Source organism: Lactuca saligna, chromosome 1 (genome assembly GCF_052625555.1).
Source record: "Lactuca saligna cultivar CGN05327 chromosome 1, ASM5262555v1, whole genome shotgun sequence".
Lineage (NCBI taxonomy): Eukaryota > Viridiplantae > Streptophyta > Magnoliopsida > Asterales > Asteraceae > Lactuca > Lactuca saligna.
Window position 1 is genome coordinate 29,975,938 of NC_136417.1, and position 72,089 is coordinate 30,048,026.

The following is a 72,089-nucleotide window of genomic DNA, read 5'->3' on the forward strand; positions in this document are numbered from 1 at the left end:
TATTTTAAAGTAAACGAAGCACTGTCCGAGTACCGAGTCACCACCTTCTCAGGTGAGTGCATAGTTACTTTCAGCTTACACATAGATATGAAGTATTTTATATAAATTACGTGCTGTGTGTATATATTATCTGTATACTTGCTATCTATGCTGGATGAACGTTTTATACATGTTTTCAATGATTTAAACTGTATATGTATTTTATATCTACAAAATGTATTGGGTAAAACATGGGTAGATGTATTAGTTGTTGTGTGATAAAATGAAATAATGAGATGCCTCGTTATAGATGTTCTTGATGATCTAGTCATCTAGCGGAGTATAGATGACGACCACGGACTATTCTAGACAGTCCAGTGGAACACTAACAGGCTCGCAACCTGTAGGTGTTTATTCGAACTTTGTGTTTAACCGAACTGTGTGCTTATTCGAACTGTGTGTTTATTCGAACTGTGTGAACTGTGTGCTCACCAGATATACTCCATCCCAATGATAGTCCTTTGACTAGGTCCCTTGTGTTAGATGTTTTAGGGACGTAATGTGAGGATAACGGGAATGGGTAATTGGGTTGATTGTTTGATGTTTAAAAATAATAATTATATTATTGTGGGTTGAAAACCCTATGTGCTCACCAGGTTTCCCAACCTGACCCACTCAGTTTATTTTTATCACAGGTGTTGATATGAAGTCACAATACACTGAGAGATTTAAAGAGATGTAGATCACTAGTGTAAATAATTGTAAGTTCTGTTTATGCTTATGTTTCTGTATTAACGATGACATCCCAAACGTTTTAAAATGAAATAAATACGTTTCATCGAAAATGTTTTAATAACGTATTTACCATGTTTTTCTGGGAACAAATTCCGCAACATTTTTATAAAATGAAGTACTCTGATTTTTATAAAGCGTAAACAAAATCGGTCTTTTCTGGCCGTGATTTTTGGGGATGTCACAGAAAAGTTCCAAGTAGGAGGTAGTAGATGATTCAACGTGCGAATCAGAGTACATAGCAGCAAGAGAGGCGACGAAGGAGGCAATATAGCTGAAGAACTTTGTTGGAGACCTTGGAGTTGTGCCAGCTATAAAAGAGCCTATGGACATTTTCTGTGACAGCGAGAGTGCAGTTGCCTTAGCCAAGGAACCAAGGGATCATGGCAAATCCAGACACATCGACAGAAAATACCACTTCATTAGACATCAAATAGAAGAAGGACTCCTCGTGGCAAAGAGGTATCATCGGATGAGAACCCAGCAGATCCCCTCACAAAGGGAGTGAGTAGGGTTAAGCATTTACAGCATGCGAGGCACATTGGGTTGAAGGATTATATTAGTTTTAATGATTAGATAGATTTCGAAACTTGTAATAGTTGAAATGTAATTGATATTTTATGCTTAAATAAAAGGTGTTTTTTATTTACTAGTATGGTACTGTCTTGTATCGGCCTTAGTGACTTCGACCCGAAAGTACAATGAGGAGAACTCACATCACAAGTGGCACATAATTGATAAGGCCTAACTCTGAGTCTCAACTCACAACTCAAAAGCCTACAACCATCAAATGACCAATCCCATCAAAACCTAAAATACCCTTAAGCTCAACTTCGTTAAAGTCAAAGTCAAGTTCAACGGCCTAGGTTTACCCAACATGTCATGTTCTCTTACCATGTCGTGTTCCGTGAACAGTTCCACAGATAGGAAATCTTCAACCAACATGTCGTGTTCGTCGGATTCCCAACAACTCAAGATATTCACCTGTCTTTTCGACCCCAAGAGCACCAAGGCTTAGATTTGGACGAGAAATGATATTAGGAAGGATAAAATTTCCAACTTTATCCTTTAGGACCGCAAGAAGGTCCAAAAACCCAAACTACATGCTAAACCGTGCAAGTGCTCAACCATAAACTCCTCAATCCTTAATATCCAAAGTCCTCTCCTTCCAAAAGTGGTTCAACCACCTAAACCATTCCAAAGATTTGTGCTTTATAAGACATGCATGTCCAATGCATGTCTTGAACCCATATTAGGTCAAAAAAGGAGTTCATGATCCACTTTCTATGCATGGTATCAAAACTTTGGTTGGAACCAGATCCAAGCCACTATAAGGTCTCCTTGGCCTAGAGATTCATAAAGTTGCAAACTTTAAGTGATCCCTTCATGAATCAATCCACAACAAAGACAAAATGGGACATAACTCAAGATATAGTGACTAGGAATGGTAAAAAATAGAGACTTGAACACATACAATGGCCCGTGAGAGTGTTACACTAAAGTATGATGCTTGTTAAATGCTAATTGAAACCTTCCTTCCTTCAAAACACCAACTATCTTCACAAATGGGAGAGGAAAAGATAAGGGGTTCTTCTTGAGCTTGAGAAGGAAGATGGAGGTTGAGGGTGGAAAAATGTCACACCCCAAAACCGGAACGACAGAAAACGTTCTGGGGTGGAGGACGTTATGTACAGTATCACAACACAAAATAATAGTAAACAAGGAAACAACATCATCCATTGCATTAATAATATACTTTAATACAAGTGTGTTTTGTATAGTTTATAAGACACCAAACATGTAAATCAAAATAAAAGATGAGTCTTGAATATGCTCCATCTTCTCAAAAGCTGGCATCAGTACCTGTCTACTGAAGTATGAGTTTGTAAACATTTTAGTGTGTTTTAGTGTCATTGTTTGTATCAAAATGTTTGTAACAGTGTTTGAAGTATGAGTTTGTAAACATTTGTTGTAAAAGTATGTGAATGTTTGTAAATGTTTGTAAATGTTTGTAACTCCTAGAAAATCCTATATTTTCTACTAAAAGTAGCCTTCTACCAAGGCCCAATTGTTTTGTATGTTCGTTTCTTGTAAAAACGTGTAATTTTCCCAAGTGAGACTATCATTAACAAAATATAGTTTATACATTACCGTTTATGTGAAAAGATCACAAAGTGAATGCAATGGGAAAATGATATAGTACTGTAGTTTGTATGTGGAAACTACCTTACTATTACTTATCTTAAAGCCAATGAATTATAAGATAAGGTGAGATTTGTAACCGTACTGATTGACGGTTGTAAAACACGACGATGCAAGACGTCGAAATAAATGTGACATTTGTCACCCCTTGGCTTGGTCGGTCGGGGACTGTAGCTAACAGTCGGGGTGCGGGATAGTCTGTCCCGTATAAATCTATACACACAATGCCCGCTCTCCCTCTAGGAGACTCTGGTTACTAACATGATAACAGTGGAATCCGCATCATGTAGAAGTAAATCTCATATTCTAATTGTTTTGTTAGTGTATGTTCCTTCTGTTTACTTGTAAATGTATATGTAATGTTTCTCACAATAGTATGTTCTCTTAATTTCTCATCATAGTATAGTTGTATAGTTTTCCCTTTGGGCACGACGTGTTGACCGGTGTGTATTAGGGTTTAGTCCCTTATTTAAGGATTATGTAGGGTTTTTTGTTCGAGACTTGAACACTTACAATGGTCTAGGAAAGTGCTACACTGAAGTATGATGCTTGCTAGCTGAAACCTTGCTTCCTTCTTTCACTTTCTTCATTCAAAACACCAACTATCTTCACAAATGAGAGAGGAAAAGATTAGGGTTTCTTCTTGAGCTTGAGAAGACAGATGGAGGTTGTGGGTGGACAAACCCTAGCCACCATAATCCTTAAATAAGGGACTAAACCCCGAAATATTAGGGTTTCACACGAACGGTTAGCACGTCGTGCCCAGAGGAAAAACACGTTGTGTTGCTCCAGCCAAAATACACGTATTTTATTGTCTAGACACGCCGTGTTGGTGCCGCCAACATGCCGTGTCTAAACCCCAAGATTGCAACCACCAAGCCAATTATATCGGGATGTTATAGGTTTTTTTTTTTTTTTTTTTTTTTTTTTTTTAATGTAAAATAAATAATTAATAATATAATTATTATTTTATATTTTTACTTAATATTTTTAACGTAATATTATTATTTGTGTTACATTTTATTTAAATAATTTTTAGCTTTTGTTCGAATATATTTTTTTTTTTACGTTTTATCTGAATACATTGTTGTTTTTGATGTTTTTCATTTATAATATTTAATGTTGTTATTTAAAATATTTTTTTGATGTTTTTTTGTTTAAATACGAGTTATATTATTCAATTATACTCCGACTTTTATATGTTAATCTCCATATTGTTATACTATAAATTCACATCTTATGCAAAAATCGGGTAAAAAACCAGTTCAAATTAAATCGTCTATTTCTATTTAAACCTAAATTGGTCTCCTCTTTTTCTAGAAATTAACCCACTCTTTTTATGTAAGTTTCTCATTTTTATGTTAACAGAAGCAATCCAACGACTACTAGTCCGTATTCATTAAAAAAAACATGAAAAACGTTAATAAAAAAATTTAAAAACTTGATGTCTTGTTGAAATACTTTGATAAATGTTTTTTTTTTTTTTTTGACATTTTGTTCATTTTTGATGTACAGATAGGATAATCCGAAAAATGTTTTGAGTTATAGACAAATTAGTCGGACTCCATAAATAGTTATAATAAATAGTAAATGGGTATTTTTCTAAGATTCCGTTAAAAAATAGTAAAAGTCATTATAGATTTTTTATTACAACGGGGTAATATATATATATATATATATATATATATATATATATATATATATATATATATATATATATATATATATATAGAGAGAGAGAGAGAGAGAGAGAGAGAGAGAGAGAGAAATTACATGAATGGTCCCTACGGTTTACGATAATTTGTGTGTTTGGTTTTTAATTTTTTTTTTAATTCGGAAGGTCCCTATTGTTTGTTTTTGTTACGCGTTTGGTCACTGTTTTTACTTAAAAAATAAAAAATTGCCCATGATTTTTCAATTTATTTAAATAAACGCACTCACAACCCCACCCTTCATACCTTACCTACCCAAATATTTTTCCTTATTTAAATAATAGTCTTTTAGGTAACACAACAACCAAACGCATAACAGAAAACAAACAGTATGAAGCAAACGCGTAACAAAAAACAAACACTAGGGATTTTTCAAGTTAAAAAATAACTTAAGAACCAAACGTATAAATTACCACAAACCATAGGGACCATTCATGTAATATATATATATATATATATATATATATATATATATATATATATATATATATATATACACACACACACACACACACGACTTAGAGAGTATGTGACTATTATTTATTTAATATAAGGTAAAGAACCATAAAAAACTACATAATTCTAACAAAATTCAATCAAATATTTTTACCATATTTTTTGTATCCTCTAATAGAGCTTATGTTAGGCTTTGTATATATTTTTTTATAGAATTTTATAAGTTTAATTTTATACCACATACTATATATAAGAATATTTTACCAACTACATATAGTTCGGTATATTGGAATTTAATACAGAAAACTATAGTGAAAAACTGAAATTGTTAATTAATAACCCGATAAACCTCTTCCCATAATCCACTAGAAAAAAAATAAATGCAAGTATACATAAAGTAGGTGTCGGAGGAAGTTATGAAACTTCTATTAGAGGTTTAATGAAAAACACATTTGAAATAGATAAATGTTGAGAATGAATTACAAAATAAAAATTAATATGATTTCAAAAGTAATAGAAAAAACTAACAGTGAAAGAAATTTGTGTTTTTTTAATCAAATGATATCAATTTAGATGGTTCTATATATAATATTACATACATATTACAGCTACATATTCACTTTTTTTATATATATATATATATATATATATATATATATATATATATATATATATATATATATATATATATATATATATATATATATTCTCATTGTACTTGAAATCTCACAATTTTAATGGGCTAGAAATTCATAAAATATATATTATTTTCAAGCATATACTTCATTTTTGCAACTATATGTATGTTTTCTCTATACGTGTTCACCATTATTAACCGAGTACATTTATATTCTTTAAAAAAAACTCAACTAATCAGTTTTTTAAGAAAACAATGCTTCAACCAATAAAAATATTTAAAAAATTAAATATGATATCTAAATGATAAATTGAAATGTATTTTTAACCGACCCTAATATAAACTATAAAATTGATGGATTAGATCTGTGGGAAAAAAAAACCAAATTGTAATATCCCAAATGAAGTTTTTTTTACACCATCCATTACCATTGAAACTTTAATATAACAAATAATTGAACTGAAAATTTCAGGTCTATATCCTGGTGATAAAATGCATGACAGGAAATGGAAGACACATGTTGCCATTATGATGAGTACATTATTTTATCATATGATGTTTGATTTTTATATATTATTACGTGGGAAAAAAATCACTGATTAAATAATATATATGTTTTTTAAATAATAGTAATTCTTTTAGAATGTGTTTTCCATTATTTTATATTTTTCTAATTATAGTGACGGCTATTCTTATTTCTTACAATGACAATCCATCTGTTTATTTTTACAACTTGCATACATCCAATCAAAAAATCTACTGCCTTTTTTAAGAAAGAGCTTTCCCACTCAACATTCCAAATCAACCTCAGCCTCAGCGGCAGTTCACTTTGCTCATCCTACTACCCATGCCTACCACCCCCACCCTACTCCCTTATCCCACCCCCACCCTACTACTACTACTACTGTATGTATGGAGGGTCTTTCCTTTTTCTTATCAGGTTTATCTACTTTGCACACAAAAACACAAGTCTAAATCTTGCCAACTATTTAATACTTGCACTCTATCCAATATAATTTGCATCAATTTCTATGTTAACATATTTTCTTTTAGTATAACTGATTTGAAATTTCAAATTTACACTTGTTTACATGCAATGGAGTACATCGTCAATAATACTTGGTACAAAGGCAGGATTATGATGATGATGGTACCCATATAGCAATAAATATACTCATCATCTACTATTAAATTAAGTGGGGTATACAAACATCAATCAATGGCCCAGATTCAAAGTTGGAAGAGGGTACAATCTACTACCATAATATTATAAAAACAATATGTACATGTACATGTATTATTAATTCACAACCTCATCAAATAACAACATATTATTTGATTTGTTCTATGTAAGTGGTATTTTTTTTTTCCATCTATATCTAGTTATCATACTTTCATAAAGCATTTTACTCAAGTCATTTAGTCATTCACCAATCACCGTTTTGGTTTAACACAAAAATACCAAACTGTTTGAAAAATTTATCAGTAAAAGACTATGGATTCGTCATATTAAAACTAAAAAGCCGATGAGCTAATCATAGAATGGTGTACCATTTTTTCTAATTAAATTACTTAGATAATTTTAAAAAATAGAATTACAAGGTATGTATGAATTGAAAAAAAAAACAACAATAACATAAACAAAGATAAATTGAAAAATAAATATATAATTGAGTGACCAATTAAGTTTTCATGGGTTGACTCTCAGGTACACTATTTTATTCAATTAGTACTCCATTAATTATCTTTTAACCAACTCATTGATGATATATGCTAGCGCTATATGTATATCGAACAGTGGAAGCAAAAGAAAAGAGGTAAAAAGTATGATAGCCTTTCTGATCACTTGATTTCTTCACTTCCATTTGAGGAATGAAAGTTTCTGATTTAAAAGATGGCTCTTCACTCTATGCATAAGATTGCTTCTATGCAGAACTAATTACTTTATAAATATATAATATATATCTTCTCTTGCTCTCTCTCTCTCTCTAACTATCTCAAGTGAGTTGTCAAAAGATTGAATTGTTAGTAGAATCACTTGTCTGCGAAGCAACATACTGTGTGATAATCCCAAGAAAATATTTGGATTTTTCTTGCTTGTGTTGTTTTGTTTTGAGGCTAGTACTGCAAGTTCTTTACACCAGTATTCCACCTCACCTCACCTCCTCTCTCTTTCTTTATATATACATGTATTTGTATGTAATCATGTTGATCAATGTTTTGAAACTGTAAACTAAACCATCTTTGTTTGTGTCACTCAAGAACAAACCATCACCATCACCATCACCATCATCATCATTATAACTTTCGGAAGAAATGAAGGGGAGATTTTGTAGGTTTGTGATGATAATGCTGTATATAATGAGAGCAATTAGCAGGCCTTTGGAACCAAATCATGTCTCTCCTCCCCCCACAGATCTTCTCCCTTCACAACAAGGTTTGCTTTTATAATGTTTCTTATAAATAAAAAGTCACTTATATATCTTGTTTTTCTTTATAAATAAGTTTAACGGATTCTTATGCACATTGTAATATCCTTATCAGCGAGCACAGCAGCACATATTATGTCTTCTCAATTCAACATGGGGTCTAAAAAGACGGCGGATCAAGGATTCTTGAGCAAGGTATGTGTTATATAACGATGTTTTTAGTATTATAGTGACGGATTAATTATGTGTTCGACCGTTTTACTGATGTTGGGTTTGAGTTTATTAATGTAGAATGAAGATACGATGAAGAATGAAGAAGATGATAGATATGAAAGAGGGATAGAGAACAGGATAGGATCGAGACCACCAAGCTGTGAGCACAAGTGCTATGGGTGTAGCCCGTGTGAAGCCACCCAAGTGCCCACAACGAGCCATGTGGGAATCCAGTATACAAACTATGAGCCAGAGGGATGGAAATGCAAGTGTGGGCCCACTTTCTATAGCCCATGATCATGTGCTCTTGGACCACGTACAGGGTCTTAATTAGGATTCCTAATTGTTTATTAAACATGAGTAGGTATATGTGTCATTTTGTAATGGAAATAGGTATATTTATGTTGATCGCTATTTGTAATGCTTATGTAACACAGATTCTGTGTCGAGAGTAGAGATGTGCATTCGTTTGATCTAAGTTTTTTCTATGTTTGAAAATCTTATAACCCAAATTGAAAATTAATTATAAGTATGTTCAAAAAGGACAACCAATTTTCAAACCGAATTTAACTATTTATGTATTATATTATTAAACTTCGAACTTAAACTATAATATAATATAAATATTAGCGCCAAGAAGGTTCTGTTGAAAGGAGATTCTATAGGATGACAATTATGTTCGAAAATAAGGTAACAAAGCAACAATAAATACAAATTTGGATAGATTCAAGGATCTAATTTATTAAATACTTTTTGAAATCTATAATTCGTCCTTCTTATCTGAGATATACGAATTCATGAATGAGATAGTCTAAAAATGAACCAATCTAAGTAACACAAAATACCTTGTTGTTTTTGTATTCTTGAGAGATAAAACATATCAATGTATGATTTTCGTGTGTGTAAGTGTCAACCTGCTTTTTGGAACCAGAAAACATTCTTATACTAGAAGAGAATATGGTTATTGACGGTTGCATGTAGAATTGATATAACTAATGTTGCATCATCATGATGTCATATAGTGGGTTTTTGGCATGAAAATGCATGGCTATGCCATGCCAAGGGGTTGCAACCCCTTGGAACCCTACATCCAGAGGCGTTGTCCCCGGACCCCCGTATTATCGACTTCACATTTATTATTCCAAGTGTGCACCCCGTACCTCCTACCTCGGTGAGTGCAAATATAACTTTGCCTATTTCAAATTGTAATATTAATTACAAGACAAAATTGCAAAAATGGTAGTTGTGGTTTGTCAATTTATGTGAGTAAGGTCTAAAAAAAATTACTAGCAAAAAATGTCCCTAATTGATGGTTTTGTTGTGGTTATGGTCCATATCTCGTTAAGTTTAACAACATAGCTGTTAGTTTTTGGCAAATGATGGATTTACCCCTAAGACTATTTCTGGAGTTTTATCTTTTTACCAAATTACAAGGACCAATTATGCAATTCTTCTTTTTTGTTTTATTAATTATTAAATAATTGAATTAATTTTTTCTTTTTCATTTTTTTCTTATTGTATTTTTTTATTGGATTATTATATATTAATAAATAATAATTTTTTTATTATTTTTTTATTATTTTTTTTTGAATTTCTTCTTTATTGCATTAATTCTTTTTTATTGGATTATTATATATTAATAAATATTATTTTTAACATATAATATTTATCTATTAGTAATTGTTACTTTATTGGGTTATTAATCTTATTTAATTATTTTTTTTATTTTGTTAATTCTTTTAATTGGATTATTATATATTAATAAATATTATTTTAAAATATTATATTTATATATTAATAAATATTAATTTTTTAAATTTCTTCTTTATTGCATTAATTCTTTTTTATTGGATTATTATATATTAACAAATATTATTTTTAGCATATAATATTTATCTATTAGTAAGTGTTACTTTATTGGATTATTAATTTTATTTAATTATTTTTTTTTAATTTTTTTATTGCATTAGTTCTTTTTATTGGATTATTAATTTAAACTTATTATTTTTATTTATAATAAATAATATTTTTTTAATTGTTTTTTTTAGCATATAATATTTTAACTTATAATTTGACATATATAATTTTCCTAAAAATATTTCTACATGAATTACCAAATCTAAGTATTCACTATTCGACGGTCAGCAAACGAGTACCGAATAACGAGTTCTACAACTTTTTCACCACCTGTAGTGGCTATGGTGGTTTGAAAACCCTCAATTTAACATTGTTGTCATCGATGGTGATATTTGTAATGAATGGTCGGCTGGAGGAAGTATGCTTTCTCGGATTTATTTCACGTTGTGTGGGTAGTCAACTAGTATAGTTTTTGTCAAGAATGGCCGAATGTAGTAGATGATGGATGGTTTCCAACGAGATGATACGACGATGCAAGGTGGTAAAATGCAATGAATGAAGGAGCTGACCTGAAGTGTTTGGTACTTTTATTTAAAACAATAAAGAAATAATTTAAATTAAAAGAAACACAATTAAATAAATATTATTTATTATAAATAAAAATAATAAATTTAAATTAATAATCCAATAAAAATAACTAATGCAATAAAAAAATTAAAAAAAAATAATTAAATGAAATTAATAGTTCAATAAAGTAACACTTACTAATAGATAAATATTATATTATAAAAATAATATTTGTTAATATATAATAATCCAATAAAAAAGAATTAATACAATAAAGAAGAAATTAAGAAAAATCAATTAAAAAATAATAATAATAATAATTAATATTTATTAATATATAAATATAATATCTTAAGTATAATATTTATTAATATATATAATAATTCAATCAAAAGAATTAACGAAATAAAAAAAAAAGTTAATTAAATGAATTTAATAATCCAAAAAAGATACACTTACTAATAGATAAATATTATATTTTAAAAGTAATATTTATTAATATATTGCAATCCAATAAAAAAGAATTAATGCAATAAAGAAAGAAATTAAAAAAATTAATAATCAAAAAAAGTAATATTTATTAATATATAAATATAATATATTAAAAATAATATTTATTAATATATAATAATCCAAAAAAATAATACAATAAGAAAAAAGTTAAAAAGAAAAAAATAATTAAAATAATTAATATATAATAATTCAATAAAATGAAAAAGAAAAATTGCATAATTGGTCCTTATAGTTTGGTAAAAAGATAAACTGCAGAAATGGTCACAGGGGTAAATCCATCATTTTCCGAAAGTTAACAGTCATGCTATTAAACTTAACGAGGTTGGGACCAAAACTGCAACAAAACCTTAAAATAGAAACCTCTTTTGGTAATAAACTTTTTTTTTGGACCTTAACCACAGAAATTAACAAACCACAGCGACCATTTTTTGCAATTTTGTCTTAATTACAACAAAATATGTTGATAACACTAAAATCACTAACAAATCAGACCATCTATATTGTATGAATCCGAATGTCAGACGATAAAAAAGTCGCATAACATGTAGAAGGAATGATGTTACGGTAGACTTGTGGAATAACAATGTTGAATACATGTGATTCTGAATGTTGTAACCCAAAGTCAACGGGAGTAGAGTCGGTCACCTAAACACTAAGGGTAGGAAGATCAAACTTCAAAGTGGTTCTGATATATCTATAAGAGGCCACCAACTTATACGTTAAAGATGTGTGGTGACTATAAGTGCACATGAAAACCATATACATGCTTAGGTCCAACAAAAAGATGTATGGGAAAACTATAACTTAAGACGTTATGCTACATTTTCGGTACTAATACTAAAAAGCATATTGGAAATGAGTCAAGATTATCTTACTTTTGTAGAAACAATTTCTACTTGCAACAATTACGTGTTCTAGGACCAAGTTTTCAAGTTTGTGACCTATAAAAATTTGTTTCTACCACTTCGACAACCGACAATGGACAAGGATCCCACAAAAACACATGCAACCACACTACTACTTGACACTACCCTTAAACGTGATACTATACCTCCTCCATATAACATGTCCCCTCGCTATCAAGATTTAACAACCCATTAACTAGATATTATTAACTTGGATGATGATGAAATATACAACTGTATTAGAACTGTTATCGTCTCTGCATACTGCTAATTCTTCATCTCCTTTATCTGTTAAGATAATTAAGATTTCTAATTTACAAAACACAATATTTCCTATAGATAATGCATCTAATAATAATATGGCCGTAAGAAAATTAATAATGAAAAGCGAGTCTGTATATGAATATGATATAAACGATTTGCAAAATATGTTGGCATGTCATCTTTGGGACCATAGTTGATATGTTTAATTTTCACATAATAAAATTGTATGTACGATCTAAAGTGTAAATTATTGAACATAGTAGACACAAACTGAAGCAATTGTTGAACTTTTTCTTTTTGAGTGTGTGTGTAAACAATGAGGGTATACAGTATATATGAATAGGATATAAACGATTTGCAAAATCAGTTGACTTGGGACCTAATTACGACATATATACTCGGAGGCATTTTATATGTTTAATGCATCCATGATCTTTTTTTTAACAAACTAACTAATATAGTCCTAAATAACCACCTATGTCTCCATCAAAACTTGAACCTCTGACCTCTCATACTCTCATATGAGATGGTCACTTTATACCGCTAGGCCATTGTCACTTTGATGCATCCATGATCTATGTATGATTTTATAGTTATTGATTTATTTTACACCAAGTTGATAAGGATAGCCATTCAATTGGGTATTATTTATTGAGGTTTGCAAAAATATTAAAAGATATTTAAAAACCAATAACATATTTATCAAGTTGTTTAGTGTTTCCTCCGTCCCAAAATTATTGTCTCGTTTGATTTTTGAAGTATTTTCACGTCAATTTTAACCACAAATAACTTTATTTGTATTATATAATTTTTAATGAAACTTATAACAATGAAAATACATTTAAAAAACACCATTTATTCATATAGTTTGCATAGAAAATTATATAACAAAAAGTAAATTATTTAACGTCAAAGTTGAACAAAAGAGACTTAAAATTTTAAATATGAACAATAATTTTAGGACGGAATAAGTAATTGATTAAATACAAGTTAAAATTACACCAATTTGAACGAAAAATATTAGATATGGTGTATGGTTACGAGATAGGTTAGGTTAAAATTAATAATATATTAAAAAAATTATCTACTCTAAGATGAGAAAAAAAAAATATGCATACATTATTTGGAAGTGAGATATCTTGCCCACTAATAAAACTAAAAAATTATTGAAAAATCGAGTTATATTAATGTTAGAAAATGTATCCCTAACAGGAAATAATTTTTATAGAAAGGAACTGTTAGAATTTTAGGAATCAAAACTAATTTATAAATCAAACACAACTTAAATTGTCAAATTAATATTTTACTAATTTCTATAAGTAGGACCCATTTATCGGCCATGATCAACAAATCATCAACCTATATGATGTTCACAACTCATATCTTGCTTTGGAGAGATCCTTTAATGTAGTAGATACGATCAAAATTGGTCATCGTTATCGGCATCCACAAAAACAATATGAACTGATTCTAGACACGATCAATCAAAGTAAATGTTCTTCCTTTGTTCTTGATCATGGAGCAAGAAAGGTCATCAAGTAGTGGAATTAATAGAACTAATATATACAACTTCACATCAAGTAGTGGAAGTACTTTCAAATTTATAATACTCTAATAGAAGAAGCAAAAATATACGTAAATTTTATTTTGAAATGAGATATCTTGCCACTAATAAAACTCAAATGTTATTGAAAAAATTCGAGTTATATTATTACCCTTAGAACATGTATCTCTAACATGGGACAATTTTTATAGAATGAAACTGTTGGAATTTTAGGAATCAAAACTAATTTATAAATCAAACTCAACATAAATTAATGAATTAAAATTATACTAATTTCTATAAATCGAGCCCATTTAGATCAGCTATCATTAACAAGAATCATCAACCTATATGATGTTCAAAATTCATATATTGCTTTGGAGAGATTATATGATGTTCAAAATTCATATCTTTCTTTGGAGAGATCCTTTAATATAGTAGATGTAACACCTCGTTTATTAAATAAATAAATGGATAAAAATTAATATGAATAGTAACCCTAAAATTCATAATATTTAGTGGGGTGTTGGTTTTGGGAAGCTAAATGTTATAATCTGGATTATTCGGGGTCAAAGTGTAGATTTGAAATTTATTTTGTAAAGATTTTTAGAAGACAGAGGGTGGTTGGTAAGTATGAGGCTTAATATGAAATGATTTCTGGAAGTAGAGTGTAACACCCGTGTTTCTAGGCTAGACATTAATGATGATTTAATAGTTTAGGTCAACCTTTGTAACTTGTTTTGAAGTAATAAAGATGTATTATTTGAGTATTATGTGTTTTATACTTAATTATTATGATTTAATAAATTAAGAATAAAAATAAGCGTCGAAAATAAATGTTAGATAAACCCGATATCTATAAAGAAAGTTGTAGAGGTCGAAACAAGTATAAAGTTCCAAGCTTTTTACATTCTGGAGCTTCTAGGGCACAAACCAACTTCAGATCTACAAGCTTGATCTTCTTCTCTAACTCCTTGATGCAACACTCTCTTCTTAAAACACTCAAGAACACTCAAAAAGCTCAAACACTCAAGGAAATGGCTAGGGTTCGGGGAAAACAACTCTAAGTAGTGGATGCTGGGGTAAGGGAGTGTCTTGTGCTCATAATGTTGCTTATATAGTCCCTAAACCCTAAATATTATGGTTTCCTTCTTCCATTAGTACGCCCAGCGTATTAGGGCGCGCCTAGTACGCTCCGCGTACCCTTATGTACGCGCAACGTACTCCTCCTTATCCCAATAATTGAAATTTAGCCCTTAGACTTTCATGGATTCACCCTTTAATCCCCAGGGACTATAAATGATAAATCTTTGGATGTTACAAGTTGAAGATGTATACTTCTTCCTTTAGCAGGCTGGGAAACAAGCCACACGTACATCTGTTGTCACACCCTAGGCCGGTGGCAGAAACGTCGAGTCGTGATAGTGGCACGTTTGATTGTCCCAAAGTAGACCTGCACAAAAATCAAGATCGGTCTCGGATTGGACCCGAAAAAAGACCGAGACTGGGTAGGTCTAAAATGTGAACTGGCCAAAAAAAGATCGATCTGAGATCATCGAGAACCCGTCCGCAAAAGACCGGACATATTCAAGACCAGTCACAAAAAAGACCAAATTGTTCCGAAATCTACACAAGACCGTTCCAGGACCGACTGAGATTCAAACTTGAAAAAGGTTCGCCACTATTTCATAAAACAAAAAATAAAATCAATTGCAAGAAGGCCATGGAGCCCTCAGTCATGGAGTCAAGGCACCATGCCTCTAAGGAGTTCAATATATGTGAAGTGTAACGTTATGTCCCAAAGCAGACCTACACAAAAAGATCGTTCTTGGATCGGACCCAAAAAAAGACCAAGACCGAAAACGTTTATACAAGACCGGACCGAAAAAAGACCGGTCCGAGACCGTCGAGAACCGGTCCGTAAAAGACCGAACACTTTTTAGACCGGTCACAAAAAAGACCAAATCGTTCTGAGAGCGATGCAAGATCAGTCCGAGACCGACTGAGACTGGTTCAAGAGTTGTCTAAAAAAAAAAGGTAGCCAAACTTTATTAATATCATTTTTGTGTTAATTACACAACTTTTAATTACATATTATGTAATTTATTTCATTTTTTTCTTTTATTAAACTTAAATTATCATTTTTAATAAGTTTTAATCTATCATTTGGTGTTAATCACAAGTAACACCCATAAAAATCATGGCCAATTTAAACTTTTTAAAACATTTCAAAACCAATAATTATTACAAAACTTGTTTTCAAAATGTTTTAGTGTCAGAGTATCCCAGAATCAAATCATAAAAAATATAAGGAGGTGCACGATCACGTCTTCGCCTTCCTGCGATCATCAGAAGTACCTGAAACAATAATCGATAAATGTAAGCTCGAAGGCATAATGAGTTACTCCAAAATACCAACGCCATGCATAATGAGCCTTCAGCTTGACTGGACCGCATCGCATGCCTTGTGCCTATCTGGACCGCTCTCTGAGCCTTTGGCACGTCTGGACCGCCTCGCAAGGCCTACAGCCTATCCAAACCGCTCGTCGGGCATTCGGCCTAACTGAACCCCTTTGCAGGGCCTTCAGTTTATCCGGACCACCCTGGGTATGTTGACCTTTAGCACAAAGCAAGAGCGCCTCAACCCAACCCCCAATCAAACAAACATGTGCACATAACTATCATACGCTAGCATATATAACAATCAAACCGGTCTAAAAGATCACTAATCATAACGCCATCCTAACTACCAGGATGTAGACCTAACAAATCAATAAGCATAGTACCATCCTATCTACTAGGATATAGAACTAACAGATCACTAATCCTAACAAACAGTATGCATAATGAGCCTTCAGCCTGACTGGACCGCCTCGCAGGCGTTCAACCTATCTGGACCGCTCTCCGAGCCTTCGGCACATCTGGATCGGCTCGCAAGGCCTACAAAGTATCCGGACCGCTCGCCGGGCCTTTGGCATGACTAGACTGCCTCGCAGGCCTTTAGTCTATCCGGACCGCGCTGGGTATGTTTGCCTTCAGTACAAAGCAGGATCGCCTCAATCCAAACATACACATACATGTGCCGACATACTCACAACACATAATCAATCAACAAACAAGCACATATCACACATATCATAAAAACATACTATAACCAAGATAACAATCCAAAGGGCCGACATTGGTGCCTTAGACCTTGTCGATATAGTGAGGAGAACTCACCTGGCACTGCCGAAGTCCCGTGGATAAAACTCCAGCTACTGCTTGACAGATTCTCGAATTGTCAACATTAAACAATATCCAATTATTAATTTGGTTCTAAGCCCAAGGTCTAACTCACACTCCAAAGGCCCAATAGTCAACCAATGGACCACAGCCTAACATATGGCCCAATTTTCCAAATTGGGCCCAACCCTTCACATGATATTTCCTTAAGTCCCATCCATATATTTTAGTCTAAACTCTTGGTGTTCCCACGACCCAAAATCACATAATCATCAAGGCCCAGTTATGACCCACCTATGGCCCAATTTTCCAAATTGGGCCCAAGATCTTCACATAGGCCTTATCTTAAAGCTCATCCAAATATTTTGGTCCATTTACTTGTTCTTAGATAGCCCATCAATAGTCCAATCAACAAAGCCCCATAGGACGGCCCAACTCAAGACCCAAGTGAAATTATGGTTTTCACATGGAATGACGATTAGGGTTTAGTGTTCCTATTTAACCCATTAATGACTTAATCCATTAAGTCCAATATTGCATTAGGTTAATTACAAGTGATTATTAATTAATATCTTAAGTTTAATAAATAATTCCCGTGCGGGTCCTGATAAATCCCCAAAATTAGGGTTTCATGACATTAGGGTTTTCTAAACCCTAATTAGGGTTTCCAACCCACATACTAGCCTATTAGTCAAAATGTTGGGCTTTTAGGTCAATTAGGGCTTCACTGGTTCCACTAGGGTTAAACAAGTCGGGCACCACCAACTACCACCTCGGGTAGTGGTGGTCAATGGCGGCTCACAGTGGTGGTTATGGTTCTAGTCCATTTTTTTGTCCAAACATCCCAACGAAATCTAAACACATACAAAACACACCGTCACCCAACACGACGGCTGGTGGCAGCAGGAGGCGGCAACCACCACCTCGCGACGGTGGTTATAAGTTTCTTTTGATTATTCCTACACCGATTACAACATACAATACAAAATCCCCAGTAAACACACATACACACACGCACTAAGATAAACACACACAACCACCCTTGTGGTGGCCATCGGTGGTAGATGGTGGTAGCCACCACCTCACGGTGGTGGTGGTGGCTTTTCCGTGAACTCCGGCCAATCAAAACACCATAAACAACATGCACAACAGTAGAAGAGACATACGCATGCATCTTTGCTCGAAAGGTGAACCTAACACTCACCTATGGTGGGTTTAGTTCCGCCCTTGGTTTCGCCGGTGGACAGTAGAGATGGTGGTACAAGCAGTTGCTTAGAGGTGGTGGTTGAGAGCACTCCGAAAAGATGGTGGTAGTCGAACGGAAAGGCGGATACTCGGGGGTCCTTGTCATCATCGCTAATCAGAAACGGCATGGTGGTGGCGTCAGAGGTTGAAGAAGGAGGGTGGCAGCCGGAAATTGAAGAAGGAGGGTGGTGGTGGCAGCTAGTATCTCTATTAGGGTTAGGGTTAGGGTTTGTATGGGTTTATATATATATATATATATATATATATATATATATATATATATATATATATATATATATATATAGGCTAAGGTGTTGTTTGTTTTTTGGAAAAACCTCTTCAAACCTCTTACTGCTGCGCGACACAGCACACGCGCAACACTTTTCATCTCGCAACTGTTTGTTTTTTAGAAGTCTTCTGAGTCAAAAACCTCTGCGCGTGCTCTGTTTGGTGCAGCACTTGTACTGCCTCTTCCAACCTCTTCTTCTTCTTTTTTTATTGCTGAAATTTTGATTATATGTTATTAAAATTTTATTTCACATTTTTTTTCCTTTTTTTTCGTTTATTCTTACTGAATTTATTTTTCATTTTTTTATATTCAATAATGATAATTTCTTGATGAAATATCATTATTTTTTACTAAAATATCTTTATTTTTTGTTGAAATATCATTCTTCTTTTTACTGAAATATCATTAATTTTTACCGAAATGTTATACATTATTAAATTTTACATATTAAAAAGCGATTTTCGGTTTATAAAATTAGTTTATTTTAATTTTTTAATATCTGCAGCAGTATGCAGATGTTAAAAAAACAAACACGCTTCTTATTATAGTCTGCAGCCGTTTGGTCCACCTCTTCTACTGCAGAATGTTGCAGAGGTGGTCCGCAGACTTCATGAATTTTTGCTTCAGAAAATCAAACAACACCTAAATGAGGGTGACGGGTTCAACCCGTGTCCACCATCAAGCATGTGAATATTAACACGTTTGGTCCCTCCCCATAAGAGTCTTTTCAACTTAAGTCTGAAATTTACTCCTTTAGTCCATGTCTTTTAAAAATCCTTACAAATTGAGTCCGAATGATACCAAACACATCCCGAATTCTGAAATCATTTTCAAAATAAATCCTGACATTACACTTTAACCCCCAGAGATTCAATTCTTGTCATTTGGCTTCCCGAAACCAACACCCCACTAATTATTATTTGATTTTAGACTATAATAATATAAAATAATAATAATAATTAATTATCGGGGTCCCAGGTTTATTATTTAATTATTCTACTTTAAACGGGATGTTACTACTTTGTTAATGGAAAAAACTCGAAACTGAAACAAAAGAATCGAAAATTTTCGAAACCGAACCAAAAAAACCCGTAAATCCAACCAAAAAATGCACAAGGAAAGACTGCAAAACTAGACCGAAGAAAGGCTGACAGACCGAAAAAGACAGATCCGTAAAAAGACCAGGCCTAAGACTATTCGGGACGGATCGGAAAAAATACTGGATTGTTTCGAGACGACCCGAGACCACTAATGTGCAGCTCTATCAAATATGTTTTCTGTAGAGCCGGGCCCATTTATACTAAATGACGAAAAAGAACCTGGTAGCCCAAAAGCCAACCTATATAAAGTCTTTTGAGTAAATTACACGAATGGTCCCTATGGTTTGGAGTAATTTACACATTTGGTCCCTAACTTATTTTTTTAACTTGGAAGGTCCCTACTATTTGTTTTTGTTATGTGTTTGGTCCCTATTGTTTGTTTTTGTTACACACTTGATCCCTATCTTACCTAAAAAGACTATTACTTAAATAGAGAAAAATGGTAGGGTAGGTAAGGTAAGACGAGGGGGTGGGGTTAGGGGTGTGTTTATTTAAATAAATTAAAAAATCAAGGGCAAAATAGTCTTTTTTAGGTACGACAGGGACCAAGCGCGTAACAAAAACAAACAGTAGGGACCTTCCGAGTTAAAAAAATAAGTTAGGGACCAAACGTGCAAATTACCCTAAACTATAGGGACCATTCATGTGATTTACTCAAGTCTTTTTTCTTGGTAGCAAAACGTCATTTGCCTTTTGCATTTCAGTGCTCCGCTAACCGAATCTCTTCATCAATGGTGATCTTCGCACGTAGAGTATATTTCTTTCTCTGTATCTATTGAAGTTACATGTGATCTTTGATATGAATTTCTGACTAGATTGGCCTTGTAATTGCTATGCAATCATACACGAGATTGTTTCGTGGTCTTTTAGAGATATGATTGTTCGCATTAGATCGGTTCTTTACGTGTCTACGACATGCATTATGTAGTTACTCACTCCTTTTTTCTCGTACATGGCACAGATCAACTGTCCTCAACTTCTTCTGTTATTTGATTGCGTATCTTAAGCGTATTTATGCAATGTTTCTTAGAGCATGTATAGGCTTTCTTTCAGTGTTAGAAGGTTCGATACGCAGCATCTATAGTCGTATGCTGGTTTTTAACAATTATAATTCACAATGTAGCAATTGATGTTGAAATTTAGGGTTGATGTCGCACCAATTATTTAAGTTTGATCTGTTTCTGTTTGAATGTTCAAAGTGAGTGGTGATTCGGATTCAGCTCACTTTTTATCCCTATTACATCCTCACTCATACGAAGTTTAGGTGGAAATGGCATCTACATATTGGTTCCTGTGCTGTATTATTCTCTAAATTATTGCATCCCTAGGTTGACATATTTATGTAATGTTTCTAGAGCATTTATAGTCATCCGTTGGCTTTCAAACAATTTTTATTCATAATGTAGCAGCTAAAGCTGTAATTTATAGTAGTAACAGTGTTAAATGTGGAAAAAATTAGCTGCATTTGATCAGTTTCAGTCTGAATATTCATAGTGAGAGTAATCTGGCTCAGCTTTTATCCCAGTTAGATCCTCAGGAAATGAAGTTTGGGGTGAAAATTGGCTCCTCATACTTGTCAATGCCACTAAATTTGGTGCTATTGACTAATTGGTTTCTGTAGTGTAATATTTTTGGAACTATTTCATATTTTCATCTACTGATTGACATATATATGTAATGTTTCTGATCGAGTTGTATTATAGGATGCATGCCCTATCATTAAGAATGTCCTTCTTCTGGACTCTGAAGGAAGGCGTGTAGCAGTCAAGTATTATACAGATGAATGGGAAACCAACAGTGAAAAGTTAGCTTTTGAAAAGTCCATCTTCAGTAAAACACAGAAGACTAATGCACGAACTGAACGTATGGTTTTTAACTTTTTATCTTTCACATTTCTTGCCTATTAAGATGCTTTCAGCGACATTAAATCAAACTGACTTTTTTCTCCTTTTTATCTCTTTATAAACAGCAGAGATATTGATGTTTGAGAATAATGTTGTGGTGTATAAGTTCATACAAGACTTGCAGTTTTTTGTAACTGGTGGTGATGATGAAAATGAATTGGCTTTGGCCACTGTCCTACAGGGTTTCTCTGAAGCAGTTATTCTTCTACTCAGGTTTCTGCATTGTTACAGATATTCAATAATCAATGTTTGCCATTTCCTGGTGTAATCTCCTTAAGTTCTTGATGCAGGGGTAACATTGACCAAAGGGAGGCATTTGAAAACTTAGATATGATGTTTTTATGCCTTGATGAGATTGTTGATGGAGGGTAGGTAACTAACTACATTTTGCATTTGAATCAGTCACTCTAGTTTCATTTTCTTGCTTTTTTTGTCCATGTTCTAGTCAACCCTGGTTCTTAATAAGAAAAAAAATGCCCTCAAATTAGCTTAGGCCTTAGTTTTTACATGTCTGTGTGCAGAATAAGGTGGGACAGAGACTCGCTCTTGGTGTCTCATATGTGCAAAAGACATTAATACCCTTCTCAACATTAAAATCATAAATGGCCAGAGAACGTGTCCATTTCTGTCTTGTGTAACAAACACAACCTTAAAAAACAAGACCTTTTGACAATGTATGGAGTCTCAGATTGTTTAGGGTAGCATGAGATTATGGGCATAATTGTTTTCTTTTTTAGGGTAGCATGGGTTTATACTAATCATATTTCTTTCCTCTTTTTATTTGCATTCTTTATAATCATCATAGTTTTGTGCATGTTAATCTTCTCTTCAATTTCATTCATAACTTCACACACGTGTGTAGGCATTTATATGTATCAAAATAATGAAATGTTTGATGACTTGCTAAAAACTGTGTGACAGAATGATTCTTGAAACGGATGGAAATACAATTGCCAGAAAAGTAGTTACAAACATCATGGATGATGAGACTCCCTTGTCTGAACAGGTGCATACAAATTAATTCCACTATTGTATCTTTATTTATGCTAATCAAAATATATCAATTATGTTACGAGAAAAAAGACAAATTTAGCCACTTTGACATAAAGATTTGTTACAAAATATCCCAAAAATTGTCTTATAAGTTATAACTCAAAATTCCCACCAATTTCACAATCAGCCATTGCAAAATGTATGTTATGCCGCCTTTTTATGGCTCACAACAAAATTTTAAAATCTAAAAAATCCTTTACTAGGAAATTGTTCTTTGTAATGCGAATCATTCATATTATTACAAAAGTCATAATTTTTTAATCAAAAAAGCATTTTGTTCGAAGTTCTTTTGCTATAATGATCTTCAAAAGCCATTTTCACTGCAAAAAGAAGCTTTATGATACGAAATAAAGTTTTACTTTGAGAGAGATTTTCAAAAAAAAAAAAAAAAAATGGTGTAAAAGTAAGAAGTCTAAAAAATGCTTTAAATAGGGTGACTTATCTCGCAACTAATAGTGCATTTCACAATCAGTTGTTACGAAATTGGTGGCTATTTGGACGCATAAGGAGAATTTTGGGTTATTTAGTAAATCTTGAATCAAAGTAACTACATATTTGTCTTTTTCTCTTTTATAAACCAAAGAGTAAATTACAGACAGTGTCTCTATGCTCATATGAAACTTATCGATTGGGTCCTTGAAAGATTTTTTTTTTTTTTTTTGATCCCTCACAAGTTAACACCCCGTTCCTGAGTTGCAGCAAAGAAAAGAAGAGAAGAGAAAACAAAGTAAGGAGAGAAAAGAAGAGAAGAGAAAAGAAAAGAAATTTGTCTTTTTTGTGTTCCCGAGTTGAAGAGAAATGGAAGGAAAGTTAAACATTTTGTTCTTTCTCTTCAAATCCTTCCAAATCGGAAGGAAAGTTAGGAGGGAAAGTGATCCCTCCATTTCCTTCCACTTCTCTCCTTTAATGAAACTCGGGAACACCAATTTCTCTTATTTTCCTCCAATTTCCTTTCTTTTCTCTCCTTAAATTGAACTCGGGAACGGGGTGTAAGGTGTTTGGTAAGGTCTTTTGGTTGATTGTGCAGTTTTTCAGCTTTCTCGGTCATATCCTATTTACGTTTCCTTGAGTTACATAGCTCAAGAAGTCTTTGGTGGCTCCATGTGGTTGTAATTGGAACATGGGTACAACAAGTTTACTCTTAAAATCCTTTTTTTTTTTTTTTTAATCTCATCTCCACTTTATAATCGTGGAACATGGGTACAACACTTGGAAAGTTGCTCTAAATTTCCTTTCGTCGTCTCTATTTGGCAGCTCTTGAAAAAAAGTTCCTTGCCAAAAATTACATAAATAGTCCCTACGGTTTCTCAGATTCATAAATTTTGTCCTTAACTTTTTTTCGTTACACAGATGGCCCTATGGTTTTATATATTCTATAGTTTCATTACACTTATACCGACCTCATCATTTCTTCTCTTTACTTCCTGTCCCTTACACTGCCATCTCCACCTTCCACCAACACCATTTTCACTTCCATTTTAATCATATGTTTTTCAAAATTTCCATCTTTCAGATCAAAAAATCTAACACGTAAAATACATTAAAAAAAAAATACAAATATTACACAACATATCAAACACAAAGAAATAAGGATCGAAGACAACTAAAAATTAGAGTTTTGTTGCGTATCTCACTAAAAAAAGTAAATTTAAACTGAAATATATCAAACTCAAACGTCACAAGAACAATTGATTTTTCATATCTGATCAAAAAAAAATTAATTAAATTCCTATGTTGGTGGGATTTTAAAATTTTCTTTTCTTTTAATAAAAATTAAACAAAAATTTAAAGATAAAAGAAATTAAAATGTGTATAAAATTATTTTTATTTGGATTATACATCAACCACAAAAGAAATTAAAACCAACATGGACTAACCATCGTTGTGAAAATTATTTGGGACAAAAGAAAATTTAGAAAACAGGAAGGACCATTTATGTAATTTTGTCAAATCCTTTGGTGAGATGGGATGGCGGGCCAAATAAAAATAAAGATTATTAAAAAAATATCAAAATAACGGGCAACACTGTAATTTTACTCATATTTAATAGTTTTATTTTGACGGTATTAATGGGAAGGACTTGATTAAAAAGATTGAAACTATGAGGATCAAAAATGAAAACCATTTCTTTCATGGACCTGATCATAATTTTCATTTAAGCATAACGACGACATATGTAAGCTGTAATCTACTTTAAACTAAAGCTCACATTTTTTTCTTATTTTTCTATTAAGATTGGTCAGCTACCGATGTTAATATCAGAACCGGTTTTTTTTTTTTTTTTTTTTTTTTTTTTTTTTTTTTTTTTCTTTTAGTAAGTTAAGGATTTTAGTGTATATTTTCATTTTTTTTAAATATTCATCTCTTGAGATGGTGTTTGGAACGTATATATGTTTTCCAAAGTAATTACTGCTTTAAAAATCATAATCATTTAACCAGAACTTTTTTTAAAGGATTTTTTAATATGTATTAATTAAAAAAAAAGTATTATCATAATTAAATATATAATACATTAATTATGAAATATTCTCCATAATTAACATATTTCATAATTTTCAATGATAGATATTCTATCATAGAGGAGATTACCTATTTAACTATTAAATTAATAATGAATTTTATATTTAATTATCGTAATATTTATTATAATTGACATTTTTTTATGTCTGTCGTTAAAGACAACAGTAGAAAATTCCTTTTTCAAAAGCTAAAAGAGGCTCCTTTATCATTTATACTTGAAAGCAAGTTTTGTTGTAACAGTTTCCTATCCATAAAAAAAATTATATATTCCTTTTGATCTCTTAATGAAAAGTTTGTTTCAAATGGTTACAGACAATTACTCAAGCCTTGGTAGCCGCTCGTGAACATTTCGCAAGATCACTTCTCAGTTAATACGTTTTTCTATCCACAGGTATATTTTAATACGTAAAAACACAACACATGCCATATAGAAAAAGACCCCACACACTAATCATAAACGTTTCATATATCTTTTACAATAATATCGTACAGGTAACATCAAGCGTGCAACATTTGGGCAAAAAATGAAACTTCAATTTGAATATTAAAAAAAAAAAAAAAAGAGTTTAAAATAATAGCATTGTGTAATGCCTGCTGTATTGTCGTTATCCAAATAAAACCAAATTGAAGGTAACGTTTAAATTTTAAACTGATTACTACAAATGATTTCTTATTATTGAAGATGCTCAACCATCCATTTCTGCCACCAGTACAACAACCCTTCAAATTCTCCAATTTCATCATACACATTGGCCCCTTCTTTGTCGACATGTCTACTTCACTTTTTAAATGGTCTCATATTTTAAAAAATAATATATATATTTTTTTTAATAAGTGGTTGTTAATGTTAAATACACTTTTACTTTTGATAACAAGTTACACATTTGACCAATTATATATAAATTAATATAATTTTTAATATTCGGGTTTTTAGTATAAACAGTTACATTACAGAGTATAAAAGAAAACAATATATTATATGTATTATACATGATAAGAAGATGAGGTTTGGCCCCTTCTTTGTCCGAGACATCGACATCGCTTTTTTATTATTACACTTTGAAATTTGAATGACCTTTAACTCGTTTGAACGTAACCGTGTTATATTTGTTCTTACTCATTCAACCGATTGTATTTCTAATACAAAGCCTAAATTAACTTATTTTTTTAATAATCTGATAGAAGTTTTCTACCTATAATATTTTTTTTATTACAAAGAAACTATCATGTTACAAAACCGTAAAAAGAGATTGGATTTTGCAAGAAAGGTTTTGATACAAGTAAAAAAAATGTTACCTTTGTATTTATATTTGTATAGTTTATCTTAGGATTAGAAACGTATAAAACGAACACAAGTAACGGCATGTTCATGTTTATTCTTTTAAAATTAACCGAACAAACGAATGAACAAAAACATGAACATATAAAACATAAACGAATTGAAAAAAAAGTTATTTTTTGTTTGTTCGTATAAAAAATTATTTTGTTCGTTCCTTCAGATGTTAAACAAACATAAATGAGTATAACTTAGACAAAACTGCAAATTTGGTCATTGTGGTTTTCAAAAACCTTTGGATTGGGTTCAAAAAGTTTCCAACTTGTATGGAATGTCCAAAATCAAGGTTTTTCTGGGTTTTTAATCCAAAAAAACTTAAAAAGACGATTATACCCTTTTATTTTCTTTTTTGTATTTTTTATAACTATTCTAATGTTGTTTAATTAAAAAATAAAGAAAAAAGAAAAAAAATATATCCCCACCCCACCCTCTCTCTCTCTCTCTCTCTCTCTCGTCTTTGTTTCTATGTATCACTAACTTTCTCTTTCTTCACAATTAATATGGAAATAAAGTATAATTAAGATTGTTCTGAAGTGTAATTCGTTCTTCAACTGGATCAAAATCAATTATCGGTCCATTGAAGAAGGTTTGGGAAAAAGAAAAAATACGATACCCACTTCTTCTTCTTGATCATATCATAGGTGGAAATCAAAATCAAACCTACAACAAATCAAAATCAAACCTCACCATCCCACTGGTCAATACAACCACCAAAAATTTGTTGGCTCCACCTCGGGGTGTTGATTTATAGTCCCCATCTGAACTGAAACAAAAGTTCATACGGAGGTCGTCGATCAGAGAGGAGAGATTCAGAAGGTGCTTGAAATTAAAGTGGATCGAATTTATAGATAAAACGAGCTCATATCTATTCTCTCTGTACCACTGGCGGCAACGCCTTGCGAGAGAACTGAATACCATTGGTCGTCGGAGCTCTCAATACACTCAGATGCAGGTTTGAGGGCATAGATCTATGCCATACATTGTCCCCACGACCTTCGATGAGCACCTTTGATCGCGTTTTGTAACGAACACCCATTTCAGATGGAGATCGAGATGAGAAAGGGACAGGAAGAAAGTTGAGAAGATTAGAGTTGGAGTTTTGGGTGTCGGAAATGCAAATGTGCAGTGGTGGCTGAAGTGGGGTATAACGAAGATGAAATGCATCGATTAAGATGGAGTTACAATTCCGAAAGTAGGGTTATTGATGGCTCCGGTGGTTTCGGTGGCGGCGAGAATGAATCCACAGGTGGTTCAATTTTGAGATATCAATTTTCTTTTGAGAGATGGCGTTCAGGAGAGAGAGAGAGAGAGAGAGAGAGAGAGAGAGAGAGAGGGGGGGGGGGGGTAGGGTGGGGGATACTTTTTCTTTTTTCTTTATTTTTTAATTAAAATAACATTAGAATAGTTATAAAAAATACAAAAAAGAAAATAAAAGGGCATAATCGTCTTTTTAAGTTTTTTTTTACCAAAAACCTAGAAAAACCTTGATTTTGGACCTTCCATGCAAGTTGGAAACTTTTTGGATCCCATCCAAAGGTTTTTGAAAACCACAATGACCAAATTTGCAGTTTTGTCATACTTAATATAAACGAACGAGCATAAACGAATACATGTATCATTTATTTACTTGAAAAAAATAAACAATTATCATGTAATATGCACTCTTTGTTGATGATATATCTGAAAAAATATTATAGTTTGTACAGTGTTAAAAAAAAATTATATAGGTGGATGAAATTTCTAATATTTACAACTAAATGCCATGTAAATAATAAGATTTAGGGTTGATACCATTAGATAGTAATCAAATTTCACATTTGCACCACTTATACATCAAACTTTTTAAGTGATTTTAAAATTCAAGTTTTCTTTTTATTCCATTTATATTAAAAAATATAAAAGGCAACATGTTAACTTGTTTCAATTTGTTGAGTTGCTTGACTATTGATTTAACATGTAAACTAATAATATTAAATACTAACCAACTTTTGGTTTTTTCAGCTTAACTAACTTTAATTTTTTTTAATGAGTTTTAACAACTAAACTAGTAAAATCAACAATTTTATAATGGTTACAGATATCAACAAAATGAAATTATATGCAATTATTAAAAGCAATAATACAAACTTAAATTTATTGATTTATAAAATCATATAAATCAATGAAGTTTTATGCTCTCTTTCACTGTTTAAAAGAAACTAAGACTTGAAATATGTTTTTAAGACGATTAAAACTTTGTCGAAAATAGTTCATGTTGAAAAATTCTAAAGAAATATATATATATATATATATATATATATATATATATATATATATATATATATATATATATAATTGACATTAAATCATGTTTTATTTTATATGTCTTAGTCTTATTTTAATTTTAATATATTATAAACCATTATGTAATTAACAAGCGTACTACGTGTGCATACTTTTGTGGATAAAGTTTGATGGTTGAATATTGAAGAAAATAAATTAAATATTTAAAAAAGTGATCCGGGTTTATGGTGGTGACGTAATAATAGATTACTAGGAATACCTCATCCGGTGAAAAGAAATTAATTACTTAATAAAAACGCGTTTTACATGATATCAAATTAAAGTAATTTTCTAGAAACTAATATAGCACTATTGCATGTATGTGCGGTTTGGGAAAAAGAAGATGAAGATCACCATAAAGAAAAAATAAAAAAAAAACAATTGTTTTTACAAATTTTAGCCTAAGTCGGGTTCAATAAAATTTGATTTACATAAAAGCAACAGTAAATTACACGAATGGTCCCTATGGTTTAGGATAATTTGCACGTTTGGTCCCTAACTTATTTTTTTAACTCGGAAGGTCCCTACTGTTTGTTTTTGTTACACGCTTGGTCCCTATCTTACCTAAAAAGACTATTTTCCTTTGATTTTTTTTATTTATTTAAATAAACACACCCCTAACTCCACCCCTCTCATCTTATCTTACTTACCTCATCATTTTTTCTCATTTAAATAATACTATTTTAGATAAGATAGGGATCAAGCGTGTAACAAAAACAAACAGTAGGGACCAAGTGCGTAACAAAAACAAATTATAGGGACCTTCCGAGTTAAAAAAATAAGTTAGGGACCAAACATACAAATTACCCCAAACCATAGGGACCATTCGTGTAATTTACTCTAAAAGCAAAGCAATATTTAAGATTGGGGTATTTAATTAAAATGAGATGAAATCTAGGTGATAAACTTTTTTGAAAATTTTGAGCTATTTAGGTGAGCTTGGTTATAATTTTATGATATTGATTCTCAACTTTTAAGTTATAAAAGATAAAAACTTACGGTTGATAAATTAAGAATTAGAAAAATCTGTTGAATTAAACAATGATATTAGATGAGGAAAAATGAATTGTTCAATGAAGTTAGTTAACAATAACCAAAAAAGAAAGGTAACAATAACAAGTAACGACTTCTATATATTTTTATGGTTTGGACTTTGGATGGAAATAGGAATAGAGTAGAGTTGGTGTTTTCTTAAAATATTCTAGTTTTTGTTTCTTTTGAATTTTTCTATAAATAAAGTAATAATAATAGAACAAGAACAACATCACCATGAATAGTTGCAACACCAACACCAACAACAATAATAGCATCATCATCAACATCATCAACAACAACAACAATATGATCAATAATTTTTTATTTATTTCAGTAAAAATAATATACAATTTTAAATACTCGACATATTGTCAAATCCCTATTTTTTTTTCTTGGAAATTGGTAGTTGGTAATTTTTAGTTGGAAGTTGCAAACTGTAACTTTTGTTTTTATTCGAGTTTTTGACGAAGATAGTTGAAAAGTTTTGAATTATGAAAAATTCTTTAAAAAGGTATCCATGTAAAAGCTAAAATTGAAACATATAAATTCATTGTCTAAACTATACTTCCAAATTAGATACTACGTTTCTTTACAAAATAAATAAATCAAAGGAACAAAAGTCTAAGGTTCAAGTCATCTTTGGAACAAAATATGAAATTTGAAGATAAGTACTATAAAAAAAAATGGCAACATAAAAGGTCTAGCATTACAAAGTTTATTGAAAAACTAATTTGGGGAATACGTTGCAGGTTGCACTTTGTGTGCCCAACGTACTTGGTATTATACTAGAAGCATGACATCCAGATGTGACGAAACAACTCATTCTTCTATGCATGTTTTATCATAAAGAGTAGCAAATGGAGTATTTGTTACAATTAAGGGTAGTATGTAGTGTACATTGCATTTATATTGTGTTGTTAGAATACATAAGCGTGGAAATTAAATGATGAGGAATGAGTAGTAGCCATTCATTAAGGTAGGAAAAAAAATTTGACCATATATGTGGATCGATTTGTCATGCACCTACAGCATGTATTATAGTCAACCAATGCAAAACACAATTGAGAACAATTGACTTTGTAATTCTTTATACTTGTGGAATACCAAAAAATATATAAAATAAAAATAAAAATAAAAATAAAGAGAGTTAATTAGAATAAAGAAGATGAAAAGCTAGCAAAGAGACATGATTCGTGAGTTTTAAACAAAGAGACATGACGTGACTAGGGTGAGAAGAAATTGAGCTGACGTAGGTTATATTATTTAGGGCCATATAGTAATTTTGTTATAATAGATATGCAATTTTTGTTAAAGGTTACTTGAATTAATTTTTTTTTGTTTAAAATGAAAACTTTAATCTCATGCCAATGAGCGAAGCCTTTTCTTTTATTCGTGTTTAAAAAGGTGAAAAATGAAAAGCTCTAAAAAAATTCTTAAAAACTTAGATGCTGAGCACGTCAATCTTTCAAAATATATATGGTTATGTTAGTATACCTTTAAAAAATAAATAAAGGGGAAATGTTGTTGGTGAAAGAAGATAATTTGTTTGTTGGGAAATAGACGATACATTGTTGGCAACACGACATCGTCTCAGCGAACGCGTTTATGCCGGAATCATCTCAAGAATCAGAATTAGATCTTGCATGTCTTTATTGTTCATATATCAGATTAAAATCATGGGATCCCGATCACCAATTGAAACACAATACATATTTAATTTGAGAAAACGTCTATACAATTAGATTTTCGTGAATAACACTAATTTATAAACAAAACTATAAAATAATTTCATGTGGTTTATTAAATGTCACAAATTCAGCCATTGTTAAAAACAAAATTGACGGGCACAATCTCTATGGTTTTCAAAAATTAAATAAATATCTTTTTTTGCTGACAAATTGTTATTGTTCATCTGTTAGTATGAATGTATTTTTAATCTTTTCAAATAGCAGCGATTAAATATGTAACCATAGATAAATCTAAATCATAGGGACCATTTATGTAGTTTTTCATTATTTTATTTTTATGAGTTTGTTTTACACTTCTTTATTTTTTTAAACTTTGAAATATGTTACTTTTACTCTTTATTTTTAAAAATTTTGTGCTTAATCTCGTATTATATATAATTTGATTTTTATTAATAACTTCTGTTCATTAACCTAAAAATAACTCTTTACGTGTTTATTTTTAAATATTTGTCTGTATAATTTAAGGTGGTCAACGTTTTGATTTTAATTTAGAACTTTTTTTTGTCAATTTTTTTCTTTAAATACATATGTTTTTTTTTTATAAATTTGTCGGTTAAAATTTGAGTTTGTTTACATGTATTTTTTTTTTTTTCGTATTTGTGTTTAACTTTATGTACGTTTCCTACGTATCAGACATGTCACATATAATAACTTTCGTTTGTTGATTTTAAAAAAACATATTATATTCAAGTTTGTCTGTGTTTCAATGTTTCGGCGTGTTTTTTTTTTAACATTTTTGTACTTAATTTTATGTACATTCCTATATATCATTCGGGTCACATATAAGTTCGTTATTTTTTAAAATATATATATATTATATACGATTTCTTCTACATTTCAACGCAACTTTTTTATATTTTTTTGCGTATCAATATAGATTCGAGTTCGTCTACATTTCGACGTAATTAATTTATGTTTGTGCTTATTTTTACGTACCTGTTTTTTTAATTTGTGTTTTTTTACGTCGAAACGTAACTTTTATCAATATAATTGTCAAAATTCAACTTACAAAATTCATGTTTATAATTATGTGGTTATCTATTATATGTGAATAAACTCATATGTAATTAGCATACATAAAAGAAGCAACAAAACGTAAAAAAAAATTACATGAAAAAGATAAAAATAAATAAATAAATAACCTCAAATTTATATCGACACGTGCATAAAAATAAATAAGATTTTTTTAAGTTAACAAACGAAAGCTTATATAATCAACAACATACTAATTTTTTACCATAATTGAGATGAAGATAATTGTAACACTCGAAATCTAGAATAATAATTATGGAAATAAATTCTCTTTCCTAGGGACCAACACGTCGAGTTGATGAAAGGAAACTCGGTGTGTTGGAGGGTTTTGGGATGCGCATTTTTATGAACAACTTGGCGAGTTGGTGAAGGGAACGATGAATTGGAGGCTGATTGAGAAACTCTAATTTTTAGGGTGTTGCATCATATTTAAAGACCTTAAGTCCCTTGGTTGGTCTCCTTACCAATCTCCTCTGTCCAGAAAACCCTAATGGGGTGTGTATGTGTGTGTGACAACCCAAACCTTTCTCCGTTAAAGTTAGCCGTTTTCCGTTAAATAATTTTTGCATTCTTTTTTTATTCGTTCCGTTAATTTCTATGGTTTAGATAATCATTTAACTCTTATATAATTAAATTTATATATGAGTCGGAACCAAAAATCACGTGAAAAATCCGAGTTTCCTTCAACAAATCAACAGTTCCCAGCCTGGTGTTCACGGCCGTAAACTCGATCACGGTCGTAAACTAGTTCACGACCGTAAACTCGATCACGGCGTAAACTAGTTCACGGTTGGTGGACCCCACCACCGATCATGAACCACCTATATATACGTGATCTCTACCATCATTTGAACTTTTCTGACCGCGAACACACTTTCTCTCTCTAAAAATCATCACCCGAAAACACAAGGAAACACAAAATTTCTCTTCATTTATCGTTCTATCCGCCTTGGAACTCGTTTTGAAGCATCAAATCATCAGTTTTTCATCAAAACCAAGTGTTGATGTTCTTGAGTTTACGGTCGTACACCCTTCAGATCTTCAAACCTTTAAGGGCCGCAAACTGTTTACGGACGTACACCCATCAAAAATTCATATTTCATTCAAGAACTCCGTTCACGGCCGTAAACCCTTCAAGGGACTGTTCACGGCCGAGAACAATTCACGGCCGTAAACCCTCCCTAAGTGGTGAACTTGACTAAAAACCCGCTCTCTCCGATTCAATCAAGTCCCGGTAACAATCATAAACCAAAAGCAAGTGTTTTACCAACACTATAAATAATGGTTTCGCTAATAAAATACATGTACGTATTTAATTATTATTATGATCCCGTTAAGTGCCGCATACATCAACCCGATGGTCTTCATTTCCAGCTTCGTTGTCCGGCCTTTCATGCAACTAACGGTGAGTTCATACCCCTATACTTTTATGATTTTTAATGTTTTCAAGGGGAGAATACAAATGATTTGTGAATATATACAAAAGAATTTCAAAACACTTTAAATGGATGCAATCACACGGTTTCCACATTTCATAAAATCGTTAGATATTTTATCCATTTTGTATTATGCTGAGCATAATGGACGTTTTCGACTTACAAGCGTAGTTACATAGTTTTTCAGATCAACTCATAACATACATACAAACTATAATAGGTATAGTTTGGGAATTCAATACACAATTTTCTATATACAGACATATAAACTATTATAAGAATATAGTTTAAGGAACAAACTTATCTTTTTATAAACTTATCCATTATTTATATAAAATGTTTTTCAAAATATTACGTGTAGAGTCGTTTATCTAGTTTAAGAGACACGTCTTTGGTACAATTACATGTACTAGTGGAAGACTACCTTTATGATCCAGAGTCTCATAGAGGGAGAACGTGAGTTTGTGTATAGATCTATACGTGACTGACTATCCCGCACCTTGCTGGTAGCTACAGTCAGTGGCGAATATAGAACAAAAATTCACGTGGTTCCCAAATTAAGTGAAGCTAATAAGAAAAATCAACACTTTTGGTGGTCGGGTCGGGTCATGTACCTTAAAAAAATTAAACAGTTCAATCAGTTAAAATCAATTAGGCAACATCGATTAAAAATATTAAAAACCGATTGAAATATAACTGGAAAAAAACGTTTAACGAAAAACCAGTTAATTATTAGTCTATTGATAAAGCGGCGAACAGAGAGTGAAAGTCTTTGGCATGTGGACTTCTTTTTATTAAAACTATTTATTTATTTATTTATATTTTAAGAGTACCGATTAAAAATTGTAAGCTTTTTATTATCAATCTCATAATTTAAAATAACAAATTGCCCTAGTAACTTATATTTTTTTCATTCTAAAATGGTTTTTTAAGACATTTTTTAAAACACAAACTTAAGGTAGGTTTTTTATTTTTTCTTAAGGTGGTTCCTAATTTTTCTGTTATATATATGGTAAATGGAATTAAGAATTTAGGTAGGTCCTAGGACCTACCTATACCATCGGTATCTACGCCCCTGGCTACAGTAGGACCGGCAGGTCTACGGGTGACAGAGTCATTAAGGATATTGGCATCCGATTCACATTGTATCAGTTAGTATGGTCATAAAACTCGCAAGTAGATATCGACGATATATTTACGTAGTAATGTACTTTACATGAACAATGTTTATATGACATAAGTATGGAAAATACATGGTTTTATTTTAAGTAATGAAACTACTATACATACCGGTGGTAACTAGGGTTTTTCATACAAGGACATACTATACATTATTGGTGTTAGCCAGGGTTTTCATAAAAGAACATACTATACATTATTTGTGGTAACCGATGGTTTTCATACAAGGACATACTATACATTACTGGTGTTAGCCAGGGTTTTTATAAAAGAACATATTATACATTACTGGTGTTAGCTAGGGTTTTTATACAATACATTATTTTACATTACTAATAGTATTCAGGGACCTTTCATATACAATTACAAAATTCAGTAACGAACATACACTCTGGTCTTAGAGTTTAAGACTGCTTTTCAATACTAAGAAAATATTGGATTTTCTAAAGAACTACCCCCGCAGCTTTTGAGAAGACGGAGCGTTTAAAGTCACGTCTTTTATTTTTTGCTATACTTTTTATGTATAAAAACTATGTATCAAACAGATGTAAATATTCTACTTATACAATGTAATGGTTGTGTTTACTTTGATTACTATGATGCAATTGTTATGATACTACTCATGACGTCTTGCACCCCCGAACGTGTACGCCGTTTCGGTTTGGGGGTGTGACAGATTGGTATCAGAGCTATTGTTTATAATGAACTAAGTATACCGAACATTACATGGTATACAACTATAAACGCTAAGGGGCCAAAGTGCTATGAACTAAAAGTATATTTTTAAAATATAAGTATTTTATAAGAAGTAGGGATGAGCAAATGGATCGGGGAACCGTCCGGAACCGGTACCAGAACCGGAACCCGATGTTCGGGCCGGGACCGGGATGTTATTTTTGTGGATTTTTGGAACCAGGAACCGGTAGGAACCGGAACCGATATAACCGGAACCGGTAGAACCGGGAAAACCCAGTAGAACCAGAAAAAACCGGAATCGTATTATGTTATTTTTCAAGGATCGGTTCCAACATTTGAAGACACGACAAGAACCGGTACGAACCGGTAGAACCGGAACCGATAGAATCGCCAGGCTAGTTCGGTTCTTGATTTTGGCCGAAGCCAGTTCCCGGTTCCGGTCCGGTTCGAGCCGGTTCCGACCGGTTCGGTCCTTTTGCTCATCCCTAATAAGAAGTATACATATGTAGCAGAAACAATATCGTAAGTAGACCAAAGCGAACGTAGATATATACTTTTTAGTGTAATAAAACATTACTTTAAGCAAGGTCATCATTCGAAAACATAATCAGAGTATTAATTTTCAAAACACATGCTCGTTATCAGAGTAAACATTCACAGGCTGTCTAATCTATGGTGTGTGCCATGCGATCACCCCGAGCTCTTCCCTCCGCTACCGGAAGTACCTGAAACCAAAACTGAAAACCGTAAGCACGAACCTTAGTGAGTTCCCCACCCTACCACATACCATGCATAAACACATACTGCACGTACTGGGCCATGCCCGCTATCCTGTGCCTCGCCCACTATAACGGCCCCGTCGCTCCAGGCCCCGCCTGGCTTCGAGCCCCGATCGGATACAGATCTGTTTCACTTAGGCCCCGCCAGTCCCAGGGCCTCGCCCTCCAACAAGTAATAACACATAAACATATCACAACACATAAGCTAAACTCATACGATTAATCATGTCCTAAGGTCTCGCCTATCCTGGGCCTCGCCCCTGTCCTGCTACTGATGAGCCATGGAACCCCGTCCACGCTCCTATTGGTAGTGAGATACAGGTCCAGCCCACCCTCACTCCATCCTTAACTTGGGTCTCGCCCCTGTTTACTACTAATAAGATATGGAACCCCATCCACACTCTGCAATTGGTGAGATACGGGACCTCCCCCACACTCACCTCCCTACCAGGCACATACATGTATCACACAGACAACAAGTATAAACTATCATATAAACAAATCCTTGGGCACCCGCCCGCTATTAATGGACCTCATCCTGAATAACATACTAGCGTATTGTGCCTAGGGCTAACCCCCGGGTCTTCTACTCATAACTACATGGGCCGGCATTGTGGCCTTAGACCCATTCACACAAAGGGAAACTCACATGCACTGGCTGAACTTGCTGATGATCTCACTAGCTGCTGCCCGGCAACTCACTGAACTCCTGCTTCCCTTGCTCCCCGAACTACCAATATCAATGCAACACTGAGTCTAACTGAACCCCGAGAGACAACCAAGTCAACTATGGTCAAAGTCAAAGTCATGGTCAAGGTCAACCTTCCAGGTCAACCCTACTCGCCGAGTCACCCTACTGACTCGCCAAGTTCATATGTTCAGAGTCCTTCCATTCGCGTCTCGACTTGCCGAGTCAGTCCATGAATCGCCGAGTCTACCGATTTCTGAGTACTGACCTGTCCAACTCACCGAGTCTCCACTCGACTCACTGATTCGAATCTCAACTCGAAGGGTTTGGGGTTTCGCAACCTGACTCGCCGAGTACAAGGCAATCTTCATCTGACTCGTCGAGCTGTTCATCCCACTCGTCTAGTTGCTCTTGCTCTTCATGCTACTCGTCGAGTCCACTCAATGGACTCGCCGAGTCCATTCAGATCTCCTTACATGCAGAGGACTTTTGAGTCATGCATGGACTCCAAACTGTAGATCTACCCTTTCCAAGCCTATTCATCACATAAATTTGCAAACTTTACGTGTAAAGAAGGAGATCTATGCAAAATACACCATAAACTAGGGTTTAAGGCAAAGAGGCTCCATAATCAACTCAAGGGCTGCTACTTTATGCTTCTCAAGACCATAATATGCTTAGATCTAATGTAGCAACTTCAGATATGGCTTCTAACTCAAAAGAGGTAACTAATCATGGCTAGAAAACCCCCAAAACTCACAACCATACTAGATCTAAAGGAGAGAACAACTTAATACCTTCAATAACTCAGAAAACTACTCCAATCTTCGGATCTAAGGCCAATCCTTGAAGCTTCAATGATTCCCCTTCTTCTTCTTCCTTCAAATCACCCAAAAAATGGCTTGGAAGCTTGAATGAGCAACAATGGGGGTTAGGGTTCGATGTTCTGGGTGAAAGAGGCAGTAAAGGAACCCAAGGGGAGAGAATGAGACGTTTAAATAGGCTCCAAGTCCCGATTTTAAGGTTTTCCTCGCACAGACCAGACTCGCCAAGTCGATCACTTACTCCTCGACCCGGATCCCGTTCGGACTCCCCGAGTTCATCCTTGGACTCGCCGAGTCGCCCTTTAAAATTAGGGTTTTTTTTTCCTTTCTTGGCCTTCCAGACTTTGGGTGTTACAAACAGAGTCTAAACGAGAGTTGTAGATCATAATCTCACATACGCGTGGATATAAAGTGTTGGATTAATGTCTAAGTCTATAACTATAATTGGTAAGACTTAACCCGACCCGGCATGGTCCATTTGGGTTGCATACCATCATGCACTTGGATAGTGTGACAATCGTCAATCTTGAGTCAAGTCAAGTCATCAAGTCAAGCCGGTCAACTCTATTAAACCTTATGTATTAGGGTAAGTGTTATGTTCGTATTGTATAACTTGTTATGATAATGGGAAAACATCACAGGAGAAAAGTTTGTGTTAAAAAAATTTCCTAAGCCTTCGCATTTTAACCAAATAAATCAAATGCGATTCACAAAATTTTCATTCCAAAAATGCGAAACTCCAGGGACAATAATTGAAATCTTCTGTTTTCTTCCCCAATTCGCATTCTACTGTGAAATACTTCGCATTTTCATTTTTACACCTTTCGCATCCCTTCGCATTAATCACCTTCGCATTTTAACCAAATAAATCAAATGCGATTCACAAAATTTTCATTCCAAAAATGCGAAACTCCAGGGACAATAATTGAAATCTTCTGTTTTCTTCCCCAATTCGCATTCTACTGTGAAATACTTCGCATTTTCATTTTTACACCTTTCGCATCCCTTCGCATTAATCACCTTCGCATTTTAACCAAATAAATCAAATGCGATTCACAAAATTTTCATTCCAAAAATGCGAAACTCCAGGGACAATAATTGAAATCTTCTGTTTTCTTCCCCAATTCGCATTCTACCGTGAAATACTTCGCATTTTCATTTTTACACCTTTCGCATCCCTTCGCATTAATCACCTTCGCATTTTAACCAAATAAATCAAATGCGATTCACAAAATTTTCATTCCAAAAATGCGAAACTCCAGGGACAATAATTGAAATCTTCTGTTTTCTTCCCCAATTCGCATTCTACTGAGAAATACTTCGCATTTTCATTTTTACACCTTTCGCATCCCTTCGCATTAATCACCTTCGCATTTTAACCAAATGAATCAAATGCGATTCACAAAATTTTCATTCCAAAAAAAAAAAAAAATGCGAACACAGTTTAGTTCATGAACTCTAAACTTGCGAAATCAAAAATTCATATGTTGAACCCATATGAGAATATTAACCCAATTGACTTCAAATTGATTCATAGATGCGAACACTCGATTGTTTTACTTTCGCAAAATGAGCATCAACAACTCCACAATCGAGTTTTTAAATTCTTGCAAACAACAGTTTCATAGTCCTTGACTTCGCGTTTTTTCTTCACGAATCATCCCTCAATCATCAATCCAATTGCGAATCAAAACTCATATGTTCTTGCTTTATCGATTCATCGACTACACTCATACAAATGCGAACAATACTCAATTTCAAAATCGATTGAAACTTATAGCAAAGCTAAATCCAACTTCGCATTCAAAGCAGTGTCATTGATCCGCAGTCACAAGCAACCACCCCACACCCACTCTATGACCAGCCATACCTCCCCACCTTACCTATGTCACTTCAATGTTCCCTTACACTCAAATTTCACTCACTCCCACGTTTTTGAGCTGGAACAATCAACCACACTCCTCATTTTCTCTCATTTCTCTCATCCCACTAAGTAACAAACATCACTCTTTCTCTCAAACTCTTCTACACAAATTTTCGAGATCCAAGGCTGGATTCAAGTGTTCTTCCACACTTAGTAAGTAAAAATTCATCCTCCCTATTATTATTTCGCTTCATTCTACTCAAATCTTTGGTTGCTTACACAAACTCCCTAACTATGATGTTAGATTCTCGAAAACCTTCAAGGCATCTCCAAGTGTTCTTGAATTAAACACTTCCATTCTTCAACAATCATCTACTGAAATCACTCAAGGTGAGTTCATACCCCTACATTTTCATGATTTCTCAAGTTTTCAGGGGGGGGAATACAAGTTAAAACACTAAGAATATAACTAGATTTTTCTAACAGCCTTCATCAGAAAAGTTCAACTCCATTCACGGACTGTCTTGGGCATCTTAAACATTTTTGTTTTCAAAACTGTACAAGGTGCAAATAGTTCGAGTTTTTAGCTTTAAAATGGCTACTTGCACATCTCCATACGATTTTTCTACAATTTATGGTGATTTTTACAAAACTGCCTATCATTTCAAACAACAATCCGGACCAGTCTGTGATTTTGGACTTTTTCACCCAAGTTAGAGGTCATTATAAATTGAGATAAAATTTATGAGCAAACTAGACACATTTTGTGAACTCTCAAAATTTACGGATCTAGTTTTCGACTTCGTATGATTTTTCTATGATTTTTCCAAATACAGGGCAGAATGGCTAAAGTTAGCCAACAGCATGTAAATATCATAACACTTTGTATTATGTTGAGCAAAGTGTATAATCATAAGTTCTAATATTTGAATGTGTTTCCATGTTAGTTTATCATTATGAACTGGAATTAAGACATTCATATTAAATATTAAATATTATTCATTCATTTTGGAACACGTATTATTAGACTATAAGAGGTATAGTTTGATAAATTCACAATACTAATATATTTTCATAAAAGAATTCATACATATTACAAACATTTTAGATAAACTATAACAGGTATAGTTTATGATATATCACTCTACGCACTCGTACAAGAAGGGTACATTCATACAAGAAAGATTTCTATTCGCACACATTTCACGAAAGTTAATCTATGTTTTGATAAATTCACAACACTAGTTACATTTCCATAAAAAGGGTTTATACATAGTACATACATTTTAGATAAACTATAATAGGTATAGTTTATGATACATCACTCTACGCACTCGTACAAGAAAGGTACATTCATACAAGAAATATTTATATTCACACACAATTATCGTAAACTTGTTATCCTATATTGTGAGTTTCTCTATTTTTTTTTCGATCTCTATCTCTCTATCTCCCCGTACGTCCGAGTGCGGGATATAATTCCTGGTAGTTATAATCAGAATCTCCTTGAGGGAGAACGTGATACTTGTATATAGATCTATATTGGGATTGACACCCCACACCTTGCTGTTAGCTACAGTTGGACCTGCAGGTCTACGGGTGACAAATGTCATTTCATTTTCGCGACGCCTGAGAAACGTTGTGGCAGGTTCACATAGTCACAGTATGATTATAGCGACTCACTTAGGGAGACAACAATTCATAAAGTTTACGGGGTTGCATAAAAACCAAAGTAGGTTTTAGGTTGATAGAATAAATTTACTTTCCATTTCATTTTAAACTCACAACATTTCTACTAAGAAACGATGACTTCTCATACATTCTAGTCTTTGGTTGTAAGGCTACATTCTTCGGATTTCAAGGAAAATATCGGATTTTTCTGAAACAACGCGACATTTACATGTGAAAGACTTCTAATAAGATTATTAATAAAAGCTTATGAACTCACCAACCCTTGTGTTGACACTTTTCAAACAACTTGTATTCACAGGAAAACATTAATCGGGTTACCAAGTGCTTTTGAGGATGGGACGTTGAGGCGTCAAACTTTTCATATTTTGACAACATATTGTAATTGATTTTTGAAACATGTAATTCATACAAGTGATGTAACTTTTCAATTATATATATGTTGGTTGTGTTTGCTTGAATTACTATTGAAATTGTGGTTATGATGCTATACATGAAGTCCTCCACCCCCGAACGTTTCCGCCATCCTTGGTTTGGGGGTGTGACAGATTGGTATCAGAGCACGGTTTATAGTGAATTCAGTATATCAACCACATAAGATATACAAACTATAAACACATTTGGGACTAAAAGTCTCCGATTCTTAAAGCGAATTAAAGAGTTGTACTTTTGAAAACAAATAATTTCTTGTTTTAAAGTATACTTGCATGCATTCTATAATAGCATGGTGTCATAACTTAGGAGAACATAAATTGAAAGAGGAGGAGTCGAACATTATTAATACGCCTTAGCATGTGTAATCAGTTCTGGGAAGGATATAGCCTGATCAACTATATCCGCCCAAGAAGTGACTTACGCACATTAAGGAATAGTCGTAATGAGCGACAAATCTGAAAACCTAATAACACTCCATAAAGAACACGCTAAGAACCAAATATAAACATTTAAAAATACTATAGGAGTATTTGTACGTTTCTATAGCGCCAAATTATTATTTTCCTATACATACTTCTTAACCCCGTTTCTCGTGCAGACGACATGGCAGGATTTCACATACCCGGGGACCCCTACTTTCCCAATCAGGGAAACGCGGGATGGATTGAAGATGAGCCCGAGGAGAATCCCGAAGAGGAACCCGAGGAAGATCCCGAAGAGGATCCCGAGGAAGATCCCGAAGAGGATCCCGAGGAAGGGCCCGAGGAGGAAGACGAACAAGAAGAAGAAGAGGAAGACAACCAAGAAGAAGAGGAAGAAGAGGAAGAAGAGGAAGAAGAGGAAGGTGATGAGGTAGTCATGGTTGGGAACGAAGCGGAGGAACCACCAGAAGTATTCAACCCTCCCTACATCGCGAGGGTACCCGCGCACCGTTTTGGTTACAATGGACCCGAACCCCCTTGGGTAACAATGATCGAAAGATGGAGCCGACAACAACGCCAACGGTCACCATATGGCTACCAACGAGGTTACTATGATCTCACTCATGGTGGACCGGCTGATAGGGCTCTCCCCGTCACGATACAACGAATGGCAAGAATGGATGATCGTGGTAGGACAACGACAGATCAGGTCCGGGAGTTAAGTGCCATTGTACAGTCTACTACGGGTCGCACCAGAAACCTGGAACGAGACTCCCACCACCGAGACCAACTCATTAGAGACCTTCTCGCGGCTCAAGCAGAAACAAGAGAGTATCGGGAAAGATACATGGCACTCGAAGAGAGAATGGTTACAGCCGAACGCAAATTGGCGGAACTACAGGGCGCATCGACATCATCGCAGCCTCCGTCAAAGAAGGGTCGCAGTGATTAGAGCTCGTTGCTATTCTCCCGTCTAGGTAGTAGAATTTTATGAGTACGCGTTGGTGCTACTCCTTGTATGTAGGTCGACCCTGCGACTATGTGATCACACTATTCAAAGGGGTTTTGTAATGCCAAAAACTACCTTTTGTAACGATGTAATGTAGACCCTTATGAGGTCAAACTTTTCTCTTTAAGCGTTATGTACTAAAAGTTATCAATGAAATTTGGCATGTATTTTATTTATTGAATGTTGGACACTATACATCATAACCTGATCACACAAACAATTACGAATAATAAAGTTATGATAAAATACAAGAGGGATGAAACCAGTAACACTCGACTCGTTATCACTATTGAAGTCTTACCGACTAGTCATTTTTTTATGACAGAACCATGCCACCAAGGAAAAGACCAAGGCCTTCCAACAACCCAGTGCCGCCTCCACCACCACCTCCGCAGTTTGATCCTGCAATGTTCCAGGCTGCAGTGACGGCAGCCGTGGCGGCAGCAATGTCGCAAATGGGAACCCATGGTTCCGGCGGTTCTGGATCCGGAGCTACCAATTCCATTCATGGGGACAGCGCGGGGCGTACGAGGGAGTGCACTTACAAAGACTTCACAAATGGCAAACCCGATCCTTTCAATGGAAGCGGGGGCGTCATCACACTGGTGCAATGGTTCGAAAGGACCGAGGCAGTTTTTGAAATCTGCGCTTGTCCCGAAGCGAGCAAGGTCAAGTATGCGGCATTCACTTTCACTGGAAAAGAACTTACTTGGTGGAATGGCCGAGTTAAGTCACTTACTCCTGCAGTAGCTAACGCAATCAGCTGGGAGGATTTGAAAGCCCTAATGTTAAAGGAATACTGCCCGAGGGGCGAAATACAAAAGCTTGAAGAAGAACTTTGGAACCTCAGGATGACAGGCACTGATCTTGAAACTTATACTGCCCGCTTCAACGACCTAGCACTCCTCTGTCCAACAATGGTCACTCCAGAAGAGAAGAAGGTGGAACGATATCTCTGGGGCCTATCATCCCAGATTCAAGATAGTGTCTTGGCCTCGAAACCCACTACCTTTGAGAGTGCCAAGGAATTGGCACAACAACTCATAGATCACAGGGCTAGCCGTGGTACCGTGATAACCACCACCGACCGAACAAAAGGAGGGAACAACAAGAGGAAGTTCTGGGGAAATAAAAGGAAACAACCAATTCAGGACCCCGCCAAAAAGCAACCAATTGTTGCTGTTCGCGCCGCCACTACTGCTGCCGCTCCAGCGCCACCGAAACAGTATACAGGAACTCTTCCCAAGTGCAACAAGTGTAACTACCACCATAACGGTGCTTGTCGTGAGTTACACTGCAATAACTGTAACAAAAAGGGGCACACTGCACGATTCTGTAGAGCGACTACCCAACCCGCCACACAAGTCGCTACGACCGCCAACACTGGAGCAAGCCAAGCCTGCTATGGGTGTGGTGAAACGGGACACTTCAGGAGGAACTGCCCCAAGGCACGAGCCCCTAATGCTGGGGGTGTAGGGAGAGTCCTAACTTTAGGGCAGGGAGAAGCAGTCAAGGATCCCTCTGTGGTTACTGGTACGTTCCTCCTCAATAACTCTTATGCATGCGTACTTTTCGATAGTGGGGCAGAAAGAAGTTTCATAAGTCACCAATTCAAACATATACTTAAGCAAAATTCTCAACCACTAGAAGATTCTTACATCGTAGAAATGGCAAATGGAAAGGTTGAGCGCTCTAATGATATTTACATAGGGTGTACTCTCACTCTAGACAACCATTTGTTCAAAATCGACCTTATGCCGGTCACCATAAAAAGCTTCGATATAATCATTGGTATGGATTGGTTAAGCCTTCATCGTGCCGACATTCTATGTTACGAAAGGGCCGTCCGCCTCAATCTGCCGAATGGCAACGTTCTCACCGTTTATGGCAATAAACCTAGTGCGAACCTACAAATCATCTCTTGTGTTAAAACCCAAAAGTACCTCCGAAAGCAATACCATGTTTTCTTAGCCCACATCGTAGATAAAAAACAGGAGGTGAAGGACATCAAAGAAATTCCAGAAGTATGCAACTTCCCTGATGTTTTCCCCGACGATCTGCCTGGTGTACCACTCGCAAGACAAGTCGAATTTCGGATCGACTTAATCCCAGGAGCTACCCCCGTCGCCAGGGCTCCATATCGCTTAGCACCGGCAGAGATGCAAGAACTATCCAGCCAGTTGAATGAACTATTGAGCAAAGGATTCATCAGGCCAAGCTTCTCGCCCTGGGGAGCACCAGTCTTATTTGTAAAGAAGAAGGATGGGTCTTTTCGCATGTGCATAGACTATCGAGAACTAAACAAACTCACTATCAAGAACCGTTATCCCCTACCCCGAATCGATGACCTCTTCGACCAGCTCCAAGGAGCCAGCTACTTTTCAAAAATCGACCTGAGGTCGGGCTATCATCAACTGCGAGTTCAAAAAGAGGATATCCCCAAGACGGCATTCAGAACTCGCTATGGGCACTATGAGTTTGTAGTGATGCCATTCGGGTTAACTAACGCGCCCGCGGTGTTCATGGATTTGATGAATCGAGTGTGTCGACCCTTCTTGGATAAATTCGTCATCGTATTCATCGACGATATCCTGGTCTATTCGAGGAGCGAAGAAGAGCACAGTCATCACCTACGACTAGTTCTGGAGGTTTTAAGGACCGAAAAGCTTTACGCTAAATTCGCAAAGTGTGAATTTTGGCTCCGAGAAGTAGGATTCCTTGGCCACGTAGTAAGCAAAGAAGGAATACATGTGGACCCCTCGAAGATCAAAGCAATCGAAGATTGGTCAACACCTACAACGCCGACAGAAATCCGACAGTTTTTAGGACTCGCAGGCTACTATCGAAGATTCATACAAAACTTCTCCAAAATCGCTAAGCCTCTCACCACCTTGACTCAGAAAGGGGTGGTGTTCGAATGGGAAGATAAACAAGAAGCCGCCTTCCAGACACTAAAGCAAGCCCTATGCAGCGCACCAGTCTTGTCTCTTCCAGAAGGAACTGATGATTTTGTGGTGTATTGCGACGCTTCAAATCAAGGCCTCGGCTGTGTGCTCATGCAAAGGGGAAAAGTCATCGCTTATGCATCAAGACAACTGAAAACACATGAAGTTAATTACACAACCCACGACCTTGAATTGGGAGCTGTGGTGTTCGCCCTGAAGATTTGGAGGCACTACCTCTACGGCACCAAGTGCACCATCTTCACTGATCACAAAAGTCTTCAACACATCCTCAATCAGAAAGAACTAAACATGCGCCAAAGAAGATGGGTGGAATTACTGAATGACTACGAATGTGAAATTCGCTACCACCCAGGCAAGGCTAATGTAGTAGCCGATGCCTTAAGCAGGAAAGAATACTCGGGTCGCCGAGTAAAATCCCTAGCCATGACCATCCACTCCCAACTGGCCACTCAGATCAAGGACGCCCAATTTGAAGCCCTGAAACCAGGAAACGTGGCAAGCGAAGCACTAAGGGGGATGGATAAGAACTTGGAAGTCAGAGGGGATGGAGCTCGTTATCTCATGAATCGAATCTGGACACCGAAGTTCGGTGGATACCGAGACGTTGTAATGGATGAGGCCCACAAGACTCGATACTCCATTCATCCGGGGTCAGATAAGATGTATCTAGACCTCAAAAGGTTATACTGGTGGCCAGACATGAAGGCTGAAATTGCTACTTATGTGAGCAAGTGCCTCACTTGCGCCAAGGTCAAGGTGGAATATCAGAAGCCATCAGGACTACTTCAGCAACCAGATATACCCGAGTGGAAGTGGGAGCGAATAACCATGGACTTCGTAACCAAACTGCCTAAGACATCAGGTGGGATGGATACCATATGGGTGGTTGTGGACAGATTGACTAAGTCCGCGCACTTCCTGCCAATAAAGGAAACAGACAAGATGGAAAAGTTGACCAGGACGTACATTAAGGAGATTGTACGACTACATGGTGTACCAACATCCATTATCTCGGATCGAGATAGTAGATTCACCTCGCGTTTCTGGCAGTCCCTGCAAAAGTCACTGGGAACCAGGTTAGACATGAGTACGGCCTACCATCCACAAACGGACGGACAAAGCGAGAGAACCATCCAGACGTTGGAAGACATGCTGAGAGCCTGTGTGATAGATTTTGGTAAGGCATGGGATACCCATCTACCGCTTATCGAATTCTCTTATAATAACAGTTATCACACTAGCATTGGAGTCGCTCCATTCGAAGCTCTCTACGGCCGCAAGTGTAGGTCGCCGCTGTGTTGGGCCGAAGTTGGAGATACTCAGCTAGCCAGAGGGCAAGTCCCTGATAGCACCCTTACGGGGCCGGAAATCATAAGGGAAACCACAGAAAAGATCATTCAAATTCGGGAAAGACTAAAAGCGTCTCGTGATCGACAAAAGAGTTACGCGGATAAGCGACGCAAACCTTTAGAATTCCAGGTCGGAGACCGGGTACTACTAAAAGTTTCCCCCTGGAAAGGGGTGATACGTTTCGGTAAACGGGGGAAACTAAACCCAAGGTACGTTGGTCCGTTCGAAATCCTTGCTAGGATTGGTCCTGTGGCGTACAAACTCCGACTACCGCAAGAACTTAGTAATGTGCACCCTATCTTCCACGTGTCCAACTTAAAGAAGTGTCTGTCTGACGAGACACTCGTAATACCACTCGAAGAAATCGAAGTTAATGAGAATCTCCACTTTGTGGAGGAACCCGTCGAGATCATGGATCGAGAGATCAAGAGAACAAAACAAAGTCGCATTCCCATAGTGAAGGTTCGTTGGAACGCGAAACGAGGGCCTGAGTTTACCTGGGAACGTGAAGATCAAATGAAACAAAAATATCCACATCTTTTCCCAAACCCTTGAAGTCCCAGCCGAATTTAAATTTCGGGACGAAATTCCCTCTAACGGGGGGAAGATGTGACAATCGTCAATCTTGAGTCAAGTCAAGTCATCAAGTCAAGCCGGTCAACTCTATTAAACCTTATGTATTAGGGTAAGTGTTATGTTCGTATTGTATAACTTGTTATGATAATGGGAAAACATCACAGGAGAAAAGTTTGTGTTAAAAAAATTTCCTAAGCCTTCGCATTTTAACCAAATAAATCAAATGCGATTCACAAAATTTTCATTCCAAAAATGCGAAACTCCAGGGACAATAATTGAAATCTTCTGTTTTCTTCCCCAATTCGCATTCTACTGTGAAATACTTCGCATTTTCATTTTTACACCTTTCGCATCCCTTCGCATTAATCACCTTCGCATTTTAACCAAATAAATCAAATGCGATTCACAAAATTTTCATTCCAAAAATGCGAAACTCCAGGGACAATAATTGAAATCTTCTGTTTTCTTCCCCAATTCGCATTCTACTGTGAAATACTTCGCATTTTCATTTTTACACCTTTCGCATCCCTTCGCATTAATCACCTTCGCATTTTAACCAAATAAATCAAATGCGATTCACAAAATTTTCATTCCAAAAATGCGAAACTCCAGGGACAATAATTGAAATCTTCTGTTTTCTTCCCCAATTCGCATTCTACCGTGAAATACTTCGCATTTTCATTTTTACACCTTTCGCATCCCTTCGCATTAATCACCTTCGCATTTTAACCAAATAAATCAAATGCGATTCACAAAATTTTCATTCCAAAAATGCGAAACTCCAGGGACAATAATTGAAATCTTCTGTTTTCTTCCCCAATTCGCATTCTACTGAGAAATACTTCGCATTTTCATTTTTACACCTTTCGCATCCCTTCGCATTAATCACCTTCGCATTTTAACCAAATGAATCAAATGCGATTCACAAAATTTTCATTCCAAAAAAAAAAAAAAATGCGAACACAGTTTAGTTCATGAACTCTAAACTTGCGAAATCAAAAATTCATATGTTGAACCCATATGAGAATATTAACCCAATTGACTTCAAATTGATTCATAGATGCGAACACTCGATTGTTTTACTTTCGCAAAATGAGCATCAACAACTCCACAATCGAGTTTTTAAATTCTTGCAAACAACAGTTTCATAGTCCTTGACTTCGCGTTTTTTCTTCACGAATCATCCCTCAATCATCAATCCAATTGCGAATCAAAACTCATATGTTCTTGCTTTATCGATTCATCGACTACACTCATACAAATGCGAACAATACTCAATTTCAAAATCGATTGAAACTTATAGCAAAGCTAAATCCAACTTCGCATTCAAAGCAGTGTCATTGATCCGCAGTCACAAGCAACCACCCCACACCCACTCTATGACCAGCCATACCTCCCCACCTTACCTATGTCACTTCAATGTTCCCTTACACTCAAATTTCACTCACTCCCACGTTTTTGAGCTGGAACAATCAACCACACTCCTCATTTTCTCTCATTTCTCTCATCCCACTAAGTAACAAACATCACTCTTTCTCTCAAACTCTTCTACACAAATTTTCGAGATCCAAGGCTGGATTCAAGTGTTCTTCCACACTTAGTAAGTAAAAATTCATCCTCCCTATTATTATTTCGCTTCATTCTACTCAAATCTTTGGTTGCTTACACAAACTCCCTAACTATGATGTTAGATTCTCGAAAACCTTCAAGGCATCTCCAAGTGTTCTTGAATTAAACACTTCCATTCTTCAACAATCATCTACTGAAATCACTCAAGGTGAGTTCATACCCCTACATTTTCATGATTTCTCAAGTTTTCAGGGGGGGAATACAAGTTAAAACACTAAGAATATAACTAGATTTTTCTAACAGCCTTCATCAGAAAAGTTCAACTCCATTCACGGACTGTCTTGGGCATCTTAAACATTTTTGTTTTCAAAACTGTACAAGGTGCAAATAGTTCGAGTTTTTAGCTTTAAAATGGCTACTTGCACATCTCCATACGATTTTTCTACAATTTATGGTGATTTTTACAAAACTGCCTATCATTTCAAACAACAATCCGGACCAGTCTGTGATTTTGGACTTTTTCACCCAAGTTAGAGGTCATTATAAATTGAGATAAAATTTATGAGCAAACTAGACACATTTTGTGAACTCTCAAAATTTACGGATCTAGTTTTCGACTTCGTATGATTTTTCTATGATTTTTCCAAATACAGGGCAGAATGGCTAAAGTTAGCCAACAGCATGTAAATATCATAACACTTTGTATTATGTTGAGCAAAGTGTATAATCATAAGTTCTAATATTTGAATGTGTTTCCATGTTAGTTTATCATTATGAACTGGAATTAAGACATTCATATTAAATATTAAATATTATTCATTCATTTTGGAACACGTATTATTAGACTATAAGAGGTATAGTTTGATAAATTCACAATACTAATATATTTTCATAAAAGAATTCATACATATTACAAACATTTTAGATAAACTATAACAGGTATAGTTTATGATATATCACTCTACGCACTCGTACAAGAAGGGTACATTCATACAAGAAAGATTTCTATTCGCACACATTTCACGAAAGTTAATCTATGTTTTGATAAATTCACAACACTAGTTACATTTCCATAAAAAGGGTTTATACATAGTACATACATTTTAGATAAACTATAATAGGTATAGTTTATGATACATCACTCTACGCACTCGTACAAGAAAGGTACATTCATACAAGAAATATTTATATTCACACACAATTATCGTAAACTTGTTATCCTATATTGTGAGTTTCTCTATTTTTTTTTCGATCTCTATCTCTCTATCTCCCCGTACGTCCGAGTGCGGGATATAATTCCTGGTAGTTATAATCAGAATCTCCTTGAGGGAGAACGTGATACTTGTATATAGATCTATATTGGGATTGACACCCCACACCTTGCTGTTAGCTACAGTTGGACCTGCAGGTCTACGGGTGACAAATGTCATTTCATTTTCGCGACGCCTGAGAAACGTTGTGGCAGGTTCACATAGTCACAGTATGATTATAGCGACTCACTTAGGGAGACAACAATTCATAAAGTTTACGGGGTTGCATAAAAACCAAAGTAGGTTTTAGGTTGATAGAATAAATTTACTTTCCATTTCATTTTAAACTCACAACATTTCTACTAAGAAACGATGACTTCTCATACATTCTAGTCTTTGGTTGTAAGGCTACATTCTTCGGATTTCAAGGAAAATATCGGATTTTTCTGAAACAACGCGACATTTACATGTGAAAGACTTCTAATAAGATTATTAATAAAAGCTTATGAACTCACCAACCCTTGTGTTGACACTTTTCAAACAACTTGTATTCACAGGAAAACATTAATCGGGTTACCAAGTGCTTTTGAGGATGGGACGTTGAGGCGTCAAACTTTTCATATTTTGACAACATATTGTAATTGATTTTTGAAACATGTAATTCATACAAGTGATGTAACTTTTCAATTATATATATGTTGGTTGTGTTTGCTTGAATTACTATTGAAATTGTGGTTATGATGCTATACATGAAGTCCTCCACCCCCGAACGTTTCCGCCATCCTTGGTTTGGGGGTGTGACAGATTGGTATCAGAGCACGGTTTATAGTGAATTCAGTATATCAACCACATAAGATATACAAACTATAAACACATTTGGGACTAAAAGTCTCCGATTCTTAAAGCGAATTAAAGAGTTGTACTTTTGAAAACAAATAATTTCTTGTTTTAAAGTATACTTGCATGCATTCTATAATAGCATGGTGTCATAACTTAGGAGAACATAAATTGAAAGAGGAGGAGTCGAACATTATTAATACGCCTTAGCATGTGTAATCAGTTCTGGGAAGGATATAGCCTGATCAACTATATCCGCCCAAGAAGTGACTTACGCACATTAAGGAATAGTCGTAATGAGCGACAAATCTGAAAACCTAATAACACTCCATAAAGAACACGCTAAGAACCAAATATAAACATTTAAAAATACTATAGGAGTATTTGTACGTTTCTATAGCGCCAAATTATTATTTTCCTATACATACTTCTTAACCCCGTTTCTCGTGCAGACGACATGGCAGGATTTCACATACCCGGGGACCCCTACTTTCCCAATCAGGGAAACGCGGGATGGATTGAAGATGAGCCCGAGGAGAATCCCGAAGAGGAACCCGAGGAAGATCCCGAAGAGGATCCCGAGGAAGATCCCGAAGAGGATCCCGAGGAAGGGCCCGAGGAGGAAGACGAACAAGAAGAAGAAGAGGAAGACAACCAAGAAGAAGAGGAAGAAGAGGAAGAAGAGGAAGAAGAGGAAGGTGATGAGGTAGTCATGGTTGGGAACGAAGCGGAGGAACCACCAGAAGTATTCAACCCTCCCTACATCGCGAGGGTACCCGCGCACCGTTTTGGTTACAATGGACCCGAACCCCCTTGGGTAACAATGATCGAAAGATGGAGCCGACAACAACGCCAACGGTCACCATATGGCTACCAACGAGGTTACTATGATCTCACTCATGGTGGACCGGCTGATAGGGCTCTCCCCGTCACGATACAACGAATGGCAAGAATGGATGATCGTGGTAGGACAACGACAGATCAGGTCCGGGAGTTAAGTGCCATTGTACAGTCTACTACGGGTCGCACCAGAAACCTGGAACGAGACTCCCACCACCGAGACCAACTCATTAGAGACCTTCTCGCGGCTCAAGCAGAAACAAGAGAGTATCGGGAAAGATACATGGCACTCGAAGAGAGAATGGTTACAGCCGAACGCAAATTGGCGGAACTACAGGGCGCATCGACATCATCGCAGCCTCCGTCAAAGAAGGGTCGCAGTGATTAGAGCTCGTTGCTATTCTCCCGTCTAGGTAGTAGAATTTTATGAGTACGCGTTGGTGCTACTCCTTGTATGTAGGTCGACCCTGTGACTATGTGATCACACTATTCAAAGGGGTTTTGTAATGCCAAAAACTACCTTTTGTAACGATGTAATGTAGACCCTTATGAGGTCAAACTTTTCTCTTTAAGCGTTATGTACTAAAAGTTATCAATGAAATTTGGCATGTATTTTATTTATTGAATGTTGGACACTATACATCATAACCTGATCACACAAACAATTACGAATAATAAAGTTATGATAAAATACAAGAGGGATGAAACCAGTAACACTCGACTCGTTATCACTATTGAAGTCTTACCGACTAGTCATTTTTTTATGACAGAACCATGCCACCAAGGAAAAGACCAAGGCCTTCCAACAACCCAGTGCCGCCTCCACCACCACCTCCGCAGTTTGATCCTGCAATGTTCCAGGCTGCAGTGACGGCAGCCGTGGCGGCAGCAATGTCGCAAATGGGAACCCATGGTTCCGGCGGTTCTGGATCCGGAGCTACCAATTCCATTCATGGGGACAGCGCGGGGCGTACGAGGGAGTGCACTTACAAAGACTTCACAAATGGCAAACCCGATCCTTTCAATGGAAGCGGGGGCGTCATCACACTGGTGCAATGGTTCGAAAGGACCGAGGCAGTTTTTGAAATCTGCGCTTGTCCCGAAGCGAGCAAGGTCAAGTATGCGGCATTCACTTTCACTGGAAAAGAACTTACTTGGTGGAATGGCCGAGTTAAGTCACTTACTCCTGCAGTAGCTAACGCAATCAGCTGGGAGGATTTGAAAGCCCTAATGTTAAAGGAATACTGCCCGAGGGGCGAAATACAAAAGCTTGAAGAAGAACTTTGGAACCTCAGGATGACAGGCACTGATCTTGAAACTTATACTGCCCGCTTCAACGACCTAGCACTCCTCTGTCCAACAATGGTCACTCCAGAAGAGAAGAAGGTGGAACGATATCTCTGGGGCCTATCATCCCAGATTCAAGATAGTGTCTTGGCCTCGAAACCCACTACCTTTGAGAGTGCCAAGGAATTGGCACAACAACTCATAGATCACAGGGCTAGCCGTGGTACCGTGATAACCACCACCGACCGAACAAAAGGAGGGAACAACAAGAGGAAGTTCTGGGGAAATAAAAGGAAACAACCAATTCAGGACCCCGCCAAAAAGCAACCAATTGTTGCTGTTCGCGCCGCCACTACTGCTGCCGCTCCAGCGCCACCGAAACAGTATACAGGAACTCTTCCCAAGTGCAACAAGTGTAACTACCACCATAACGGTGCTTGTCGTGAGTTACACTGCAATAACTGTAACAAAAAGGGGCACACTGCACGATTCTGTAGAGCGACTACCCAACCCGCCACACAAGTCGCTACGACCGCCAACACTGGAGCAAGCCAAGCCTGCTATGGGTGTGGTGAAACGGGACACTTCAGGAGGAACTGCCCCAAGGCACGAGCCCCTAATGCTGGGGGTGTAGGGAGAGTCCTAACTTTAGGGCAGGGAGAAGCAGTCAAGGATCCCTCTGTGGTTACTGGTACGTTCCTCCTCAATAACTCTTATGCATGCGTACTTTTCGATAGTGGGGCAGAAAGAAGTTTCATAAGTCACCAATTCAAACATATACTTAAGCAAAATTCTCAACCACTAGAAGATTCTTACATCGTAGAAATGGCAAATGGAAAGGTTGAGCGCTCTAATGATATTTACATAGGGTGTACTCTCACTCTAGACAACCATTTGTTCAAAATCGACCTTATGCCGGTCACCATAAAAAGCTTCGATATAATCATTGGTATGGATTGGTTAAGCCTTCATCGTGCCGACATTCTATGTTACGAAAGGGCCGTCCGCCTCAATCTGCCGAATGGCAACGTTCTCACCGTTTATGGCAATAAACCTAGTGCGAACCTACAAATCATCTCTTGTGTTAAAACCCAAAAGTACCTCCGAAAGCAATACCATGTTTTCTTAGCCCACATCGTAGATAAAAAACAGGAGGTGAAGGACATCAAAGAAATTCCAGAAGTATGCAACTTCCCTGATGTTTTCCCCGACGATCTGCCTGGTGTACCACTCGCAAGACAAGTCGAATTTCGGATCGACTTAATCCCAGGAGCTACCCCCGTCGCCAGGGCTCCATATCGCTTAGCACCGGCAGAGATGCAAGAACTATCCAGCCAGTTGAATGAACTATTGAGCAAAGGATTCATCAGGCCAAGCTTCTCGCCCTGGGGAGCACCAGTCTTATTTGTAAAGAAGAAGGATGGGTCTTTTCGCATGTGCATAGACTATCGAGAACTAAACAAACTCACTATCAAGAACCGTTATCCCCTACCCCGAATCGATGACCTCTTCGACCAGCTCCAAGGAGCCAGCTACTTTTCAAAAATCGACCTGAGGTCGGGCTATCATCAACTGCGAGTTCAAAAAGAGGATATCCCCAAGACGGCATTCAGAACTCGCTATGGGCACTATGAGTTTGTAGTGATGCCATTCGGGTTAACTAACGCGCCCGCGGTGTTCATGGATTTGATGAATCGAGTGTGTCGACCCTTCTTGGATAAATTCGTCATCGTATTCATCGACGATATCCTGGTCTATTCGAGGAGCGAAGAAGAGCACAGTCATCACCTACGACTAGTTCTGGAGGTTTTAAGGACCGAAAAGCTTTACGCTAAATTCGCAAAGTGTGAATTTTGGCTCCGAGAAGTAGGATTCCTTGGCCACGTAGTAAGCAAAGAAGGAATACATGTGGACCCCTCGAAGATCAAAGCAATCGAAGATTGGTCAACACCTACAACGCCGACAGAAATCCGACAGTTTTTAGGACTCGCAGGCTACTATCGAAGATTCATACAAAACTTCTCCAAAATCGCTAAGCCTCTCACCACCTTGACTCAGAAAGGGGTGGTGTTCGAATGGGAAGATAAACAAGAAGCCGCCTTCCAGACACTAAAGCAAGCCCTATGCAGCGCACCAGTCTTGTCTCTTCCAGAAGGAACTGATGATTTTGTGGTGTATTGCGACGCTTCAAATCAAGGCCTCGGCTGTGTGCTCATGCAAAGGGGAAAAGTCATCGCTTATGCATCAAGACAACTGAAAACACATGAAGTTAATTACACAACCCACGACCTTGAATTGGGAGCTGTGGTGTTCGCCCTGAAGATTTGGAGGCACTACCTCTACGGCACCAAGTGCACCATCTTCACTGATCACAAAAGTCTTCAACACATCCTCAATCAGAAAGAACTAAACATGCGCCAAAGAAGATGGGTGGAATTACTGAATGACTACGAATGTGAAATTCGCTACCACCCAGGCAAGGCTAATGTAGTAGCCGATGCCTTAAGCAGGAAAGAATACTCGGGTCGCCGAGTAAAATCCCTAGCCATGACCATCCACTCCCAACTGGCCACTCAGATCAAGGACGCCCAATTTGAAGCCCTGAAACCAGGAAACGTGGCAAGCGAAGCACTAAGGGGGATGGATAAGAACTTGGAAGTCAGAGGGGATGGAGCTCGTTATCTCATGAATCGAATCTGGACACCGAAGTTCGGTGGATACCGAGACGTTGTAATGGATGAGGCCCACAAGACTCGATACTCCATTCATCCGGGGTCAGATAAGATGTATCTAGACCTCAAAAGGTTATACTGGTGGCCAGACATGAAGGCTGAAATTGCTACTTATGTGAGCAAGTGCCTCACTTGCGCCAAGGTCAAGGTGGAATATCAGAAGCCATCAGGACTACTTCAGCAACCAGATATACCCGAGTGGAAGTGGGAGCGAATAACCATGGACTTCGTAACCAAACTGCCTAAGACATCAGGTGGGATGGATACCATATGGGTGGTTGTGGACAGATTGACTAAGTCCGCGCACTTCCTGCCAATAAAGGAAACAGACAAGATGGAAAAGTTGACCAGGACGTACATTAAGGAGATTGTACGACTACATGGTGTACCAACATCCATTATCTCGGATCGAGATAGTAGATTCACCTCGCGTTTCTGGCAGTCCCTGCAAAAGTCACTGGGAACCAGGTTAGACATGAGTACGACCTACCATCCACAAACGGACGGACAAAGCGAGAGAACCATCCAGACGTTGGAAGACATGCTGAGAGCCTGTGTGATAGATTTTGGTAAGGCATGGGATACCCATCTACCGCTTATCGAATTCTCTTATAATAACAGTTATCACACTAGCATTGGAGTCGCTCCATTCGAAGCTCTCTACGGCCGCAAGTGTAGGTCGCCGCTGTGTTGGGCCGAAGTTGGAGATACTCAGCTAGCCAGAGGGCAAGTCCCTGATAGCACCCTTACGGGGCCGGAAATCATAAGGGAAACCACAGAAAAGATCATTCAAATTCGGGAAAGACTAAAAGCGTCTCGTGATCGACAAAAGAGTTACGCGGATAAGCGACGCAAACCTTTAGAATTCCAGGTCGGAGACCGGGTACTACTAAAAGTTTCCCCCTGGAAAGGGGTGATACGTTTCGGTAAACGGGGGAAACTAAACCCAAGGTACGTTGGTCCGTTCGAAATCCTTGCTAGGATTGGTCCTGTGGCGTACAAACTCCGACTACCGCAAGAACTTAGTAATGTGCACCCTATCTTCCACGTGTCCAACTTAAAGAAGTGTCTGTCTGACGAGACACTCGTAATACCACTCGAAGAAATCGAAGTTAATGAGAATCTCCACTTTGTGGAGGAACCCGTCGAGATCATGGATCGAGAGATCAAGAGAACAAAACAAAGTCGCATTCCCATAGTGAAGGTTCGTTGGAACGCGAAACGAGGGCCTGAGTTTACCTGGGAACGTGAAGATCAAATGAAACAAAAATATCCACATCTTTTCCCAAACCCTTGAAGTCCCAGCCGAATTTAAATTTCGGGACGAAATTCCCTCTAACGGGGGGAAGATGTGACAATCGTCAATCTTGAGTCAAGTCAAGTCATCAAGTCAAGCCGGTCAACTCTATTAAACCTTATGTATTAGGGTAAGTGTTATGTTCGTATTGTATAACTTGTTATGATAATGGGAAAACATCACAGGAGAAAAGTTTGTGTTAAAAAAATTTCCTAAGCCTTCGCATTTTAACCAAATAAATCAAATGCGATTCACAAAATTTTCATTCCAAAAATGCGAAACTCCAGGGACAATAATTGAAATCTTCTGTTTTCTTCCCCAATTCGCATTCTACTGTGAAATACTTCGCATTTTCATTTTTACACCTTTCGCATCCCTTCGCATTAATCACCTTCGCATTTTAACCAAATAAATCAAATGCGATTCACAAAATTTTCATTCCAAAAATGCGAAACTCCAGGGACAATAATTGAAATCTTCTGTTTTCTTCCCCAATTCGCATTCTACTGTGAAATACTTCGCATTTTCATTTTTACACCTTTCGCATCCCTTCGCATTAATCACCTTCGCATTTTAACCAAATAAATCAAATGCGATTCACAAAATTTTCATTCCAAAAATGCGAAACTCCAGGGACAATAATTGAAATCTTCTGTTTTCTTCCCCAATTCGCATTCTACCGTGAAATACTTCGCATTTTCATTTTTACACCTTTCGCATCCCTTCGCATTAATCACCTTCGCATTTTAACCAAATAAATCAAATGCGATTCACAAAATTTTCATTCCAAAAATGCGAAACTCCAGGGACAATAATTGAAATCTTCTGTTTTCTTCCCCAATTCGCATTCTACTGAGAAATACTTCGCATTTTCATTTTTACACCTTTCGCATCCCTTCGCATTAATCACCTTCGCATTTTAACCAAATGAATCAAATGCGATTCACAAAATTTTCATTCCAAAAAAAAAAAAAAATGCGAACACAGTTTAGTTCATGAACTCTAAACTTGCGAAATCAAAAATTCATATGTTGAACCCATATGAGAATATTAACCCAATTGACTTCAAATTGATTCATAGATGCGAACACTCGATTGTTTTACTTTCGCAAAATGAGCATCAACAACTCCACAATCGAGTTTTTAAATTCTTGCAAACAACAGTTTCATAGTCCTTGACTTCGCGTTTTTTCTTCACGAATCATCCCTCAATCATCAATCCAATTGCGAATCAAAACTCATATGTTCTTGCTTTATCGATTCATCGACTACACTCATACAAATGCGAACAATACTCAATTTCAAAATCGATTGAAACTTATAGCAAAGCTAAATCCAACTTCGCATTCAAAGCAGTGTCATTGATCCGCAGTCACAAGCAACCACCCCACACCCACTCTATGACCAGCCATACCTCCCCACCTTACCTATGTCACTTCAATGTTCCCTTACACTCAAATTTCACTCACTCCCACGTTTTTGAGCTGGAACAATCAACCACACTCCTCATTTTCTCTCATTTCTCTCATCCCACTAAGTAACAAACATCACTCTTTCTCTCAAACTCTTCTACACAAATTTTCGAGATCCAAGGCTGGATTCAAGTGTTCTTCCACACTTAGTAAGTAAAAATTCATCCTCCCTATTATTATTTCGCTTCATTCTACTCAAATCTTTGGTTGCTTACACAAACTCCCTAACTATGATGTTAGATTCTCGAAAACCTTCAAGGCATCTCCAAGTGTTCTTGAATTAAACACTTCCATTCTTCAACAATCATCTACTGAAATCACTCAAGGTGAGTTCATACCCCTACATTTTCATGATTTCTCAAGTTTTCAGGGGGGGAATACAAGTTAAAACACTAAGAATATAACTAGATTTTTCTAACAGCCTTCATCAGAAAAGTTCAACTCCATTCACGGACTGTCTTGGGCATCTTAAACATTTTTGTTTTCAAAACTGTACAAGGTGCAAATAGTTCGAGTTTTTAGCTTTAAAATGGCTACTTGCACATCTCCATACGATTTTTCTACAATTTATGGTGATTTTTACAAAACTGCCTATCATTTCAAACAACAATCCGGACCAGTCTGTGATTTTGGACTTTTTCACCCAAGTTAGAGGTCATTATAAATTGAGATAAAATTTATGAGCAAACTAGACACATTTTGTGAACTCTCAAAATTTACGGATCTAGTTTTCGACTTCGTATGATTTTTCTATGATTTTTCCAAATACAGGGCAGAATGGCTAAAGTTAGCCAACAGCATGTAAATATCATAACACTTTGTATTATGTTGAGCAAAGTGTATAATCATAAGTTCTAATATTTGAATGTGTTTCCATGTTAGTTTATCATTATGAACTGGAATTAAGACATTCATATTAAATATTAAATATTATTCATTCATTTTGGAACACGTATTATTAGACTATAAGAGGTATAGTTTGATAAATTCACAATACTAATATATTTTCATAAAAGAATTCATACATATTACAAACATTTTAGATAAACTATAACAGGTATAGTTTATGATATATCACTCTACGCACTCGTACAAGAAGGGTACATTCATACAAGAAAGATTTCTATTCGCACACATTTCACGAAAGTTAATCTATGTTTTGATAAATTCACAACACTAGTTACATTTCCATAAAAAGGGTTTATACATAGTACATACATTTTAGATAAACTATAATAGGTATAGTTTATGATACATCACTCTACGCACTCGTACAAGAAAGGTACATTCATACAAGAAATATTTATATTCACACACAATTATCGTAAACTTGTTATCCTATATTGTGAGTTTCTCTATTTTTTTTTCGATCTCTATCTCTCTATCTCCCCGTACGTCCGAGTGCGGGATATAATTCCTGGTAGTTATAATCAGAATCTCCTTGAGGGAGAACGTGATACTTGTATATAGATCTATATTGGGATTGACACCCCACACCTTGCTGTTAGCTACAGTTGGACCTGCAGGTCTACGGGTGACAAATGTCATTTCATTTTCGCGACGCCTGAGAAACGTTGTGGCAGGTTCACATAGTCACAGTATGATTATAGCGACTCACTTAGGGAGACAACAATTCATAAAGTTTACGGGGTTGCATAAAAACCAAAGTAGGTTTTAGGTTGATAGAATAAATTTACTTTCCATTTCATTTTAAACTCACAACATTTCTACTAAGAAACGATGACTTCTCATACATTCTAGTCTTTGGTTGTAAGGCTACATTCTTCGGATTTCAAGGAAAATATCGGATTTTTCTGAAACAACGCGACATTTACATGTGAAAGACTTCTAATAAGATTATTAATAAAAGCTTATGAACTCACCAACCCTTGTGTTGACACTTTTCAAACAACTTGTATTCACAGGAAAACATTAATCGGGTTACCAAGTGCTTTTGAGGATGGGACGTTGAGGCGTCAAACTTTTCATATTTTGACAACATATTGTAATTGATTTTTGAAACATGTAATTCATACAAGTGATGTAACTTTTCAATTATATATATGTTGGTTGTGTTTGCTTGAATTACTATTGAAATTGTGGTTATGATGCTATACATGAAGTCCTCCACCCCCGAACGTTTCCGCCATCCTTGGTTTGGGGGTGTGACAGATAGACTATAATGAGAAATAAGACACTTATGGTTATTAATATATTATAAGCTCTAGTATATTAATAAGAATAATAAGATTATTTAATTAGTATTGATCAAGAATTAATCTAGGATTAATTAAGTGATCAAAAGAAGACTAATTAAATATATGGGTTGATTGTGTAAATCATCCATACTTATATAGTGGGCTAATGCTCCATGGATAATCAAGTTGGGCTAAAACCCATAGGATGGTCCATGGATGCTCCATGGTGTATTTGAACCCATGAATCCAAGGAAATGGAAAGCCATGACAATTAAGGATTTACCCTAATTGTAACACTATATAAAGATCTTATTCTTGACAAAAATCGGCTACTAGAATCACATTAGAAAGTGAAGAAGAGGGCTAGCCGATTTCATGAAGTGTAGAACTCTCTCAAGTTATTCTAAGTGTTTTGATGATTGTGATTCCATTTGAGGCTTCCACACTATTGGGGCTAGGCACTCAAGCTTCATGAAGACTTTCTACATCAAAAAGGTATGTATTCTATCTTGTTACACTCATTGTTTTGTATGCTAGATTAGGATAATACCTTGGATGTTCTTATTTGCATGTATAATAGAGAAAACATAGATCCAAGGTATTTAGGGTTGCATGTACACTTAGGAGTGTTAGAATGCTCAAAACCCAACATAAAGAACGTCGAAAACGGAGCTCGGATGCAAAAGATATGAATCTATGAAGTTCGGGGCATGAACCCCAACCCTGTGTCAGAGTTCACGACGTGAAAAAGGGGTTCACGGCGTGAACTCAGTGCTGACGTCTTCTGGAGCCTAACAGATTGAACATCGCGACTACGCACCTGATGATGTCTAAGTTCACGACGTGAAATCTGAAATTTCATCCCTATAAATAGAAACCGAAGGCTGCCGATTTAGGTTGCTAATTTCTTCACTCTCTCACTCCCTATACCCTCTTTAGCTTTCTTGAAGTACCCACGAAGCCCCGGTAACACCCCTTAACACTCGACGCAAGTCCCGACGCCCCGAAGTCTCTAAGAAAAACATTCTTTCTAGTCGAAATGTTGTCCGAGTAAAGCATCATTTTCATCAACGTGTCACTTCTACCAAGTGAGTTCATACCCTAACTTATCTTTTTATGATTTTTTTTTTTGGGGGGGGGGGGGGATACAAGTAGAAAACATTATAGTTATGGAATCAATCACATGTGATCTATAACTATCAAAACAAGTGGATCACTTATACTGCAAACTGTGTTATCAAACAAACTATTTCAAAACATTTTATAAAGTGACATCAAGTCAACTATAACCATTCAAATGGTTAAAACTCTTTTATATGCTAAACTCTTTATTAAAATTCTTTTAAAACTTATATATTGTCAAAATCATGTTTATATAGATATAGTTATATAAGTAAGGTTGAAAGGGCTTAGGACTGATAACTCGTTTTATTTCATGTTCCTTGTTTGGTTGTCGACTTAGGGTATCCGGTTGTTTGTCCGAGTGTCGTTTGAATCTTAGTCATATAATATGTATGTATGTATGTATGTATGTGTGTATGTGTGTGTGTGTGTGTGTATATATATATATAAGCTTTTATCTCGGTTCAACACCTTTGGGTAGCAAAGATGTACAAACATACACAATCATTCAAACAACATTACTAGTAAACTATAATAGGTATAGTTTAGAGGTTTACTACTCACTATTTTTAAGAACAATGAAACATACAAGAGTCAGTTCATACATGAGTTAGTTCAAACATACTATAATGAGAAACATAAAGAACATACTATAATCAGAAACAAGGAGGAACATACTATACACTATACATAGAGAACACACAATACACTAGAACAGATAGAGCATATTATACAAATACAAGAATACTATAACATTAATGTGAGCCACTGCTTCATGGCATGGCAATATTCAGCTGTGTCACGTTTTGTAACCGGAGTCTCCTGGAGGGAGATGGTGAGTTTGTGTATAGATCAATACGGGATTGACCATCCTACACCTTGTTGCTAGCTAAAATGGGACCTGCAGGTCTACGGGTGACGAATGTCATACCATTTCGACGTCTTTGATCGTCGTGTTTTACTAATCAGTCAAGTATGGTTATAATCATATCACATTTTGCCTTAATTAAACAAACTGGTTTAAGGTAGTTAGTACATCGGTAGTTACTTATTTACAATACTACAATACATCTTTATTTTCCCATTGCATTCATAATGTGATCTTCTTACATAAACGGTAATGTAAACTATATTTTGGTAATGATAGTCACACTTGGGAAAAACACTCACTTTTACAAGAAGAACAAACATTTATAACAGTCGGGCCTTGGTAGAAGGCTACATTTCAAGTAGAAAAATATAAGATTTTCTAGGAGATACAACATTTACATCAAACATTTACAGACATTTACAACAAACGTTTACAAATACTTTCATACAAAACAATAACACTAAAATACTTATGAACTCACCAGCTTTAATGCTGATCTACTCTTTCAAAATAACTTGTATTCTCAGATCACCAGTAGACAGGTACATTTGGACCAGACTTTTGAGAAGACGGAGCGTGTTCAAGACCCGTCTTTTATTTTGATTCATATTTTGGGTGTCCTTTAAACTATACAGAACACACTTGTATTAAATTATTCAATTAATGCAATGAATGATGTTGTTGCTTGTTTACTATTAAGCATTGATATGATACTGTACATGACGTCCTCCGCTCCTGCACGTTTCCGCCGTTCTGGTTTGGGGGTGTGACATTGTCCGAGATGTAGTGTGGCCTACGGTGGAGATAGCGCTCCGATGATGGACTCTAAGAGGTTGATATGAGTTGCAGGTTGCTGAACGGCTAAGAGGAGAGAAATAGGTCAGCAGAGACGGACACAAGATAACTAGTTATCTTATGTGTATATTATCATGCTTTATTTTTAGATGTATTAGACTACTATCATAGGAATGAGAATGTGTCGTATGCAACTTAATTCTGTTAATTTAGGCGACTCAGACAATTCAAGTCTATATCCAGATTAATCCTTTTAGGCAAAACCACAATCATTTAAAATCGGTTATTATTCATGTATATACTATTCTTGTAATAGTATTTCTGAAAGAATATAGATGACATTTTCCCAACAGCATACAATTTAAAATAAAAATTATAATAACAATATTGAAAAAATATAGAGCTAATTCTATAATTGAAAAAAATGAGACGAATGCATCTAATCTAATCTAATGGTAATAAACAAATATTATTTCACGCATAGATTGAAATGAATCTTTTGGCTTGAAATAAAATACATAATTTAAATTAGCAAAATTTAAAGAACGATGCTACTTTACATAATAACAATATTTGATAAAAATAAAATTTAGATAAAAATACAGTATTATTGCTGTGTATGCCAAGTCAATTTTTTTCGATTGGATACATGATTTGTGCAACTCTTAATTTCCAAGCAATTAATGGTATTCGGTATTCCATTGACTTGTAAAAAACGAACAAATGTAGGATGTGGACACCATGACCATGTATTGTATTTGTGACCCAATAACAATCACCAGTTGGCAAATATCATATTACAAAGAACCTTCATTTACTTATTGAAGAAGAGTGGAGGCCTCGTTGTGGGACCCATCCCCTCTCCCCTTTCACCAAGATTCAATTAAAGTGAAAAAAAATAGTTGGTTTTCAGAAAAGTAATTACTACACTACACCAATTAAATATTGTGGGTTCTATTTCTATTCGATGCCATAGATTGTCGTTTTCAGTTTTTGCAAGGAAATAAAATTATTCTTTCCATTTAGGACAAAAATATTGGACTTCACAAAGTTAATGCGGAGAAGAAAGTGTTTTAAAAGAAAAAATATGGTTAAAATTATATTAAAAAAATTACTGTATTTGCTATACTTGTATACGAATCATTCTACTATAAAATAAGTTCTTTTATGCATTGCTTTGAAGTAAATCATATCTCTCTAAAGAAAAAGATAATGGATACTTGGTAAAGAGACACATTTATAAAGGAAATCTAAATATCAATTTAAAATAAAACTATATTGCTATATATTTTTTCGTTAGATGAGTTAACATCGAAATTTTATATAATATTATTTAGAAAATTGATTTTTTTGGATATGCACTTATATCATTTCCTACCAAATTTTTTTCATTTAACTTTATCTTAAAATAAGATATGATTCAAGTCAAGTCTCGATCAATTTTAGAATAAATGAACGTAAACCTAATTTTAATTTTGTAGGTTATTAAAGAAAGTATATAATTTAAAACGTTATTTTTATTCAAAGATTAACATGAATGAATCTTCATATAATTGAAACCCAACAAGACGCACATGGAAATGAATTTGAAACTGCCACGTTGACTTGTTAAACCCACCTCGCGCCTGGTGGATGTGGAGATGAAGGTGGAGGTGAGTTTGACTGACCCAATTCCTACCCAAAACTTACGTAAAAGAAAAAGATTATGTCTATTTAAATATAAAATTAAATAATAAATTTCAATACAAAAATTCTCAAATTTAAAATTGTGCTCCATTTGGCGTTAATTCAGAAGACCTATTTGTTTAATTAGTTTTATGAAACAAGAATTTAGGGGAAGAGTAGAGAAAAGGGTCGCTCCGTAATATACTGTCTAAAGCGTGTTCTTGATTGATTTGATTTCAGAAGAACACAGAAAAAAGGAAAGGGGTTTGTTTTCTCCTTCGCTTGAACCCTTGTTATAATCGCTAAGATCTCACTCGGATTACTAGCTGGCATTCTTTGATCTCGTCGATTTCGCATCTGGGTTTGCTTCCATTTTTGATTTCGTGTAGAAATCTCGTGATTTTAAGGTACGCTTTTGGTTTCCACCTCGTGTTTCTGTGATTAACGATTTGGGGCTTCTTTAATTCGTTTTCACGCAAATGGGTATTGGAAATTATGTTCAATTAATGAGTGGGTTTTGTTTAATTATTACATGAATAATGCATATTCCTTTCCTGATTCTTTCTTTTCTTTAGCTGAAACTTTTTTTTTCTCTTCAAATTTTTTTTTTATATGTTACCGACTATGATCTTCCAGTTCGAAATTTGCTTTTAGTTACATTAATTGTTACTATTAATTCAGTTATGTGATAAGGTTTTGAACCCGATCCTTTCCCCCAAATTCATGTTATCATAATTCTCTATCACTACTGAATTACTATGTTTTTGTTAAATTCAAACTGTAGTAATGCAAAAGAACTTTGTTTCCGATCAATGCTTTCTGTTTATCCATATGTAGACCCAAAAGAAGAAAACCCTTCTTCTATACTTCATATTCTATTATTCCGACTACCATTATTCAAATCTTCAATCGTTCGTTTTCAATTTGACCAACGGAACCTTATTTTTGCAGGATTTGTCTCTTGATCTTGGCGTTCTTCTAACTCTAACACACACTTACACTCAACTCTGTCCTTTGAATTATACTTCTGGTTCACTAATCTAAAACCCCAAGGTTCTTTCTGGATGTACTTTCACCAACTGCTGTAATAAACCCTACAAAATGGCTCATGGTAGAATACGCGCAAAGATAAAAAGAAGCAGTCTATACACATTCGGATGCCTACGCCCCCCTCAAGAAGCACCAGATGAGCCTCACCAGTTTCGTGGGCCCGGTTTTTCTAGACAAGTATGTTGTAACCAGCCTCAAATACACCAAAAGAAACCCCTCAAATACTGCTCAAATTACATCTCAACCACAAAATACAATGTCATCACCTTCTTACCAAAAGCCCTATTTGAACAATTTCGTCGTGTAGCAAACGTGTACTTTCTTCTAGCTGCAGCTCTATCACTCACACCCGTGTCACCATTCTCACCCTACAGCATGATTGCACCATTAGCATTTGTAATCGGGCTAAGTATGGCTAAAGAAGCTGTTGAAAATTGGCACAGGTTCATGCAGGACATGAAGGTCAATATGAGGAAAGTCAACGTTCATAGTGGTGAGGGTGTCTTTGCTTTAAAACCATGGATGAACATTCGTGTTGGAGATGTTGTAAAAGTTGAAAAAGATCAGTTTTTTCCTTCGGATTTACTTTTACTATCTTCTAGTTATGAGGATGGGATTTGTTACGTTGAGACTATGAATTTAGATGGGGAAACGAATTTGAAAGTTAAAAGATCTTTAGAAGTGACATTAAGTCTAGATGATGATGCAAGTTTTAAAGATTTTAGAGGGACAATCAAATGTGAAGACCCGAATCCAAATCTTTACACTTTTGTTGGGAATCTTGAATACGAAAGACAAATTTACCCTCTCGATCCTAGTCAGATTTTACTCCGTGACTCAAAGCTTCGTAACACGGGTCATGTATATGGGGTTGTAATATTTTCAGGACACGATAGCAAAGTTATGCAAAACGCGACGAAATCGCCCTCGAAAAGAAGCACAATCGAAAAACAAATGGACAAGATTATATATGTCCTTTTTACCCTTCTTGTTTTGATTTCCTTAATAAGTTCAACGGGTTTTGCTATCAAAACAAAGACACAAATGCCAAGCTGGTGGTACTTACAAGCACCCGATGAAGAAGGGTTATTCGATCCGAATCATGCAGCTGCTTCTGGTTTTTATCATCTTGTTACAGCATTGATTCTATACGGGTATTTGATTCCAATTTCACTTTATGTTTCCATAGAGCTTGTGAAGGTTTTGCAAGCTTTGTTTATCAATCAAGATATACACATGTATGATGAAGAAACCGGGACCCCTGCTCAAGCAAGAACATCGAATTTGAATGAGGAGTTGGGAATGGTGGACACGATTTTATCGGATAAAACCGGGACGCTGACGTGTAATCAAATGGATTTTTTGAAGTGTTCGATTGGTGGGACCGGGTATGGGATGAGGTCTAGTGAAGTTGAGCTGGCGGCTGCTAGCCAGATGGCGAGGGATCTTGAAGGAAACGGTCAAACCGGAGGTCAAAACGGGTCGGAAATCGAGATGGAAACTACTAATACACCTAAAGAACAAAGCTCTCAAATGTGTATAAAAGGGTTTAGCTTTGAGGATAGTCGTCTCATGAATGGGAATTGGTTGAGAGAACCCAATTCCGAAGTTCTTTTGTTGTTTTTCCGGATTCTTGCTCTTTGTCACACTGCGATTCCGGAGTTGAATGAGGAAACTGGGAGTTATAGCTATGAAGCGGAATCACCGGATGAAGGGGCTTTTCTTGTTGCTGCAAGAGAGTTTGGATTTGAATTTTGTAAAAGAACTCAGTCAAGTATATTTGTTCGTGAGAGGTATCAATCTTCTCAAGAACCTATTGAAAGGTATGTAATATGAATTAGATCATTACTATTTTAACAGTATAGTATTTGTAATTTAGTTTAATCATCTTTCCTGATTGTAATTTTTTTACAGAGAGTTCAAACTTTTGAATCTTTTGGATTTTACAAGCAAAAGAAAACGGATGTCGGTTATTGTTCAGGATGAGACCGGAGAGATTTTTTTACTATGTAAAGGCGCAGATAGGTCAGTAATCAGTATGTTATGTATATGTATATGTATATGTATATGTATATGTATATGTATATGTCTATGTCTATGTATGTGTGTGTGTGGTGTCTTATAGGTTGATTTTTGCAGTATTATATTTGATCGATTATCGAAAAATGGAAGAACATTTGAGGAGGCGACTACAAAGCATTTAAATGATTATGGGGAAGCGGGATTAAGAACACTAGCACTTGCCTACAAAACAATTGAAAAATCTGAATATTTAGCATGGAATGATGAATTTATGAAAGCAAAAACTTCAATTGGAGGTGATAGGGATGCGATGCTTGAACTTGTGTCTGACATGATGGAAAAAGATTTAATTCTTGTTGGTGCAACTGCTGTGGAGGATAAACTGCAGCCAGGGGTATTATTGTCTTTTCATGAAAACTACTTTCTTCTATTATCGCTATCTTTCTATTGTTCTTTTAGTTTACTTTGTGTTTTCTATTCTGTAGGTGCCTCAATGTATCGATAAATTGGCACAGGCGGGTCTTAAGCTGTGGGTTCTAACAGGCGATAAAATGGAAACTGCAATCAACATAGGGTAAGAATTTGTTATAAAAATTTGTAAAATTACTTACCTACCCCTGACTTCAAACAATTGGTTAAATATTAACATCTATCAAATGCTTGCAGGTTTGCATGCAGTTTGCTTCGGCAGGGGATGAGGCAGATATGTATATCGATGAATGTCGACATGTTTAGCCAAGATTCCAAGAAGGTAAGTGTTATAATACTGAAGGGTATTTTAGACATTTTGATTTTGACAAATAATGAAACATTTTTACTTAAAATTACATAGGCTGTGAAGGATAACATTGCAACACAAATCACAAAAGCTTCTCAAATGATCAAGCTTGAAATAGATCCACACGCTGCATTTGCGTTGATTATCGATGGAAAGACACTAACTTATGCTTTGGAGGATGATATAAAGCATCAGTTTTTGAATTTAGCCGTTGATTGTGCTTCTGTTATATGTTGTCGCGTCTCCCCTAAGCAAAAAGCAATGGTAAATTTTTTTAGCTCTCTTTGTTACACAGTACAAGACATGACATGACAGAACAGGTTGTATTGCATCTGACTTGTAACGAGACAAAAAAGTTTTACTTTTTGACAAACCCAAAAAGGCGATACAAGGTGTGGTAGGTACTTGCTTTTGTCTATGCAAAAAGACGAAAATTCCCTTCTTGTCCTTATTATAAAAAATAGTACTAGAAAGACATGACATGACAGAACAGACTGTACTGCATTTATGTTGACCAGGTTACACGACTGGTCAAAGAAGGGACCGGGAAAACGACGTTAGCAATTGGAGACGGTGCAAATGACGTCGGAATGATTCAAGAAGCGGACATCGGAGTTGGAATCAGTGGTGTCGAGGGAATGCAGGTCCGGAATGGAACACACAAACGAGCTTCTTTTTAATTAAATGTGAATCTTATGAAAGAGAACAACAGTTTTATAAACCTTTTTTTTTATATATGCAGGCTGTAATGGCTAGCGACTTTTCCATTGCACAGTTTCGGTTTCTTGAGAGGCTTCTAGTAGTACACGGTCACTGGTGCTATAAAAGAATCGCACAAATGGTAACCTACTTTTTTAATCCCGTATAAACACGACTAAAAATACGACATATTTTTAACAAAATTCTTTTTAAAACACAGATTTGCTATTTTTTCTACAAAAACATCGCGTTTGGACTCACGCTTTTCTACTTCGAGGCATTCACCGGATTCTCGGGGCAATCGGTTTATGATGATTGGTACATGCTACTCTTCAATGTCGTCCTCACATCACTTCCCGTAATTGCCCTCGGTGTTTTCGAACAAGACGTTTCTTCCGAAATCTGCTTACAGGTAACGCGTCAAAATGACTAAAACACCCTTTTATCGTTTTTATTTACATTTACACACAACTCGTTGGCATTGCAGTTTCCAGCATTGTATCAACAAGGTCCAAGAAACCTGTTTTTCGACTGGTACAGAATCTTCGGGTGGATGGGGAACGGGCTTTACTGTTCCTTAATCGTCTTCTTCCTCAATATCATCATCTTCTATGACCAAGCGTTCCGGGCAGGCGGGCAGACAGCGGACATGACCGTGGTGGGGACCGCGATGTTCACGTGCGTGATCTACGCGGTCAACTGCCAGATCGCGCTCACGATGTCACACTTCACTTGGATACAACATTTCCTAATCGGTTTCAGTATCATCGCGTGGTATGTGTTCTTGATTCTGTACGGGATGATGTCTCCGGAA

The 72,089-nt window shown here is 35.7% G+C and overlaps 3 protein-coding genes across 10 annotated transcripts in view; all 3 read left to right on the forward strand.

Moving 5' to 3' along the window:
• The first annotated feature begins 7,519 nt into the window (after window positions 1–7,519).
• Window positions 7,520–8,898, forward strand: LOC145048990 (EPIDERMAL PATTERNING FACTOR-like protein). The gene is made up of 4 exons (XM_078997675.1): window positions 7,520–7,595; window positions 8,041–8,215; window positions 8,323–8,402; window positions 8,499–8,898. Exons 2-4 carry the CDS (start codon window positions 8,095–8,097, stop codon window positions 8,715–8,717), a joined length of 420 nt encoding a protein of 139 aa, XP_078853801.1. The 5' UTR covers window positions 7,520–7,595; window positions 8,041–8,094; the 3' UTR covers window positions 8,718–8,898.
• Window positions 8,899–20,609: 11,711 nt separating this feature from the next.
• On the forward strand, window positions 20,610–31,182 carry LOC145048999 (coatomer subunit zeta-2-like). Of its 8 annotated transcripts, none has more exons than XR_013683131.1 (8): window positions 20,610–20,680; window positions 21,632–21,791; window positions 21,898–22,045; window positions 22,123–22,200; window positions 22,754–22,838; window positions 23,921–24,009; window positions 25,718–25,796; window positions 30,848–31,182. XR_013683131.1 is itself a non-coding variant. In XM_078956652.1 (7 exons), the coding sequence occupies exons 1-6, from the start codon at window positions 20,660–20,662 to the stop codon at window positions 25,775–25,777; spliced, it is 552 nt and encodes a 183-aa protein (XP_078812778.1). In that variant the 5' UTR covers window positions 20,610–20,659; the 3' UTR covers window positions 25,778–25,796; window positions 30,848–31,181. The 8 variants fall into 8 exon arrangements, 4 of the variants coding, with proteins under 4 accessions (XP_078812778.1, XP_078812788.1, XP_078812770.1 ...); XR_013659659.1 differs by lacking the exon at window positions 30,848–31,182 and adding an exon at window positions 25,898–26,054 and having other exon boundaries at window positions 21,901–22,045; XR_013683130.1 differs by lacking the exon at window positions 30,848–31,182 and adding an exon at window positions 25,898–26,050.
• A 35,629-nt stretch (window positions 31,183–66,811) lies between these two features.
• Window positions 66,812–72,089, forward strand: part of LOC145030800 (putative phospholipid-transporting ATPase 4) — a 5,857-nt gene continuing 579 nt past the window's right edge. Inside the window, exons 1-11 of the mRNA XM_078979225.1 lie at window positions 66,812–67,133; window positions 67,678–69,599; window positions 69,691–69,801; window positions 69,916–70,192; window positions 70,284–70,372; window positions 70,465–70,549; window positions 70,631–70,840; window positions 71,095–71,220; window positions 71,319–71,417; window positions 71,496–71,687; window positions 71,763–72,089. The exon at window positions 71,763–72,089 is cut by the window's right edge and continues 579 nt beyond it. Coding sequence (XP_078835351.1) covers window positions 67,828–69,599; window positions 69,691–69,801; window positions 69,916–70,192; window positions 70,284–70,372; window positions 70,465–70,549; window positions 70,631–70,840; window positions 71,095–71,220; window positions 71,319–71,417; window positions 71,496–71,687; window positions 71,763–72,089 — 3,288 coding nt within the window. The 5' untranslated portion in view covers window positions 66,812–67,133; window positions 67,678–67,827. The remainder of the gene's footprint in view (window positions 67,134–67,677; window positions 69,600–69,690; window positions 69,802–69,915; window positions 70,193–70,283; window positions 70,373–70,464; window positions 70,550–70,630; window positions 70,841–71,094; window positions 71,221–71,318; window positions 71,418–71,495; window positions 71,688–71,762) is intronic.

Coding starts and splice junctions, on each gene's coding strand:
- LOC145048990 (XM_078997675.1), top strand. CDS start 8,095: ATGAAGGGGAGATTTTGTAGGTTTGTGATGATAATGCTGTATATAATG. Junction 8,216..8,322: donor TCTTCTCCCTTCACAACAAG/GTTTGCTTTTAT, acceptor TATCCTTATCAG/CGAGCACAGCAGCACATATT. Junction 8,403..8,498: donor ATCAAGGATTCTTGAGCAAG/GTATGTGTTATA, acceptor TTATTAATGTAG/AATGAAGATACGATGAAGAA.
- LOC145048999 (XM_078956652.1), top strand. CDS start 20,660: ATGGTGATCTTCGCACGTAGA. Junction 21,792..21,897: donor GACTAATGCACGAACTGAAC/GTATGGTTTTTA, acceptor CTTTATAAACAG/CAGAGATATTGATGTTTGAG. Junction 22,201..22,753: donor GATGAGATTGTTGATGGAGG/GTAGGTAACTAA, acceptor ACTGTGTGACAG/AATGATTCTTGAAACGGATG.